Source organism: Notothenia coriiceps, unplaced genomic scaffold, assembly GCF_000735185.1.
Source record: "Notothenia coriiceps isolate Sejong01 unplaced genomic scaffold, NC01 NC01_scaffold00000339, whole genome shotgun sequence".
NCBI lineage: Eukaryota > Metazoa > Chordata > Actinopteri > Perciformes > Nototheniidae > Notothenia > Notothenia coriiceps.
In genome coordinates, this window is record NW_011333040.1 from 18717397 (window position 1) to 18789485 (window position 72089).

A 72089-nucleotide genomic window follows, 5' to 3' on the forward strand; every position below is an offset into this window, starting at 1 on the left:
TTTCAGGCGATTTGTAATCTGTTCTAGAAAAACGATGTGTTTTTTAGGATTTCAAGAAGCATATAGAACAAACAATGGATGTATTTTATGAACATTTATCCATGCTGAAAGTAGATTTAGATGTGTTAGGAGTGAGATAGAGATTATTATCTAATATATGCATCTGATGAAGCATTCATGAAGTCTGTTGATGATCAGAGGCTGTTGTTGGGGCTGCACAAACGTTTTTTTATTTTTGTTTTGTAGACAGACCATGCAGGCCTCAGAAAGTTAAACTTGGGCCTGCGACCATAGTTTTATTGTATTTTGTTTTGAAAATCCACAGCGGAGGTTTGTGTCGTACTACATGCGGTGTATTTTGCATATCTCTCAGTAGCCAACAATCTGTCAGTCTGTTGGCTCGGACATAAACTCGTGTTTAAAATAATACTACATAATAAATGTAGTCTACATTTCATAATAAGAGGTGTAAAACCTGAGAGGATTTTAAATCGCATTTGAACTAAATGCAATCTGTATTTGTATTGTTGATTTAATGTGTGAACGAGGCGATATAGAGAAGGTTAAGCTGTCATTATTAGGCTGTAATTTGTTATATACTGTTGGAATGGGTAAGCAGGCCTATTGTTTTTGGATATTTGTGGAGTTAGGTGGTCCATGAGTGTTTTTTATTGGTTAAGAAAAAGTTTGAGAAACACTGCGCTAGTGGATTGTCAAATTATACAGATGGCTAGTCCGCCACTGAAAATGTCTATGCAAACGTTATTATTAATAATAATTAAAAAAATAATAATAATAAAAAAAAAAAAAATCAATTTTTTTTAATAATTTTTTATTTCCCATTTTTATTTTGTAATCATCTCGTGAACCCCACTCAGGGTGTCGTGACCCCCACTTTGGGAACCCCTGATCTAAAGCACAGTGGGAGAGGTTGGCTCATACAGTCTGTTGTGTGGGGAAACAAGTGTCACCAAGTGTCACCTTTTCGTTGTTTTTATCTTCTCACAAGATAAAGACAACGTTGAAGCGCAGAAGCAGCTTTTTTTAATCAATACTGTGATTGACTATGGGCGTGAAATACCAAAGAGCAGCAGTCGATACCGCACAGTGGGCTATCTCTTCAATCTTGCTTCTCCCCAGAGTGATAATGATAACAATAGATGTAAAGATGACAGGCCCGGGCGGTCTGCATTTCCAATTACACAGCTCTATTCAGTAATTGATTTCAGCATTTGTAATTTTCTGTAATCCCGGCGTTCACCGTGAGAGTAGAGGAATCCATTTTCTGCAGGAAATGAATTGGGGAACGGCCGGAGATAAATTGGATGTTGGAGAGCACACCTGAACACAAGTGGGAGAAGGATAATGAGAGTAGTTTCACAGAGCCCCTAGACACCTCATGTGATTGGCCGAGCTCAACCGCCAGCGAAGCCCCTGCAGGGTCGTCGAAGAGGAATTTATTCAATTTTGTTGCAAATTGATGGAGATGAGGGCAGAGAGAAAGTACATTATGGGGGGATGGAGGGAAAATGTGCGGCAACATTCATGCATTGTGAAGAGGATGTTTCTCAAAGAGCAGTAGAATAATGTCAAAGTGAAAGGACTCCTTTCAAAGCTGGAATGCTCAAAACAGAAATGCACAATAAATGAGTCAAACACATTCATACTTCTTTTAAAGCAAATAAACACAGCTGATGTCAAGTGTGGTAAAGGAAAATATAGAAATATTTGGTAAGATAAGACATCAATACCTCTCTCAAACTATGTTCGATGTAAACCTACTGCCAAAAGCTGGTTAGCTTAGTTTAGCATAAAGAGTGGAAATAGGAGGAAAATACTTCCCACAAAAAGAGCCTCTAATGTTAGCTAATTAAATGTCTTGTTTATTTAATCAGGATTAAAAAGCTAGTATTCTAGAAACTATTATTAAATTCAGGCAAACGCTTTTCTTTGTTAAGTTTTTGTAGACCTCCCCGTCCCCTTAATAATCAGAGTATTGCTCACAGACCCATGAACGCCGTTTCAACGGTTGCTAAGGAAGGATGTCAATAATAATCTTTGTTTACACACGCTCAATTACAGTGATTGGTATGAGTTTTAATTGAAGGCAGACTTTAAATCTCACTGATATAATCATCTCTGATAGTAATTAAACTGTATGCATATTTATTTACATCAAATTCACATTACAGTTAGTCACAATCATAGGCATATATACAGTCTACAGTCATAATTACACTGCTGAAGCATGACACTGTTGTATACAAGTAGCTAGTAGTTCTGTAGTTTAGATAAGAATGGGTCTTGTTCCAAACTTCCAAATAACATGGTTTCTTTCAGGTCCCCAAAATCCCAACTTCTACACACATCAAATCTATAATTTAAATAGCCAAAGAGTTTCGTAATTCTCCTCAAGAGTGCAACAAAACATTCAAAGCAGTCGATTCAACACAATTAACAAAAAGGTATTCACCTGCCTCAGTTTGAAAGTTAAAGATGTCTTATTAAAACCAACACAGCTTCAGAGTGTCATCAAACAGACCCGAACAACACATGTAATTCAAGTTCAATTAAAGGTGTATAATTCAACAGCTCTGGTTCAGTCGAAACAGAGAGTCATGAATAAATATCCTCCTAAACAAAGCAACAAGGGAAATTAAAAACTCACAATGTTTACAGCCGTCCTCCTCCAGTGTCACTAATCTTATTGCACACCTAATAATATAAATATGACTCAAGATATTAAATTGATAATGACCTTTTTCCAGCAGTGAAAACAAGACGTATGTTTAGTACATTTCTCTGAAAGAGTTAGAGTAACAATAACAGCATAGATGGTACATATATATTTATATAAAACTTTACATCATAACAAATGGCCAGATCTGGGACAGCTTAGTTGTGACGAAAGAGAGATTGCAGAATAAAAACACATAAATACAGACTCGGTGCAGTTTGAGGCGCGTTGTCAGTCCACCTATCTGGTGTTGATTAGCCTTTGCCCGTTGCCATGGCAGCGGCAGCCCAGGGCTCAGAGCAGGTCGGGCAGGATGAGGCCGGGGGGTTTGGGCTCCACACAGTTGATCCAGAAGTTGGCACAGCTGGCGTGGTACTGGTGGCCCCCGTACAGCAGCTTGAAGTTGTCCGTCTCCGAGTTGAACGCCTGTCAGAGCGAAAGGGGGAGAGATCACACACCTGCATCAGAGAGAGGCATTAACCCATCTGAGCTCACAGGAGGAGAAGCAGGATATGAGACACTTTCCTATGCCTTTACTGTGTGGTGATTTCATTCTGGATAGGGTTACAATGATGTATCAGCCTCTAATGCATCCCAAGGGTTAAGGTTTGAATACTAGAAAGTCACATGTTTATATGAGAGCAGCACTGCAGCTCATCCTCCATGTTCCTGACGCTGCCGCACATCTCAGCCTCTGGCAAGAGAAGGGCTTCAACACACATGGGTTACATGCAATGCAAGGAAATCATATTTACCATGTGTACAAACACACGTCTGCATTACGCTGTAAGCAAGTACTGGTCCACGTTTATGCAAAATAAATACAAAGCCTATAAATAATTCAAAAACCTATAGTAGTCTAAATGAAGAAATATAAACAAATGACGGTTTCCTAAAAGTGCAGTCATCTTAAAACTAATACAATAATCATACACACGTCTTCAAGTGATGAAGAATAAATACAGCTCTGGAAAAAATAAATAGACCACTCAAAATTGTTCTTAAATCGCAATCTCTACATGTACAGTATGTATGGCAGCCATTCCTTTCCCGTGTCTGTTCAATTCCAACACAGAGAAATGTTGTCAGTAGTTTATAGAATAAAGTCAAAAAAAGGTTAATTTTACTCAAACACATACTTACAAATAGTAAAACCAGAGAAAGAAATAATTTTGTAGTGGTCTCTTAATTCTTTTCAGAGCAATATTTATGGGAAAATAGGGATAGGGGCAAATAGAAGACTAAATAAAGAAATAATAGATTATGTTTAGTTTAGACAGTCATTGAATTACCTAAAGAGGCATTTTAGTAGCAATAGAGCAGCTGAGGTTAAGAGGACAGTGTGTCAGTAGTAGAGCTGACCTCAGGCTTGACACACAAACATGATTATCATTGCCTTTATGCAACATCATATTTATCTAAAGAGTTCTACAGTATTTAGCAGTTAAGAGTCTGATGCTATTAAATATCTGCTCATCAAACTGGCTAGAAAGATTAGCCATCGTTTCATTTAGAGTAAGGGTGCAGAAGGTTTGTCCATGCTGTGTACCAGCAGACACGCTTCACTTCATTTTGTTTAGCTGGAGACAAAGGGCAACATGTCCAGAGGGGCACCCCACACTCGTTGCTCCATAATACGATTTGCTTCTGTGGCTGAAAACCTCAAATTGTGTAAAAGCCAAAGAAAATGAACAATTTGATGATCTGCTCCCCACTTGAGGGCTGTGTGTAACGAGGAGAACCTAATGTGTGTGATGAGCTGCTTCAGAGTTTGCATCCCTGGTGAAATGAGGGGGAATGAGTCATGTGCAGTGAATCCTAGCCTCCCACACAGAAGGTAGACACATGCAGAAAGCAACAACTGCATACAAAACACAGCAGAGGCTCTCCACCTGTCTGAAAGCAGTCTGCAGGATGAAGGGCTTCCTCACACACTCACATAAGCAGAGCAATTTCCTTTTCAGTGCTCTTCTGTGCCTTGGCCTACTTGTTTGCACAAACCTGCACCTCCGCCAGCCAAAGCTAGAACATGTTAGCGGGGGGGATGCAGCAGAGTGAAACACAAAGACACCCAGCAGAGCCTTCCCCTCTCTCACCTGTTCTCCCCCCTTCACCCTCACCCACTCAGACTCCCTCCTAGACTTCACCTGTGTGGCAGTAAGTGTAATGCCAATTGTTCAGTTTTCACTTGACAGATTTTGTACATGCAGCCACTACACTCTAAGAAATGAAATATGGATGTTGTTTTCATTAATTGCTTTTTTTATATTGAAACTACTAAGTAAATGCACTTTTTACAATTAAATCAAGAGACTTTAATGGCATTTATGTAAAAGTTCAACGTTTTGGGATTACATTACCATGTTGTATTTAAATGATAAAGTTATTTAAAACGCACTGATTGTCCCAAAGTGCTTGCCGTACTTTCTAAGCACATGCACTAGTAACTACTCTCAAACACAATGAGAGTATTCATACTTTCAAGCCGATCAGATCTTCCTCAATAATACAGCTGACCTTTGCAGCTGCATGTTCGTGTAAGGCGGGATCAAACTGAGCTCTACCAGGTTACATGATAATCAAAACTACCCAGGTCTTCTTTTTTGCTTTTTATTCTTCAACAATGAAAGAACAAAAAATAAGCGAGGCATAGTTACCCTCACCCTCCTGGTATTGTTCCTAATCAATGTCTGCAAGGGCAAGAGGAGTCAGGATGTGCATGCAAAGTCCAGATCAAAGGTAAGTTTGCGCAGAATAAGCAGCGAGCAGATCAGCTGTTTCGTCAGGACAGAGCAACCGGCTCCCAGTATATTTGTGAGTTGAGTCCAAGTTATTATCCCTCCGGACTCAAATATTCCCTCTCAAAGAGATGAGATTCAACCCATTTGGCCTTGATTGATCGCAAATATTGATGAAATGTCTGTTGAGTATGCTCATGGTAGCAAATCAGTGCAGTCTTCCTCAGCAAGGCTTCTCTCAGAGGACACCATTACCGTCATGGCGCTTCACTTTCTGTGCATAACACTGAAGGGTGTACATGATTTCAGTTTTGAAATGCTTTGAACAGGAACAGAAATATGTCCAGCAGATCCTGTGAAACGGTTTCATGTTGAAAGTAGTGACTGAACGCCAGTGATATAAATGTGATAGACAATCAGATGTTGTTCTGTCGCTGTTATTATCGGCTTCAACAAGACAGAGAACATTTCAATTTCATCTTTGTTTCGGAACACTACTGACAGAGGGATCTGAACATTCTGCACATCTAGACTTTGAGGTGAAAAGAGACGCAACACACATTTTCTTCACCAAAGCCTGTGTCAAACACAACTTTGGACTGATTCACTTTAACATTCCCAAAGATGACCTTCATCTGTCGGTACGAGCCTCCCGTATCAATTACTGCAATGCTTTCACTGTGAGCGTAAAAGCAGTAATGAAATAAATCAGAAGCCATATTAGCAAACAAACAAGAAAATCTACAATGATTTGTCATGTGGTATTTGTTTTATACTGAACTTTTCCAGACTGACATTTTGCCATTTCCCAATCCTTTGAGGCGTGGGATTAACAGAGTCATGCATTCAACTGTTTAGGGACCCTGGTCCCCTGAGGTGCAGATCAGCAGAGTGTGACAGAGACGGGTCAACAACAGGTTGCAAACAAATCTAAGATCCATATTTCTCTTTGCTCTGTTGCCACACTTCCTCAAGTAAAAGCTACATAGAACAATCCATCCAAACACTCAAGGCACTTCAGAAACCTGCATTAATATATATACGTATATAAAAAGGAATGCTGAATGTTTTCAGTGCTTCTCCCTCTAATTGCTCAAATGAGCATTTATCATTAAGCAGAGGCGCTGGAGCATCATTAGCAGAAAACGATCACTTATGATAAAACATGACTGCAGACAAACTGTGATGAAGCTGCTGCAGGCGGCTCCTTGCTGCCTCCTGACCTGAAGGAGACACAGATGCTACCAACACATATTCCGTTCAACAGCAACAAGAAATACCATTTGTGTCAACAATAGGAATAAAACATTTATAGCAAACATTGAAATACTCAGCACAAATAAAGCAGGAGCTATTGAGCTGTTCTGCGGTTACATTTCTTTGATGGCACATCAACATCTCTTCCCCTCAGTCCCTTTGGTAGAAAAACAAATCAGTACCTCTTCGCTAAAGGACATTTCAACAATCAGTGCCGTCTGCAGCAGCCTGAGCTCTTCTTTCACTTCATTATACTCTGAGGGGATGCTATTCTCCACTTGGCTTTTATATTCGCTTTCACCAGTGGCTCTGCTAAAAATGCAATTAGAAAATGGCTTATTAATCTCATGCTAGTGGCACAGAGACAAAATAAAGCTGCATTCATTTCAGGCTGGCTCTACGCAGAGTGGGAGGTGAGAGAGTGTGTTTGTGTGCAGGTCTATTCTCGATTCAGGGTCCCTGCAGGTTTCGCCAACTCAAATTTAAGACTTTTTAAGACCTTTTTAAGACCACTTTGAATAGAATTTAAGACCTATTTAAGACCAGCAAGAAAGTATGAAGGAAAATTGCTATGAAAGAAGAAATACGTCCCATAATTACTTACAAAGTAAATGTATTCATGTTCAACATGAGAACAATGACTGAACATAACAGCATAACAGTACACAGAACTGTGTTAGCGTGTTAGACAAAAAGTGTGTATGTATAGCGTGTGTGTGTGTGCGTGCGTGCGTGCGTGCGTGCGTGTTTGTGTGTGTGTGAAACACGTTCCCCTCCACTGGTTTCAACCAAGCACTACATTAGATGTTTTCCAACCAAATACGGTTGAACTTACACTTCCCCATATTAATTTGTAAGTAGATTCGAAGATACATCATTTTCTGACTGCCGCTAGCTGAAGCTTGGTTGCTAGGTTACTAGCTGGGTGTTCTCCAATAAGGGGCCGGGGGAAACAAAGTTAGTCATTACTGGTTCCATGTTGATTTAATTCAATACAAATTGTTGGGGGGAACTGAAAGGCTATTACCGTACTGGTTACTTTGCAGCCCGGACATTTCCCCCAAAACACATTTAGACGCGATCGCAACACAGAAGTACCTTTCAAATCCGATCATTTTTAAGACCTTCTAAATCATATTTAAGACCTTTCTTATTTTTTGGGTCATATTTAAGACCTTTTTAAGGCCTTAAATTCAGATTATCAAATTGAAGACTTATTAAGACCCCGCGGGAACTCTGTCGATTGTAATGAATAATGTGTAAGCCACATCTGCTGGCATCCATGATGCCTCTCAGTCAGCCATATCTCTCCTGGACCATCCATCTGCTCCTGGCTGAGCAGCAGAGTGAGCAGCAGGGTGAACGTGAGAAACAATCAGCGCCACCGTCCTGCCCTCTGAACCTCAGGGTCCAGAACACCATTAGACCCACGTCGAAGAAACAGCCTCTGTAGGCGAGGAGGCAGACACACAGCAGCTCTGCACATACTGCACCAGCCGGAGATAATAAGTGAACACTTATCAGAAACACCAATGATTGTTAGCTGCAAGGAGGTGAGCTGTTACCTCAGGAGAGAAAGGAGACAGGACAGAAAATGAAACCCATCCAAGACAGAGTGATGACCTTTGTGACCTTGAAGAACCAATCCCAGAGTGCAACAACCTCCCCTGAGGTGCCAAAGTGACAGTTCTCCTCTCTCACTTATTTCAAGAGTGTACATTATTATCCGTTACGGTGATTGTCCAATAAAATCTGAGCAACCTTAACAAGGCACAACAAGCTTTGCATTTCTTCTCATGTTGAAGCGATTCACATTAGGGTCCTGTTAGAGACAGGTGTATGCTAAGCAAATTAACCTGATTATGCTAACATTGATAGCCGTGTGATTGTACTTTTTATCATTTCTCAAACTACAGTAACTATTTCTGCACTGCAATAGAAGGAAGCTTGGTTTGCTTACGGTCATAAGCTGGTGAGGAAGCCCAATCTTTACCAGGGACATTCAGATTCAGCCTCAGTCTTTCATCATGTGTGTGGCCACAAAACAAGTGAGTGGGGGCAAAAACCCCTTCTATAGCTAGCAAAGGCTGCTCTGCCAGCTTTCATTATTCTCACTAAAATCAAGTCTGGCTTGAAAAGTGGAACTGCTTTTGGGTCATTTCAAACGTGATACATGTGACTTGTGAAAACGGATAGCTTGCCAGGCATAGAAATGGTAACTAAGAGGGGTGGGCCTTAGCGACAGGTCAAGAAATCCCAAAGTGATTTTGGCTGATTCCCTTCATCTACAGTACAGTGTGGGAGAGGAGCAGTGGAGAGAAGTGAGTCCTGTCACTTTGCCCCCCCATCATGCTTGTCGGTAAGAGCAGAATAGGCCCCCAGTGGGAAAGAGTTGAGTGAGATATATTTGACAGTTAAATGTCTCATACTCGTTTAAACAGACGTCCAATAGTGCTTTCTTCTTTTCTCTGCAAAACGTTTCAAAGCCAAAGAAATGTCAGTTGTTATCCAGTGTGGATGAGCATAACATTTTTGTAAACATGTGTCCGGTTAGTTATTCTGTGTGTGTGTGTGAACACTAACCTTGCTGCGAGAGTCAACGTTGAGCAGACACACACCACAAGCCAACTCCTTGGCATTCTTAATGCCGTGTCTCAAGATACAGGAGGAGAAGTCGAGGGAGGTGTCATCAGGCTACACAGAAAAAAACACACATATTTTACTTCCTGCTGCACCGCTAAATGTAGTCATTTATATTCTTATAATAACAGCAGAGAGAACAACTCTGCTTACAGTAAACATCTCCGAGCATCATCAACCTTTTAGAAAGACTCGCCTTGAATTCAGCTGTGTTGAGTAAAAACAAACACGACCAGCATAAATATATTTTCTTTTAAGAGAAAAAAAAGCTTAAATTAAACATTTTTTCCTTTTTGTATTCCCTGCCCCTTCCTTGAGATGCTGTGTCATTATTCTGAAGTTTGAAATACGATAAGGCTCCTTGGTTTCTGCTTTACAGACGGTAGCAGAAAGCTGAATAAATAAATCTATACAATTCTTGTCCTCCCATTGAATCTGAAGGCTGACCTATCTGAAAGCTCAGCTACATCGCAAACAAATCAATGAATCATTGATTTTGAGCTAATGGACTGCTGATATTGGATTTGCTAGTATTTCATTATGCCATTGGCAGCCACATGTGTATGTGTGTACCTGAACTTGAAGAGTTTGAACATCGTTGGAGCAATATATTGATTCATATTATTTATTTATTAAAACACTTATTCTCTAGCTGTTTATGTTAATATTAAATTAATCATCGTTAAATACATTTTTATTTAGAAGGCAGTTTTGGGCACTGGGTGATCTGGTGATTATTATATATTGAGACAGGTGGTGGTGGGATTAGTGCACCATCACGAGCATATGGTTTTTTTACCAGGGAAAACTAAGGAAAAGCCACAGGTGAAACTATTATTCTTGATGTATTGTATAATTGGAATACAACAAAATAAATGCAAGAAAGGATACTTTGGCATGGACATTGGATTATTTTTACTGCGTTAGATTTGCTTTCAGGTATCTCAGAGGCAATTTCAGTTTGAGTTTATTCTCTGTTTTATTTCGCCACTACAAACATGTTTTGAAAGATTATTTTTATGTGTTTGGGAGCTTCACTTTAAAAAACTGTCCTGTGCTCTAGAGAAAGATCTCCTTTTGTTTGAGTGACTTACAGCGAGCTTGGCCAGCGACATGAAGCCCATGAGATTGTTCCACACGCGGCTGATGTCCTTCAGCAGCTGCTGCAGCTTCTCAGAGCACACAGCCGTCGCCTTGACGCCCAGCTCCACACGCCTGGTGACACGATACACCTCCACCACACCTGTAACAGGAAATACACAAGTACAAAAAATCACAAAAACATGTTGGGTTGGTGTTTTTGTCACATTTTCAGGAAAGCAAGCTGTGTTCGGTGCCGAGCTTTGACATGTTTCCCAGTCACAGCTCGTTAAAATCAGAGAGGCACACTAAGGGAGCAGGACCTCAGAGCAGGCTGGGATAACACATCCCACCAGAGCTCACTGTCTGTCCTCTCTGTCCTTCAGGAGGTGTAAGGCCTCTTTAACAGCCTCTAGTTCACACTATACAGCTACTCCTGGCTTCTTTATAGTAGTGTGTGTGTGTGTGTGTGTGTGTGTGTGTGTGTGTGTGTGTGTGTGTGTGTGTGTGTGTGTGTGTGTGTGTGTGTGTGTGTGTGTGTGTGTGTGTGTGTGTGTGTGTGTGTGTGTGTGTGTGTGTGTGTGTGTGTGTGTGTGTGTGTGTGTGTGTGTGTGTGTGTGTGTGAGTGTGTGAAGCTTGTGTTTCCTCACCCAGCAGGTACTCCATGCCCTGAGCAGACTGGATGACCTCGGTGCACACAGCGGAGCTGCTGATGCTGTTCAGGATGTTGTTGGCTTTGGTGATGACCTTAATGTGAGGAGACAGAAGCTACAATTATGTATATATATATACACACACCCACTGTATACATTTTCTATTACAATATTAACCTCTGTCAAGTAGTGTATGCCTTATGTATGCATGTGAGTTCTTTGACAAAAATACCACAAAGTCTGATTTAACAGTCTTGTTTTTTGGCCAAAAACCCTTTTACTGTGATTGCCACCCTCACAATAAGTGTTCTCTTTAAAAAACATAAATAAAATAATAAGAAAATCCTGTGCCCTCGTGAATACAAATATTTCAGGTAACGGCAAGACAGTGTTATGTATTTGTGTTATGTTTTCTTCTGTCAGATATTCAGCTTTGCAGAGACTTTGAGACATTTTACATAAAAAAATAAATGGAAATCATTGAGGTGTTTGCAGGGGGAAGAAAATGATTTATCCTGAAACAAATGTGTGACAGCACACAAACAAAAACAAACCTCCAGAGCACTTTCCAGACACCTTTGCCACTCGTATGCGTAGCGCTCGCTCTCCTGCAACAAAGGAGCACAAACATATCTGAAATAAACACAAAGGAAAAAGAGAACTGAGGAACATTTCTGTAGCATTTCACATTGCTGAGTACTGCGCTGATATTGTTGGTGATAACGCCGCTAACATGTGGTTTAGCGCGCGGCCCTCCTCACCTCCACCTCCCCAGTCAGGTCCTTGTACTTGTCCCTGATGACAGGCAGGGCGGGCTTCTCGCTCAGGGTGTTGGATCGGTCTCTGAAGGGCTGCTCTGGAGCCGGAGAGGGGGGGGAACGCCCGATCTCCTTATCGCCCAGACTGTGACTGCGTTTGTGGGAGCCTAAGGCAAAGACAGGATAGTGAAAACCACAAATATATTAAATAACTTTTTCTGCTATCAGTTCAGCATCCCATGTTGATGAGATATGCACCTGTTTGTTGGTAATCATTATACTTCCATTCTGTTATGGCTAATTCCACCCGGACAAGGACAGCATGAGTAAATACTTCATTTGTGACAAAAAATAATTGCTTACAAAACAGAGGCACAAATATTCAGGTATGAATTATTCATAGGGACTCACAGACGGACAAATCCTGGCAGGGTACCACAACAAACACAGGCTATTCCAGTGGGGCTGGCAGTTAGTGCATGTGTGTGCATGTGTGTGTGTGCGTGCGTGCGTGCGTGCGTGTGTGTGTTGTCCAGACACAGGTAATTTACCCCCCTCAAACTCCTCCACCACCCACAGAGACATGCGTCATCCTCCACAGAACCCAGAGGCTCCACCATGATCAGATTACTGTTGCACTGGGTGAGGAGGAGAAAGTAGAGCCCTCTTCCTCACACACATTTAACGAAGAACAGGGAGCTAAATCTATTGGTCAAATTAGCTTTTATCACCGTGCAGGAAAGGCTGATCAATTATTCGTGGAGCATGACACCAGCAAACAGCATTTTAAATAAGAACAGCCTTTTGATGGATACGGTTGATTTGTGCTCATGGATTTCTTGGCCTCTGCTAATCCATCTCAGCAGTCACTGCCATTAGAGCGGGGCGGTCATCTCAACACTGCCATCTAACGTCTAACAGCCTAATTACAGATCTGAGGGGCCTAACATGTGGGGGTGAGTGGCAGAGAGGAGTGACAGTGTTGTTGTCTTTTTTTTTAGCCACAGGTTTATAGCGTTTCACAACATGTTGATATTTATCAGCAGCAAATTGGTAGAGAGCATGCACACATTTATCTACCCCAGCTTTTAATCCTTGAAATATGATTGTAAACTGAGTCATTTTGAATTTTGGAAATAACTGTTTAAATATATAATCTTGAGTTCTAGTCAATTCTGTGAGGCATCTCTCAATTTAAAAGTAGACATGCTCTAAGGCGGCAGTGGCTCAGTCCCTAGGGACCGAAAGGTCGCTGGTTCACGCCCCGATCGGACCAACAACAACAAAAATCGGATTAGCTGGTACCTGGAGAGGTGCCAGTTCACCTCCTGGGCCACTGCCGAGGAGCCCTTGAGCAAGGCACCTAACCTTGAAACTTTATCCTCTGTGTTTGTGCATGTATATCCTCCCTGTGTGTGCTATGTGTCTAAACACAACAGAACGATATTTCCTTGTGATGGATAAATAAAGTATGTCTTCTTCTTCTTCTTCTCTAAACGAGTGATTTAGGGCTGCAATTATGACTGTATTCTTGATCAATTAAATGGCTGATTATTGAGTAAAAATTGTCAATCAAATGTTCTCAGAACCAAAAATATATAGATAAATGAATGTTGAAGCTCACCTTGAACACACAGGTCAAAGGTCGCCAGTTCGTTCTTGATCATCTCCTCACTGGACTTGACTTTGGTCTGAGCGCTGGCTTTGAGGAAGTCAGACTTGCCAAACTTAGGCTTGTCCGCCTGGAAGGCTCCAAACTCATCAGAGGCCTCGCTCTGGTTCCCCTCGGAGCCGGCATCAGCGTTGGCGGCGGGCGAGTCGGACTTTTCAGAAACAGTGCTGGCAAAATCCCCAAAGTCGTCCTCGTCATCCACACCTCCCTGTTCGCTGGAGCCAAAATCAGCAAAGGCTTCAAACCTGTCGTCTGTGGATGAGCTGTCCTCGGTGGCGAAGGAGGTTGTGATCTTTGCTACGGAGCGGCTTGTGATGTTTTCCGTGCTGCCAAAGGTCAGCTCCTTCCTCTGAGCTGGCACTAAAGATGGAAGGGAAGCTCCTTCAAAGCCCTGAGGCTTTCGGACCTCGGGCAGACATTCCTCCCGGTCTGACCAGTCATAGCTGGCCAGCGTGCTGAGAGCAGAGGTCCCAAAGGGGTCAAATTTCATGTCGTCGTCTCCTGTAATGACAACACAGACATACCGGTGGTTCCTAGGAATAGCATAGATGCTGTCATGATAGGTAGATTGATGAGCCTGGAAGAAGGACTGAGATGTGTATTGGATTATCACTATGTCATCTATTTTAGGCTCCTCGTGTGTATTAGCTATCTTCACCTACTAGTGATGCCTTACCCTGCAGACAGGTTTTGATATATCGGTCTGACATTTCCACCTTCAGCCAATAAAATACAAGTTCATCAGATGTTGTTTTTGGTGCTGACAGGATTGAGAACTACAAACAAAGACAGAAACCTCCTTTCTAAAAACAATATCCCAGGTTTCCTTTGATATTCTGCACATTTGACTGACTTTTAACCTTAGACATAGTCCATATGATACAGTTCTCTGTGGATGACCTGGAGCAAAGAGTTTTTCAAAGAGATTTTTCAGTTGAATAATTTATATGGCATTTTTCAATCATTGTGCCAAATTCTCAGACATAATTGCAGACATATTTTGTTATTTTGGGAGAACTGATCCTATAACTTCCCTGTCATATTATGTAGCATCATCTATTCCGTGTAGCAATAGTGGACTGATGAGATGCATCGTCAAATAACCCCCTTCAGATATTTTGTCATTCAAAATCATGTGAAAATAAACTCTGAAACACACAGGCAATCACATACACTGTAATTCAGCATATCTACAATGCAGACACCTCTATTATTATTATTATTGTAGACTAATGATAGTCGTTGTAACACTAATGAATACCCTCACCCACATTTTAGAGAGTTCTGTTTTAACAAATTACCTCGGAAGCAATAAACAAGTTGTTTTGATGTGTGAGCTGAATCATGTTCAAAAAATATAATGCCATCATTTTGGGGAAACACAATAAATACTAATAGTGCTTTTCTGTAGCGGACAATTCCCTTTTCACTGGCAACACTTGCTGTTCTGATTTGTGACAAACAGCTCTCATAACCACAATAAAAGCTGATCTCTGTAAACTAAGTGGAACCTGAAGGATTTTGTCTCAAGGCTCAAACAACATCAATCAAATATATTTCCTGTCACTACCTCTGCTCTATTCCTTAAACTGTGTGGACAGGAAACAGTTATGTGACACACACACACACACACACACACACACACACACACACACACACACACACACACACACACACACACACACACACACACACACACACACACACACACACACACCTTGTTAAACCCTTCCTATTTTGCATGACACAGCCCCTTAGATACAAAAAGCAATTTGTGAAATTGACAAGGACCTAGTGCTGTACGCTTTGTGTCATTAGATCAATTTGTGGCATCTCAAGAAAGGAAAGGAGAAAAAATAAAGACGGTACGCATTTGAGCAATACCAACAGTAATATTTATTACGACAGTATGAGTAGAGAGAAAGAGAGAAAGGTCACAAAGTACTGTGAAAGAGGTCTATTATTACAAGAGGTTTGTCAAACGTACACTTGTAAAATTAGATTCCAGTCATTTAGTATACAAGGGCATGCAGATTCAGGAGAAAAAGTGAGAAAACAAACAGCCAGAAGGTAAAACGAAGATAATCTGAGGATATAGAAGCAGGAACTAGAATGAGAAGGCACATTGACAGACTAAAATCAGTTCTGGGGAGATGACAGACTTTGTTTTACCCATTAGGATGTAAAGCAACAGGTGTTTTGGAAAAGATAAGAGTACAGAACACTTGAAAAGCCAGGTCGAAAACATATTTCAAGCTCAAGGCAGGAAGCATTAACCCTTTGAGGACCTGGGGGGGATCAATGCTTGTTTGGAAAGGCTGTGTACTGCACTTTAGGAGCAGTGAGGACTTCACAATTTAAGAGGCAGCCATCTTTATACATTTACAATTATCAAATAGGATTTTTGTCCTGGTTTGTATTCCAATAGCAAATGAGATGGTCACAATGCCTGCATTGATCTGCGTACAAAATGACATTGTCTTGTTCAAGTACTCAAAGGGTTACAGAAGACAAAGAGGGCAATCCTTTAACCTGACATCCCAGATAGGGTTTTAATTACATCCAATCACAGATGCAGAAACAGATTTAAAGAGACAGTATCCTTTTTCTTTGCTACAGTACTTTTTGTCAAAGCATGGTAATGTGCACACACTCTTATGATCCCCTAAATAATAGCACATCATAAGTAATCAAGACAACAATGTTTGGTTTGGAATGGTAACCTAAAATATTGTCATCTTACTAAATACTGTTGGCTAATTTACATAGTTTGCAAATCACAACAAGATCAAGGAGTCTTTCATAATAAGAGCTCATATTCCTGTAATAAAAATACACTATTAAATCTGTATACATTTTCTCCTTTCATAAAAACAGCTTGCTGTTACGCATAAAACGGTATTCTGTATTATTTTCTTGTCAATTTCACAAATTGTAAAGGCAGGCACACTGCAGCAAAAAGCAAGGCAGGAAGGGTAACACTAACGTCATTATGTTCTCAGAGAGCCAGACCGTAGAGCCACACGTGATAATAAATGCCGCAGTATCACAGATAAAAGACAAATAATTTTAAATGAGTAAATAAATAGAACCAGATTCCTCAAAAGGAACCGGAAAAAAAAAAAAAATACTGTCTCTTTAAGTTTACAAACATGTCCGATAACACAGTGCAAAGCATAATGAGGTGCTCGGCCTGCTACACTTTAACAACCGGTCAGTCCCAGAGCTCTCGGAGAACAAAACATCAGATAAACAAGAGAAAACAGGGAGAGGTGGAGCAGCTGTTACGGGAGAGTAAAAGCTTCCTGGGAATGTATCAATGTTAAACTGGGCACTGATATAAGCAGTAGCAAAAACGCCTACAAGAAAAGTTAAAAAAATGAAAAACTAAAATGTTTTGAGTTGCAAGGCTTCACAACGGTTGCATGCCGCCTCAGGTTACAAGAGGAACTGATGTTGAATGTTTTCTGTGTAACATGAGCCATGGAAGGTGAAATGCTCAATGAATTAATGACAACCACTGGAGGGAGAGCTGAAATGTGCATAACCTGATTAATACCAAAACTGGGTAGAATGTCTTTCAATAAATAATAAACCCATCAACAACACAATTTAAAATGCATCTTCACTTTCATGGACATGAGGTAAGCGGGGGAAGAGCCAACACAGAAGAGCCAACACACTTCTATGAAAACATCCCATAATTAGACGGCCATTTGATTTAAATAATACTGCATGGGGTGTTTCAAAATACTGCAGGGTAATACAATACCGGCCATTCAACGGCCTGATAATAGCATCCTCTATGATGCGGCCAACATCCCAGCTTCATTTGTGACACATTAGCTGTTGCTCTATTTCAAAATAGCTTGTTTAATATGTAAAGAAACAATTAATGTTCAGCAAATCAAAATGATGTTATGCGCTCAGCACCAACCTAATGCCTAGCGTTAGAAGGTGAATGATGGCTTACAGACAATGCCTTTGTCCGCAGCCCATTGTGCAAAACCTGTGATAAAATAAATAAAACGGGATCGCCACCGTAATAACCTCTGTACTTGTTGGCATTCAATTCAACCTCTCCGTTTGATTGGACGGCACGTCAACAACACGCACGCCTCTACAAAAGAGGAGCAGACCTTCGCTATGAACTAGGATGGCCATCACATCCAAACCAACCACCGATCGTTTGAAAATAAATAAGAGATATGGGCCAGGACCTTTCAGTCATTACGATTATAATACATGAGTGTAGGGAGGGAGGAAATAAAAAGAGGGAGGAAGGAACTAAGGATTGGAATAAATACATAAATAAAAACATAAATAAATGAGATGAACGATGAAATGTAGAATGGACTAAATGATGCGTCTAATCTGATATGTTATTCATGTAGTGTTGCGTCTGTCTTCAGTATTTGAGCATATTACATTTAATTAGGTCCTCATTACTTTGCCCTCCTGTTAGTCTGTCTCAAGAGGGCACTGAGGAGGAGAGGCCCCTTAGATCTAATACTGCGTTTGACGGGGCGGGGGGGCCTCACCAGAGCAATCGCACTAATTCCTCACCTGTAGCGGGGGGCTGGTGGGCCGAGAGACCCGGCAGATCCAGAGAGCTGTCCGACATCACGTGTTTCAGGTCTCCGCCCATGTCCGAAAGCTTCATGTCCAGCTGCACTGAGAGCGCGTCCTCCGAGTCGTCCTTTCCTACGCTGCTCCCCCCGATGGACGGGAGGTCCAGGGACTTGACAGAAGCCGAGTCCTCTTTGGCCTGTTTGAAGGCGGCCACCTTGTCCACCAGAGTCTTTTCCGAAGCCCCGAGCGCGGTGCAAAACTTGGATGACTGAAAGTCGGCAAAGTCATCAGTGTCACTCTTGAGAGAGGAGTAGGAGCCGCCGCCGCTCTCCTTAGTGTCCTCGTAGGCCAGGCCTCCCTCCAGAGACAGCTGTTTGAACACGTCGTACTTGTCTGAGCCCTGCTGAGGTCTCTGCTGAGTGGAGGTCTCCCCCCCCGGGACCCCCACACTGCCGCTCTCGCCTTTAGGCTCCCCACCAGAACTGCCAAACGCCATGAAGTCTGCAAAGTCGTCCTGAGGCACTGCCACAGCTCCTCCTGGGGCTGAAGCTTGAGCGGCATCAGAGGCCGTGCCAAAAAGGGCAAAATCCCCAAAATCATCCGTACCCCCCCCTGGAGGTTTGGCTCCACCTGGTAGGAGCACTAGAGAGGGGGGCACGGACACTGAGGGGAATGTGCTGGGTTTTGTCTCAGAGGGGGCAGCAACAGAAGAAGCTATAGAAGAGAAAAGGTCCAGGTCGGCCATGTTGAGAGGATTTTTGGACTGAGAGAGAGACACTGATGGCTGCTGCTGCTGCTGCTGCTGTGGGAGCTGCTGGAGAGACTGAGAGGTTGGGAAAGCAGAAGGGAAGGCAGGTTGAAAGATCTTGGCCTGGTCTGAAGGTTCTAATGGAGAAACGCTGTCCGCGGTTTTAAAGTCTGTGAAGCCATCATCAGCGCTGACAGACTTGAAATCTGCAAATCCTTCCCCTGCGAACCAAAGACAACGTTTTAATATAAAATAAACATCATGGCCGACAATAAGGGTAACTGACAGCTGAACCAGCCATGATTGCATAACTTCTTAAATCCTAAAAGAAAGGAAGACTCTGGATTATTTATGACTCTGTTGGTCAATGAGTGTCCAACCAACCGCATGCTACATCACTGCACAAAAACCTACGTCATCTAAAGACACACAGTCCCGCACAACCATGCAAAGACCTGTTTACATTGAAAAACAGAACATGATGAAACAACTCTGCAAAAATAAAGTCCATCTTAACAAGTTATGTTGTCTTGTTGTCTCTGAAAGTCTTCAACTTTCAAGGTGAATATTTCTCCCAGTGAAGTAACACAGCTCTCGGAGACCACCATTTATAATGTTAGAAGAAATATATCCTTTGATTATACACCAGCAACATATATATATATGAGTTTTTATATTGTACAATACAATAAAGTGTAATACTGAAAAGTAAAAATAAATGTCGTCAACAGAATGAGTCAGAATATGTTAGACAGTGTACTTGAGTAGCTATGTGAGCCAATGGTATAAATAAGGATTTGTGTGTTTTGCTTATATTGTATAGGTAGATGTGAGTCTTAACGATAACTTTTAAAAGTTTGTACCTTTTGTTATCATTACTGTATATAGAGTGGGCTGTTTTATTTTATTGTAGATAAATTAATGAAACTCAATTGGAACGGAAATTACCAGTTAAGATGGATGTGTTTTTGCAAGGAGAAAAATGACACAAAGTATAAAAGAGCAGCAGAAAAAGAATATATATTTGTCTGTCTCGTATAAAACACAAAGAAAAAGTCTGAAAAGTGTTTCAGCGCTTGTTCATCCTCAGCAGTATAAGATATGCATGACTGAAACAGAGAATCTGTTCACACTGCCGCTGTACGGTGGAAAAGAGATAACTAATGGGCTCATTAAGGAGATGGAGCCTGACAATGCCAAGGGAAGGTCACCGCAAACCATGACTTACTGGAGTTGTAAGAGCTGTCCCCATCGGAAACTGTTCTAATGAAACAGGGAGGGGAAACATACTGGTATCAACACGGCAGGCTTGCAAAACAGGATACAGCGTAAAAAGGTTTGCATTAAATATGGCATTGTAGTGACCTTACGTCCCCCGAGTTATAAAAGAAGGTTTAACTAGAGGACATCTCACACTAGGGACCATCTCAGAGCCCAACAAGTCCTCTTTGTCATTTTGCAAAGAGGCCAGAGGAATTGTCTCAGAAATACTCAAAACATTGTGTTAGTATAAGTGTCTTAGACAGAAAATTATTGAAAGTAAAGGAAAGCGGGGCTGAGTTTCTTACCAAATGGTTTCTTGTCAACAGGTGGCTCGAGCTGTCTGAACACACTGTATTTGTCTCCTCCATCTGGTTCAAAACACATAGAAGCAATGGATAAAGTTTGAACAGATTAATAAACAGGAAAGCAGTTGTACACTTATTACAGTCTGCATGGCAAGAAGTTAAAACAGTACCAACAAAACTGTGTCCTCATATTGGCTGCTTTGGGAATCATTTCCTCTGCATTACTATTACAGTACACCTTAGGTTGCAGTAGTAGCATTTAAGGGACCAATGTTATTGAATAAGTAATAAAAAGGCTAGATTGAGGTTGATCAAAATGATAATATATTAGACTTTGAGAAGCATTAGTTGCCTATACTCACTAGTGACATTATCTATGAGTTAGTTTAAATATCTACGGATCACATTTTCCCCTCCCTTCCTGACCTGCTTTTTCCCCCGGGGTTCACCGTCATTTTATAAAATGTTTCTGCTGCACTATTTCTTAATGCTCTTAATGTCTTTCATCTTTGTTAAGCACTTTGAATTGCCTTGTGTTGAAAAGGTGCTGTATAAATAAACTTGCTTGGCCTTGCCTGCAGCATTACATGGAGAGCAAATATTGTTCCTAACAAATCCATGTCCACTCTATGTGAGGTTTAGAAGGTACCTGAGACGGGGGGTGTGGGCTCTGCAGGCTGATCCACAGACAGCTGCTTGAAGACCGCGTACTTATCAGAGGCTGTGATGGAGGCGGACGAGGACCCAGACACTGGAGTCAGCAAGGCGGGCGCACTGCAGGGACACAAAGGCTTCAGTCAGACACGAGGAATAGTTCAAAAGTAGAGTTTAATCCCCATAAGCTGATTGAACATTTGCTCCACGCTCACTAGTTTGGTGAATGTTTGTTAAAAGCTTTATTGTGACGATAATGGAAGCTGAGGGAAACGTAATCTATCATTTAGCTTTTTACATGAAAATACTGACGTGTTCAATTACCACTGAAGGCTGGCAATGTGTGGCATTATGCACATCACCTCAATTATAAGAAGAAAAAAAAATGCATGTCGACTAGAGTAAACAAACAAGTGAACATGAACATTGTGTTAAACAAAACACATAGAAAGAAAATAAAAAATCATCAAACAAATAAAATAATGTAATCCCTTGTCCATTACATATACCTTGACTTAAATCAACTTACATTTAAAAGAACAGTTTTTTTATTTTGGGGAGTTTACTTAGTTGCTTTCTTATTCAGAGTTAAAAAATAAGATTGATACCATTCGAAGGATCTAAATCACTATAAAATAAAATAAGGATTTTGATTTTAAAAGTATAACTTTTCTGTTGTTCCAGTATGTATCACACAAGCAATTAAACTATTTGTATTTCCATTTGCGTTGTTTTGCAGCCACTGTGAGAAACAACCTTTTTTTAAATAAAAATGTAAAAAGTAGCTGATTTTTGGGGATACTTCAATACAAAACACCAAAGAAAGCCACACTCCAGAGAACACAAGTTTCTTCTCTCTGTAGCACATCTGACAGTAAGTTATGTCTGCCATACCAACATGAGCTTCTCAGCTTCTCATTTAATTAGACAGTGATCTCAGGCTGTGGGGAATCCTCCTTTATTGCCTAAAAAGTCAAGAGCGTATGTTTTCAGAGTAGAAATAGGAAGAATTTGAAAACGCCCACACGACTTAGATATGAGGTATTTTTGTCCTTCTTTCTCTTTGTCTTAGAAAGGATAACTGCCTTTCAGCTTTCTCTTTGTGGAAGGGAGGTATCTCCAAAGGGGCTTGGAAAGTAATATAAAAAATGAGCTTATCTACTGTCCACTGAAATGAATTTATTAATTGATGACCCAATCCCATTGCTATTCTAGAGAGGTTATTATGAGATATTAAGACAGTGTGTCTGACTGTGCAGTTTGCAAGAAAGACAAAGCAAGAAGACACAAATATTATGCAGAATAGCTCAGTTATAAATAGCAAAAAAGGGCTGAATATTGGACCCTGATTAATGGAAACTTTTCCATCTCTTTCTGCATAAAAGCACAACTAGTTCCAGTGTGAAAGGAGACAGAAATAACGAGGAATACTAAATACTTTCATGCATTTCCTGAAATGTCAACTCAGCATAAGGGTCATTTCAGGCAGTGAAAATCTACAACCTTCAGCTTTTTAAGATATAGCTAATTAAGTAAGATGGAATGAAAATTGGGTTTTGCAGTATTGAAATATTTAATTATAGTTAATTAATCATTAATCCTACTCTGCGTCTCAATTGCACTCACAGCCATTACCTGTTCTGATGCTGAGGTGCGATGGTGGGGGGGAAGCTTCCACCGGACTCCCCCTGAAACTCAGTGAAGGGTAGTTCTCCTGCTCCTGCCTTCGGAGCCTCCTGGAAGTCCTGGAAGTCGTCGTCATCGGCTTTGGTCACCTGAGCCAACAGAGGGTTAGTAAGTCAGCTGAGATCTACTAAAGGAACATTTAGGACTAAAGGAACATTCAGAACTAAAGGAACATTCAGGACTAAAGGAACATTCAGGACTAAAGGAACATTCAGAACTAAAGGAACATTCAGGACTAAAGGAACATTCAGGACTAAAGGAACATTCAGAACTAAAGGAACATTCAAGACTAAAGGAACATTCAGAACTAAAGGAACATTCAGAACTAAAGGAACATTCAGGACTAAAGGAACATTCAGGACTAAAGGAACATTCAGGACTAAAGGAACATTCAGGACTAAAGGAACATTCAGAACTAAAGGAACATTCAGGACTAAAGGAACATTCAGAACTAAAGGAACATTCAGGACTAAAGGAACATTCAGGACTAAAGGAACATTCAGGACTAAAGGAACATTCAGGACTAAAGGAACATTCAGAACTAAAGGAACATTCAGGACTAAAGGAACATTCAGAACTAAAGGAACATTCAGGACTAAAGGAACATTCAGAACTGAAGGAACATTCAGGACTAAAGGAACATTCAGAACTAAAGGAACATTCAGGACTAAAGGAACATTCAGGACTAAAGCATGACCTTGTTACCTGTGCAACAGGGAAACTGGCAATGAAGTTAGTGTTTGAGGGGGCTGGAGCGGGGGCTGTGGGTTTCATGGTCATGACTGGTGGTGCTGGTGTGGGCATGGCCATCGCCATGGAAACCTGGGGCTTGGTCATCATCTGCTGCTGGTGCATGACAGGGGCCAGGGCCATAGCCAGGGCCGGCAAGTTGGGCACAGGTGGAGAAGGGAACTGACCGAGGATTTCTACATTCATCGTTGGGAGGCCACTCTGTAACAAAGGAGACAGGTTTAAAGTATATTACAAGTGATGTTTATTATGACGTTTTTCTTACTGCCACAAATCTAATGAAAATACCAAAACCAAAAAATGATTCCTTGGTGCTATATAGTTTAATTGTATTAAAAAACTATTGAAAAAAATGGATGAGGATTTACGATCATGACGACTTACGGCCCGTCCACACACAGGCATGAAAAACAAAGCTTCGCCCATTCACTTGAATGGGGTGACGTAGAAGATTTTTAATCTTCGCCGAACTGCATTGTGGGGAGCGGAGCATGGCTTTGCAAGCATCGTGAGCATCAAAAGTTGAGCAATGTTCAAGCTGGGAGAGCCAGACCGCAGTTGATTTCCTCATATTCCAAACGAGAAATTACGGTAGCAAATCACCCGGTTCTTTACGACCAGAACTATTTACCGGGAAACGAACCGGAGGAACCAGGCATGGAGGGAGGTGGCAGAGACAGTGGGTGAAACTGGTAGGTTTTCGCCTGTTTGGGGAGTTTATATCCAGTTTACTTCGTTTTAACATTGCTATTGCTTTGCATGTCGGGAGCGGGAGATTCATGTGATTGGTTGTTGGTCGCAAAAAATCGCCAAGCTTCAGACACGCCCAGCATCAAGATTTTTTTCATGCCTGTGTGTGGACGGGCCGTTACTGCTGTAAGCTACTTCTGCAACAATACAAAAACTGTACAACAGAATCAGTTGTCTGTATACACCTAGGTCGGTTCCACGGAAAAGTGCATTCATTATATATAATTATGATTCATCCTTGGTTGAAATAGCACTGAGACACACAAAACGACTATTTGTTGGCCTATCGATCGCCAAGAAGACCATCCTTAAAAACTGGAAATCCAAAAACATAATGAGCATTCATCCACAGTCAAATCTACTCATAGAGCACATAGTTAAATAACTTGTATTTATTAGTCAATGCCATCTCATTACTAACACCTGCTCACTTACACAATACTTGTCAAATGAATAATACATTGTTCATTTAAATCAATAGAGGTGTCATGGCACAGCGGCTAAAGGAACCTTTTGATCTGATTTCATCATATAATTACTTAAATAGGAAAAAAGGCTGATGTTTGTATGTAAATAATTGTTCTATAGTTAAGTTCCTTTTGAACAGGTGTCCCTGTCAGACTCTAACCTCCAGGAGAGAGCACTTTTTTGTGCTTGCTTTTTATGCTCTAGGTTTACATCAACAATGGTGTTTTATTACTCCTCTCATGGAAGCAGTGGCATGCAGTTTTGCGTGATCTGCCTGCAGAATTTCATCCTCCCAGGGGTGGCGGTGACAGGTCCGGGCTAAGGATGATAAGAAGTTGCTGCCAAACTCGGCTGATAGGGACTCGGCCATATATTGGGCTTACAATGCTTCACAGGCCCTGGGCTAAGTCAATGCACTACCTCTTTTTCCCCCTTCAAAAACATCTTATTTCAGTATGGAGTTCATGGCGCAACTTTGTGAACACCATGGGGGATGATTAATGAAGTCGATCTAAGGGATCATTTGTTTTGACTGAGGTGTTTACCTGTGCCACGCCAATTAGTGCAAGTACAGTGTAGAGCTCCTCCTTGGTCAGCATTCCAGGCGTCGTGCGGTTGGCTGACGCCCAGATTTGCCCCAGTGCTTCCCTAGGAAGACCTGAGGACATTAGTATGGGGTAGAGCTTGGCTGTGTCTATCCCTGCAGGAGTCATGGTGAATTCAAGAACCTTCTGGAACATTTCTATGGGAAAAAAACAGAAAGGATCATTTTAATGTATGCCAGAAATTGACAGGAATACAACTCAGTTATCGGCTTCATTGGAAATTAAATAAATTTCCCACAAAACAGTGTAAATCTGATATTATGTATAATGTTAACCTGGGATGAGGCTGTCGTTGTAAACCCATGCTGGTAGCATGGGCTGGATGTGCTCTTGTTGTGGATACACGGCAACACCTGCTGTTACAAGCAAACAAACACACACAGTTAGTTGTTATAGCAAAAGCCGTGTCCGGGCATACGATTTGCAAAGCCTCTTGGCAGCTGAGCCCTGCTTGTATCGAGCTCAACAAAATCCTACAACTGATGTCTGGAAGGCTCTGTGCAGACGTAATGCTCCCCTGCACTGAATCACAAGCGTCCTGCCACATCAGACATCTATAAATCACTCTGAGAGACATTCTTAGACTCAAGGAGGGGGGAGACAGGAGATTGTCTTGTAAAAAAAATCTGATTTTGCTTTACATTGACCCAAAAAAACTTTTTTCTGCAATAGATTAATAATCATTTAAAAAGAAAAAGAGCTATAGTTTGTTTCCAGTCCCTAACAAGGCATCTGTTATTGTGCAAGGCATCTGTTTACTCCCATCAGTCTTGGGCAGTTAAATTAATGTTATTACAAATCTCCCCCGTCTCCATGAGGAGCCTCTTTATTTCCCTGGATATCACGGAGGACACGGACACAGACAAACAAATAACAGCACAAAGGATTGGCCAAGTGGCATGCACAATCAGCTCGCCTCGGATTATGTTTGGGCTCCATCCCTGTGCGCATCCCTGTTAAACCAAGCAGTCAGCATGCGCCAGAGGGTGTTACTCAGCGGGGGAACAGACAGTAGATTATTGAGTTATCACCTCAGGAATTTAACAGACCATTTCCACAATGTGTGCGGAGAGCGGAAACATAAGAAGGCCCGTCCACCGAGATTTGGACAAAGGTTTCAAGCGGGGTGAAATAAGAGCAGAGACTAGGAGAAGATGTAAAGATCCCGCCACTGCATGATAATCTCAGAGGTGATGAAAATGTCAGCATGATTTCATTTCAGAAACTAAAATAGTATAATGACCAGTGGAGAATATGATGTTAAACCAATTATGATCCAAAGCAGGGGTGGGGAACCTCCGGCCTCCGGGCCGTATCTGCGAGACCATTTGGTACGGCCCTCGAGGTAATTTAAAAACACAGGCAAAAAAGAAAAAAAATCAAGAAATCTCGACCGACTGAAACAATTGAAATGGCCCTTGAGAGGAAAAAGGTTCCCCACCCCTGATCCAAAGAGATAGAATAGATGTAGCTGCTGCAAAAGGTGCAGGATTATTTGGTGAGGGTTAGAAAGAGTGAAAATATTTCCAGAGGAAAGAAAGAAAAACTACTGCTTTGATTGTGTGCAGCAAAGCAAGGGAGAGAAGAAGAAGCTATGAAATCTAATAAGCAGGCACTTCTCTCACCACTGTCACTACGGGTTTGAGGAGACGAGGCAGCAGCTGATGGGGGGGCGCCTGGCGCTGACACCGGAGCCTCAGGAAGCTTTTCTGAGACGAAGACAGAGCTCAAGTCCTTGGGGGCCGCAGCCCAGTTCCTCGCTTTATTGCTGGAGTGAAACTGGGTTGTAACTTTAGTTCTAGGACCCATTTCAGCCAGACTCTGCCTGGATTTAAAGCTAAACTGCGCCGTCCTATCAGCAGAAAGATCGCATGAAGAGAATAGCTTCTCTTCCAGGGACGGGCCTGAGGGGATGAATGAGGAACAGGTTTCTTGATAACACACACTGGCTTTCACGGCAGTTGATGATTAAACATTTTCTAAAGCCAAGTTACACTTGTTGTTGCTTTAGGGGGTTTAGGGAGATACAGTATTTACTTTTTGGGCCCTTTTTTTGATTAACAGTCAATTTAAGTTTTTACTTATTTGCTAAAGAACCACACCTGCAATAAAAAGTGTGTGTTTGGTCTTGTGTAATATATCAAAGCATTCCTGTTCAGAGATGTAGAGCTGTTTTATCAATGTGGTAGAGTCATATCTAGGAAAGGCAGTTCTCCTGTTTCCTGACTTCTAATGGCTCATACTTTAGCAGTAATAATCAAAGGGCAATTGAAGGTTTCAACAAAAATCTCCCAGCTATTTTAAAACCAAATTGTGTGTCTTGTTTTTTGTTGATGCTGGTTTACCTAATATTCCCTCTAAAAATAACCTTCCCCTAGCTTGAGGATTACATGCTTGCAGATCCAAACATGTCCATAAATGAACTGAGGCTGGGCTCATTAGCATGGTTAACGAGTAGTAGGTTAATACCCCACCAAATGAAAGAAATGTTAGCTTAGCAAATATCAACCTTTATATCTTGATGGTTACAGTATATGTATGTGCTTTCTGCTCTATACGTGGGTTCCTGTTACATTCCTGCTTGCATATAGTGTATTATTCCTTGATTTTCACCGTGTACATTTTCAAAGAGCCAATAAACAATGTCAAATTTCTTGTGCAACCTTCAACTTTGATTCTTTATCATCTGAACAAGAAAAGAAAATTGATAATTTTTCACAGTAAGCTTCTTGAAATATTCCTTAAGTCTCTCTCCTTGATCCTGAGGCCATCTAATCTTCTTATTCAAGATGCTAAACAACTAGGTCAGAAATCTCTCAGAGGAATTGGGAGATGAGACTTGATGATTGAGGGCTAGCTGTTGCATTTCTCTGCACAGAAGGTGATCTTTCTTTCCTGTCATTCATAGTTTAGAGGCCGAGAGCTGTCACGGAGCAGCTGCTCATCCCAGAAATTAGACGGCAGATGACACATGAGTGTGACAGTCTTCTATCAAAACCAAAAACAGATTCAGTTTGAATGACGGGTTCAGCTACGATATGTTTGAAACCTACTGAGAAACATTTTCACTTTCTAATGATGAAGCAAGATGGGCTTCTTATTGATTACGCATCCTTGTTGTTCCTATTTGAGGTGTCTGGTAGCTTTAAAGGTTCGGGTAATGAGGCCATCTGCTGTGCTGGCTGCATGCTCTCACACTGTAACGCAGGCCAAAACCAACTCACAATCCAGAAATATTAAGCATCAGCAACGAAAGCGGCACTATACGTTAAAAAAAAGTGTTAATGGTGGAGCGTAAACTATGAGGATGGGAAGGGGGGGGGTGTCAACAAAGAAAAAGGAGTTACCTTGACATGTAGATTGGGTGCTGGTGTTGACAGCAGAGTGTTGGGTATCAGTGGGAATGGACACAGAGGCAGGGAGGGACTGAGGGAGGGAGGAGGAAGAGGTGGAGGACAGACCTGAAGGCTGGACTTGGGCCTCAGAGGACATGTGGAAGTTGGAGGGAGGGAAAGCATTGAGAGGACCCTGAACAAAGTCACTAAACTCGTCATCGTCCTGACAGAAACCTGTCGGGGGGGCAGAGGACGAAGGCTGGGCGAGGGCCTGAGATGAAAAGCCGAAGGCGGAGGAAGTGGAGGAGGACGGAGGGAAGGAGGCAGGGCCGTCTACAGGCCCCTGAAAGTCACTAAACTCATCAGTGTCCTCGCAGAAAGCTGGGGGGAGGGAGTGAGTGGTGACAGACAGGTGTGGTGGCGATGAGTCTGCAAAAATGAAGAAATAATGATGATGATGGCACAACACATGACACAAACTACAATGAAGAATGAATAACGGGCTGCCCATTGCAAGAGAGAGATAAAGATACGAAAAGGAAATTGCAGAACTGCAAATTCAATAATATTTTGATTTAATACAGGGTACAAGCGTTTAAACTGACGAACGATAATCAAATTGTAAAAGCTGCCAGAGTAATGATTCTAAAACAAACTGCTTGTAAGGGTGGATCACAAGGTTCATCTAAAGGGCCTTGAGATTATTAATGAGATAAGAACAAAAAACATAGCTGTGCAACTTACATTTATTACATTTTTAAATGTTCTCTTTTCTTTTTCTTATGAATTGCGAGATTTGTGTAGCTACAAAAATAAATAATAAAAATGTGAAACTCTTCGCAACTCAAGAAATATTCAACCTGTGGCAGAAGGAGCAGACACAACTGAGTTTCAGTTTGAACGAAGATACAAACATAGATGTTTTGAAAACAACCGTTTCCTGTACGCACTGAGTAAGTTAAGGGAGGGAAATATATTTTGTTAAGACAATGTTAATTCTCCAGAACGTGAACACTGACATTTTATCAAACAAGTAAACTAAAGACAGTTCAAGTGTAGTAATGAAGTGAGGGAAAATAATATAATGTGAAGTAAAAGGAATGGGATCAAGATTATGTGATGAAAATGAAACGGAACTCAAACGGCTGAGCAGTCATCATGCTGATCTGCCTCTAATCCAGTTCATATTGTTGTACAGGCGCATTTGAACAGAGAGCGCATATGCTGATGGGAGGGAATAAAACATCATGGATTAAAGGTAAACGTGCTGAGTTAGGGTACCTGGCTTCTTGGTCTGTGATGATGGGGTGGGGTGCATCTTGGCGTCTCTGCTGAAACCATCCAGGTTGCCTTTGATCGCCTCCAGTGCGTCATCGCGGCTCTTCTCCCCTGTCTGAGTACAACAGAAGATCGAGAGACCAGAGGGTCATGTATACGAGCGGTGGACATGTCATTAAAAAGACACGTTAATGTGGAGAGAAACTCACCTTGGGTTTGACACTGCTGAGCAGCCTCAGCTTCTGTTTCTGCTCCTCAAACTGTCGTCTCTTCCTGTCCTCCTCCAGCATCTTCTGCTGCTGCTCCAGACGTTTCCTAAAGGGTAACAAGAGTACCGACATTATGGGGAGAGAAGTTCAATAGTTTCGGGAAATTGCAAAATATGTGGATTAGGTTTTTTGAAAGAGCAAAACACAGAGTAATAATACTGTGTGCAATTTCATTGACACGTTCATAAATGAAATGGAAGAAAGTAGGATGTCCATCAAACAGTAGCTCCTTCTTGATTCCGAGTATGATTGTAACCAATAAAATAATAACCATTATTTCTATTTAATATAAAACTATAAGATCTGTATATTAACTTAAATGACAATTATTTTTGGGGGGGTTCAAGTTAGCTTAAGAATGAGTCAGCATATTGACACTCCCCCCCCCTTGTAAAAAAATATATGGTATAACATGAAAATGCTATGGAGAGTTATCAAATGAATGGTAATAGCAGCAGCACTGGAGCGTAACGAGAGTCAGTGTCATGGTAACATTTTAGTTCTGGAAAACAACTCAACAAGATTAAGAGTTGACAGCCATGCAAGCGGCTCTGTGTGAGGCTGTATTTATGGAACAGCAGAGCTTAGAGAACACAAAGCAGAGCCATGATGTCAGTGTTAGGGTTTCTTACTGGTGCTCCTCTGCCATTTGTTTCTGCATGTCCGCCGTGTACTGGGGTCCAGCAGGTCTCATACCCATAAACTGTGGCTGACCCATGAACTGCATCCCAGGGGTCTGCATCCTGATAGCCATCCCACCCTGTGAGATGCAAAAAGAAATCAGAAATATATTGAATTATTATTATTAGATATAGTTCATGCTTACAGTAAGGGAAAGTGAGCACAGATTCAAGAACAGAAATAAGATGCAGTCCAATACAGAAACACAAGCTCACCTGCATGGGCATTGCTCCTTGGGGCATCTGTCCCCCAAAGTGCATTCCCATCATGCCCTGCATGTTGGGCTGCATGACTGGAACCATAGGGAAGCCCTGCTGCTGCTGCTGCTGCTGCTGCTGCTGCTGCTGCTGTTGCTGCTGTTGCTGTTGTTGCTGCTGTTGCTGCATGGGTACCATGCCTAAAGAAACACACAAGGAACAGAATATTACATTAAAATGTGAAGCATGACAGTAAGCATGTTTTGATAACACTGAGAAAAACTTAAAACATGTCTGCAGATTGTGATAAAAAAAGTCTGAGTCTGAACATAGTTCAAAATTGCAAATCAATTTCCTAGGCAGCTAGGAAAATACACGGGTTCAGCAACAACAACCTGCCTTTGTGGTAACTAGTGTGACAGCTTGGAGGAAAACAAGAGGACCAAGGGAAGAAATAGAAAAGTGTCTGTTTGTTTTCCCAGATACTGTGTGAGCTGACAGCCAGAGACGAGCGACCGGCCTGCAAATGATTCCTCATGTTACGGCCCAACAGGGCTGAATAAGTGGCTTGTTTAGGTGACAATCTACTTAGTCTAAAATGACAATGCTAATGGGAGCATGTAATGGCCCCTCAGAGACGTGTTTCCCCCAGTGGAGTGTGGATAGTTTATCGAGTATTACTGCAAAGTAAACCTAGATATGACAAGCTAGCACAGCTCAATAATGGGCGACAAAGGAATGCGCTTCAATGTTTTGATTCATGCTGCTCTTTACTTCTGCCTGTTGACTTGCAGTGATCTCAAGCAGCAACATTTTGGATCAAATGTTGTGGAAGCTTGTAAGTAACTTGTTACGTAAAAATGTTAATGATGACAATAATTAAAAACAGTGTAACTTGTTTGTTTTTCAAAAGGAATATTTAATTCTAATGTTCGGACATTTTGCTAGATGAGTCACATTTTGCTAGATGAGTCACATTTAAAATTCAGAACAAAAGCTTGTTCCATTTATGTTTAGGCTTCTGATAATCAAATTGGTCAAATATGGTCCAAATTGGGTAGTGGCCATAGGTTGTGCCAGGACTCCATGCCTAGAGACTTTAAAAGAGAGCAGTTTTCCCTTCAGTGGAAGAAGCAACAAATGTTTTCTGTTACGGTCAACTTAAGCCGGGCTGTCAGTACACAGGAGGGGAATAAACACCTTTCTGCACTATGACTGTCCCACACGACAACAGCCTTATGTTTAAGAGCAAGTATTTGGAAGTCAATAGACTAGAAGTGCGACAGTTAAACAGACACATTTTCCTCCTTAAAAATAACCATCTCGTCTCACAACATGTTGTATGAATAGGCTGCCACTACTGACTGCAGCAGAGTGACTCACCTTGTGGCGGTCCCAAGCCCCCTCCAACAGGATACATAAAACTAAAGGAAGAAAACAAACAGGAATTAGGTTATATGATTGAAGGCCAAAGTAAAGAAACAAACAGATAATACATTACGGTTATCTAAAACAGCAACATGTCCCCCTGTAACCTTGAACAATGCAAAGTAAAAGTCATCAGTACTTCATAAACTGCGCCTGTGCACCCCCTGTGGATATGAGGCGGGCAATCAGAAGCCTTCGTAAAGGGAAAGTCATGACTGTATTTAGATTTCCTAACTAGTGATTGCTGTTATGTGTGCTGCATAACAAGATAGTATTCAATAGAGTAAATATAATTGTATACTGTACACTGTCATATTATTACAACACAAACAAAAGAGCTCGTTATTATAGAGAGATTATTTAACCAAAGGTTAATGACATTTGAAACTGTATGACTGAATAAAAGGTGCCTTTACCTCTTCAAACTATGTGATTGGATTAGGTTTGATTGTGTCATTGAGTGTAAATGCCTTCCTGTACTGTAAGAGCTGTTGACAAAAATAAAGTTTATTTACAAAGACCAGATTTAAGCTTGAATTCCAAACAGCAAATCTTCGAAATGTTGTTATTAATGCCAGACAATCTGCAGGAATGGTAGAGTGTCGTTTTTACAGATGACTTGGACTCTGTGCTGTGAAACATGCCTTTAGGAAATAATCAGAGAGAGTCTCTACACGACGGCCAAGTCAATCTAACCAAAGCCAACCCACACAGGCCTTCAGCTATTTGTCAAATAACTTCTTACAGCCCAGTTCTTCAGGCTGGATCAGGGGATGCAGAGACAAGCAGAAGAAAGAGAATGACTCTGGGTTTGAGCATCACTAATCCAATGTGCGAGTGACATTATCATATTAGTAACTTTACCAACATAACTAACAAAGGGGAAACAGGGAACTCTTCACCAGACAATCCAAGTTATAGCCAAAGCAATTACAAACCCCCTGAGGCAAATAAGGAATGACTTAGACCGGAACTTGACTATAAAATGAAAAATGTCCTTAAGGAAGCTTTGTTCATTTAACATTGTGAGGAAAGTGTGTATCTTCGTGCAGTGCAAAGGTTGAAAACTGTACACTAGGGTTGTATCTTAAGATTATAATCGGGATCAATCACCATGGTCATAATTTCCCTACTTGTGTTGTCTGGAAAGCAAAACAATGATTTACAATGTATTTACAGAGTTATTAAACAGAGGAAAGCAGCCAATACACTGTTTATTTGAGAACTTTGGAACAGCATTTCTGCTGCTAAATGACCTAAACAAAACTCATCAAAAGCTAATCAATTCAGCTATATTCTAAAAAGTACACAGCAAAAGTATATATAAAGAGGACACAATTTATTACACAAAAATATATTATAACGTTAATAAATAAAAACACACTGTAAAGCCCCTACAATCACCATTTGAAAATAATAATTGAACAACATTATCCTATTAGCACGAAGAAGTGGTTCCCCTCACAGTACTGATGCAATAGGGCGTTAGCTTCAGTCAGTGATGGTGCTTGACTCGGGGGGGTTTCACACTCACATCTGCTGCCTGTAAGACCAGCAGCTTAACAAGCTTTTATAGGAGCACTACAGCTCTGCTGCCCACCACCCTGCAGCAAATAACAGGTCAAGGCTGGGCAGATTAACATGGAAGGAGATAAGCAGCGAGCAGCTGTTGACGCCTTGTAAAAGGCCTCTGATAATCCCCCAGATATCATACAACTGTTCATAAAGACCGGACGACACAAGCAGGTTCAGGAGTTACTGTCAATGTCATCATGACCAAGGACGCTTAAACAAGAATGATTTCATATTATTCTGAAGCTGCTCCTTTGGTGGAATATACATTAGTTAGGGGAATACAGACTGAGACCCTTTAAAAGAGAACATTATGAGCACAATGTTTTTGATAGGAAGTCTGTAACTATTGAGAAAATTGATTCATAATCAAGTAAAATGTCGTGGTTTCAGCTACTCAAAATGTAAGGTTTTTGTTTATTTTCTCCTTTTTATTTAATGAAATACTAAATGTTTTTGAGCTTTATCATATGTGATTGACACCGACATGCAAAATCAACAACTACATATCTACCGACATGACATCAAAATTAAGGCTGTGATTGTATTTGTCAATTACCCAGTTCTCCAAAACAGATATACGATACGAATACGACATACCTAAATACCTAATATATCTAGTTATAATTCACACTTGGAAATACCAACCATTCCAAAAGAGAACAATACACTAAAAGCAAAATAGAAAATCATCTGACATTCATAATGTTAACTGTCTGACAATCACCTGGCCTGTAGAAGACCGAGAGATCTGCATGCATGGAGTGACCATCAGCGGACACAACTCTAGATGCATCATGCATTTGTGTTGCTGTTTCCGTGGGAGGAATACAGTCACTGCGCGGAAATTCATTGAAAAATAAACTCTAAAAACACCCACAAAAAGTAGATGCAGCTGTCTAGCAGGTTTTGTAAGTTTCAACACTGCTCTACCTCATGGCTTTGTACTCTCTCCTGACAGATTTGTTATGTATTATTTCTGTATTTCTTTAATCAAATCGTGCACGGCAGGAAAAAACACTGAACTAAACCTTTTCCAAAACTGAATTCCTTCATTTACCTTCATTACATTGAAATGTAAACCGATTTGAGCATGAACCAGATTACAGATGCACCAAGGTAGAAGTACATACACTTAATGTGACAGACAGACACCTCCCAGATAAAGGTGAGGTATTTTTTAGCAGTAGTGAAAACAATTGTAAATAGTAAAGAATGACCAACATGGATAATATCAGTTTGTACACTTGACTGGGGATGATTCAGAGAAAAATGAGTTGTCCTACTCTATTTGGATTATTCCATTATGGTCTGTTTTGCACAAATCCAGCTATTAAAATAATATAGAAGGTGAAGGAACTTCTAAACCTTGGACTACAAATCCAATATTGACATACAAGAGTCCTACTCATTGATAAGAAACATTGGGACAAAGGCCTACCTTAACACCGTAACAGGACAGCTTGGATAGGATACATTTACATTTCTGACCGTTTCTGACTGTGACTTTTAGAGAGGCAGTGCAAAATTACCAGTAAAACCTTCCTGTGATTGAATATCCGGTCATTGTTTGGTCAAAAAGTTGCATTAAGTGCCCATAATTTAATCAAACAATAGGGACAATTTCACAGAAATGACAGCACAAGTCAAATACTGTCAACCATACAACTGTTATTATCACCAGGTCTTCACATTACACCTGCTTTTTCCTACTACTGAGTGCCCACACTCATCCACAGCCTTGAGGGTTTTGGTTTCAGCCGTCAGATCAGTATCACAGGGCTAGTTGAGATGCTTGTAGTCAGAGCATATTTATTATTAAAGCTGCTCGAATTCAGCTTATGAAATAATCATGAGGCTGCAGACCATCATAATAATACTGCTCTATTAACACACCTGTAGAAAACTCCTCAAGATGTAAAACGATGTGATGGTTAGAGAGGAGGAGTGTGCATGTGACACTTGGTTAAGTGCGTGATTAATTAAATAACTACTCTTTAAAAGATATGGAGTTGCCCTTAATGTGTTGAAAGGTAAATTATTAACTAAATCAGCAGCTACCTGCACTTCCCATCTGCTTCATTTTTTTTAAGCACTTTACAGATACGTAATACCCCTATGGCAGATAATGTATGTAATAGTCATAAAGTTCATAAGTAAGATCAGATAGACTGTCAGCCGTCCAGGGGCCTGACTGCACAGGTGCTAGCCACTTTCCTGACGATGCTATAAGAGATGAATATGCGTTGTTTTCTGTATACACATCATGAAATATCACCAGATACCGCGAGAGTTCCTGACAGTAACGGTTACACAAAGCATGACACGTGTTCTTTGTAAAAATACGGACATTTTGGCATTATGTTGGTACACTCTGAGCATACAAAACCAGCTAGCTTACGTTAGCTGTGACACCTGACAACCATCTCATCTCATCTCATCACCCTGCACCCGACAACAGAACAACCTTTAGTCGCTGTCTTGGAGGCCATTCTTTGGGATTACTGTGTTGCTAAACGCGACTCAGAGGCGGATAATTCACAAATGGTTAACATTTAAGCGACAGAGTTGATTTTTAAAGGCTAAAATACCTGCCGCCTCCCCCAGATCCTGGCCGCAGCGCCATCTTGATAACAGCAGTCACTAGGAGGAAGATGACGTCAGCCGTGACGAAGGGTGTGTGTCGGAGGCGGGCCCTGAGTACAGCTTCTCAGGCAAAGCTTGCTTCCTGCTTCCGGGGTGTTGTTTTCACATGGGGGGGCAGTTATTAACCTACAAAAACCTAATCTAATTCATTTTATGCACCAATGTGTGCCTTCTTTATGTAAGTTTTTGGGTGGAAATTTCTTATTTTGAAAAAATGAGAAACACACAATTCAAGCACTAGGTGATACTTTTTAATATAATAGAATATTCATCAGTAAGGCTCCAATGCATTTTCTATTTCTTTTAAATATTTCATCACCTGAGCTTCTTTTTTACCTGCAAGACATAAAACAGGGCCCGACATATAGATTAACAGAACTTGATATTTACTGCAATGAAGGTTATCTTCCAGCAGATGTCAGTGTTTAGCTTATTGGCAGCTTTGTTCATCCACAGTCATAATATACATACAGTCTGCACAAAGGGTCTTTGCTCCTCTTTTATAACGACACCTGTATGCAGTGTGTGCAGTCTGAAATGTGTTGCAGTGTAGCTATTTCTAGACAGACATACCCTCTTATGATTTTGGACAAAGATGAGAATGATTTAAATCTGTGTTCTGCATGTTCCATCAGATGGAGTCAGAAAACTAAATATTGAAAGGGCATCTTTCTGCAGCACACTTGCATTTTCAAACACACTCTCAAAAGAAGCTTCAAAGTGACAAAAGTGTTCATAATATGAAAAGTTGTTTCTACTTTTTTTCAGCTCATAATAAAACAAATGGATACTTATGTTTGGGTTATGTATGGGTGATTATTATTGAAAAGGGAGAAATATTTTTATTTTAGTGACATTTTATTTTGTTTTTGTAAACTCCCTCAACCTGGGCTTTAGCTACACTATTGACCTCCATGGGAGCAGACAATATTTCTGTATTTCTTTACATCAATACAATACAACATGTTTATTTAAATATGTTAATGTCTACCAAAGAGCCATTATAATGCTTTCATGTCAACTGTAAATAGCATCTAATGTGTTGTCCAACATTTTTACCGGCTGCTTGAATTATTTAGGCCATTGTGCATCCTGACAAAGTGATTCAGTTTGCAGTTTCATTGTTACACCAATGACAAGGTGGAGCTACAAGGAAAAGCCTCTCTGGCATTGTCTCATCGCGGCTGTTGTTGTGAAAGATTTACAGCTTAATGAGAGCAGTGTAAGACAGCGGATGACAAGCCCCGCTGCTATCCATCACCTGGTCTGCCCTCAACCTTCCCATACCTCTGCTCCATTCAACAGCAATGATTCAGAGTCCATATGCATGACAGAGGGACTGATGTGGCCTTTTAGGCTTCAGAGTGACTCTAAAAGTAAAAAACTGCAGTTTTAATTGAACCATTTTGATCTTATTTCATTTACTGTCCATCAAGCATTTAAAAAAAGTGTAATAAATACAGTCTAATACAAGTCAGATAATATTTTGGGAATAATTACAGCAATAGATTACAATTTTTAATAAAAGGATTAAGCAAATAAAATGTGTTTACAAAATACAATACAATTCATAGAGTTTTCATACAATTTCATAGTTCTTGGTGGGCATTTAAAGACAAAGGTTTTGAAGACAAAGTGAATATTTTAGTGCGTATTTTACATGTAAGTTGATAAAAAAAACTAAACAAATGGATGTCACTAATAATTAAGAAGATATTAAAGTGAGGCAAAGAAAAAGAAGATAATTAAAATTCAATCTCCTCTCATATTTCATCTACAACTTGAGGCAGCTGTCAGGAGCATGACCAGACTGTGATAAATCTCCACAGGCCTTAAAAGCCTGTCATGGCCTAATGCCAGACGTATGTACCATTTAATGACCTTGTAAATGTTTAGAGGAAATTCATTTTTACAATATCCAGGTAAAACACAAAGAAATGACGGTTGTTTGTGGCTTTACGTGGTATTTTATCTGAAATAAATCATATGGAATAAACCAGCATCAAATATTAGGACCATGAGTTGTTTTAGATGTGTTTCTGAGTGAAAATGTCTGTGTTCACTAGGGTCTAAATTCACCAATTCATTTGCATGTGGGGCTGAAAACCTGTTATAGAGAAATCCTGACAGATTGATGTTGTCATGCTGATGCTGTCACAGGCTTGATGCTGGATGTGTTAATGATTTATGGGGAATGGTGGGATGCCCAGAATGGGACCCGGGTTAATGTTCACCTTTCTCGCCGGGCTTCCTCTCTGGGGGGCTGCCCACAGCCCGTCCAGATCCAAGCGACGAGGGGACATGACTGACTGACGGAGTCGGCCGGCCTCCAGCTAAACCCGGCACACACAGCAGGGAGGAAGCCCACAATCTGCCCTCAGAGGAGAGGAGGGGACAGGAGACTGACGAGGCCTAATCGTCTTTTTGATGAGTCTCAATGGAAGCAATAAAGAGCAGCAGAAAATGTATTTAAACTGTTGTAATGAGAACACTTACAAACATACCACACTGGTGATAATGAAAGTCCTGCCTCTGAAAAATGTTAAGTTTGAGCTTCACTGTGAAGAATTGTAGTTTTAGACCAGACGTCAGCTTTCATATATCTGCTGGAGAAGGAACGTTTCTGTAAGCACAAACAAGTAGGACTGTAATGTGGTCATTCCCAACAGGATTTTTATTTAACATGGATGTATTTAAGTTGTTGAATACATTTTCTTAAAAGGAAAAAGAATGCTTCTATTCCTCAAAGTAAGGTATCATATACAGCAGCCAAGATGAATGTCCCCTGAAAGGCGCTATACAAATCTAAGTAATTATTATTATTATTATTATTATTATTATTGAAGTCATGAGCCTCTCGCACTTGATGTGTATTATGTTGTACCCAAAAATGTTCCTTCTTATTAAACTGATCAGTAATAATAGTTATATTACCATATGGTCCATATAAATTATGTTCGACTAAAATAGCTCAAATAAACACACAAGGACACAGCCTAAGTCTCGTCAATGGAAGCAAGAGTCTGTGAAGATGTCAAAGCTAAAGATATCAAAATAACCTAAATGGACTATTATTCAGAAAAGAAACGTCTTCATCACATGATTCAAATAATGTAAAGACATGTTTGCTCTCCAAAACGTTCACCTGTTAAGGAAGTAGGTCAATTCAAATGACTTCTCACATTCACATTAATGCCCTGTTTTCTTGTCCTTACAATAGTGAATGCTAATGAGCTGAATTGAACAGAAAAACTTGAGATCAAAAGCCAGCAATCTTTTCACGCGTGCAGCCTGGCTGTCACTGTAGGTGGTGCTGCTGGCGATGTACGGTGAAGGGTGCTGATTGTTGCTCTGGAGGCCTGAGTGATCTCCATGACTGTGCAGCAGCACAACAGAGGCCTCCTTGATGGGGGCTTTTGATGGATTCTCCTGTCAGAGCAGCTCCATACATGTGTATGTATTTCTCCATAGAAATGTTGGTGTTAACTCTGGTCGCAGTGACCAATTAGCCCTGGCAGAGAGTGGCCTCCTGACCCTTGACCCCTGCTGGGTAGTCTTATCCATTAACCCCTTGGGCCCCAGCTGGAGTTGATGTAGTATCCTTTATTCTGCCTCTGCTAAACACACGGCCACATTCACCCTACAGCTTCCACTTTCTGTCTCTTTGCCCCTCGCCTCTGTTCCCCGGGTGGCAGCTCGCTCCTTGGGTTGACCTCTTGAGTCCTCAAGATGAATCTGTTATCTCCATCTTCACCACCCTGCAGCAGAGATACACTCTCTAAAAGAGCTTCTCCTACATTGTATCTCTATTTAGTGTGCATGGTTTCCTTTTCTTTTTGTATTTTAGTGATTGCTTTCAGGTAGTTTTTTTTACAGACTGTTCCCAGCTTTTTGCTTTTATCTTTCTAATAAACTGTTGGGGGAACATATAGATGTTATATCTGGCTAGCATTTGCAATTGTTTGGAGCTATGGTTAAATATAGTAAAGGGTGCCAATCTACTGAAATTGCCCCTTCTCTGAAACTGAGAGCAGACTGTCCAGTTCCTGATCACTGAGCTGGACAACAGTGTGCCAGCCCAGCACAATGTTGTGAAGATAGAAACCTTGGTAACTAACGGCTGAGAGAAAGCCTGCAGTAGTTTTTTGTAGACACTAATTGATCTAAGTCTCCTTAGGGTAAAAACGTTTGTGTGTCCTTCTAGGGCTTCAGTGTTGTGAGCGCAGTCTACAAAGCTCATTGGCCTTGCTGATTTTGGGCTTCAAATGATTCTTGTTGCGCCATATGAAGAAGCTCTAGATCAGTCCTCTGTATTTGTGGTCTTTGTTGATGCAGCGGACAATGGAAGCATCATTAGGAAACTTTTGGAGTTGTATTGATACCTTCTATCAGTGATAACAGTAGCTTTATTTATGGTTTTATTGCAGTATGTTTCACAGTATGTATCTTTAGCGCTGATTGAGAGGCTAAACTTGGCCTGAGTGCAAATGTGGGCAGACTCAAAGTTCAGAGTTCAGTAACTCAATACATCAAAGAAAGTGATTAAATGGTTTGAATTATGGGTTTAAGATTTTCTTAAAAATGTAATGGATTGACTGACAACATTTACCCAGATGAACTTCATCAGGCCAAAGTTGAGGCGTGATCAGTCATGACCTTCCCTGTTTTATGCTCCGCTGCCTGGGAGACATGCTAAGCCTCTCACAGGAGGTGAAGGGAGAGTCAATGATCCTCTGTTCCCTGGAAGTGTTCTGCTTTAATCAGACAGACAGCGCTGCACCACAGCCACTCTGGAGCTGACGGCTATCTTGGAAAATAAATGAAAAGTCCCGTGAAGACTTCCTTGAAGATGAATACTTAATTTTCTTCCTTGTGCTCCTCTCAACGGCGCATGTAATTGTCATAAAACCTATTGAGTGTCAAAACCTGGATCAAGACTGGATAAAGAGAAAGGAGACCAAACATGATTTGTTTATGATTTGGTTTGTCATTATACTGTTTTAACCTTTAGTTTAGTCGTTAGTTGAATGTACGTTTTGTTAAAACAATCATACCAAACTTGGATTAGGAGAATGTTTCTCTTGTTAAGCATTATTGCTTTAAGCAGGAATTCCTAAATGAGTAATGGTGCCCCCTGCTGTGAGACGTGGAGCAATAAAGAGTAATTTAACCTTTTTAAAAGATTACTTTTCCCAGAAAGAAATAGTCTGCGGGGGCTTGCCAAATAGCATGCTGACGTTTGTTAAAAAGTCTGCTGGTATTCTTTCAACATTTCATACAAAGTTAGCTGTAAGATAAGAATAAAATGAATCTACCTAAAAATACAAATAAGTTCAAACTGACCTAAAGTGCTTCCTGCCTAAGCACAAGCTCTTTCCTCAAATAACAAGACTGACAATACATCCCCATGGAGACAAAGCAGACAACACCTTCTACCATTATCACTCATTGGTTTTCACGTATAAAATGTTTATACAAAAGTATTTAGCACATTTTTTCAAGAACCTGCCAATGAATCAAGCCTGTATTCAAACCCTAATTCTGAATTAAATGTCATGAGTTCAGTGTTGTATTTCAAGTTCTAACAGATGCTAATGAGCCCTCCAGTGTTTCAGTTTCTTTTACAGAAAAGAGCAAAAGAGACACTGTCAGATCTTTAGAGGCTTCCTGGGTCTGGAAATCAAAGGCCTCATTGAAAACCAAATAGAGCAACATCAGTGGATTACAAGGCTGCAAACAGCAGGGCTCCACTGTGTAGGCTGCAGGTCAACGCAGGGATAGGAAAGCAGAGTTAAGGCTTTCTCAAGGGAAATCACTAAACTGTTCTTTTTGTAAGTTTTATGTTTGAAAGTGTTAACCCTTATTTTTCTTTCATTTTCAACCATATCCATACCACTTTAATTGCATGTTATTTTCTTTGGGCAAAATAGGGCAGTTACATCACATGTCAAATGTCTAGGTGTTGTTCTTTTTAATGTTGTTCACGTTGCTGTTTTGTTTTTGTCACAGGAATTTAGGTAGGTAAGAATTTATATTAATAATTAAGATTATACAAGGTAAAGATGAACCTTTTTGCAATTCCTTATAGAAATATAGAAATCCTCTCATCCTCATATACAGTATATAGATTTAGATATCAACAGATGTTATAAGTCATTATATTACTGCAAACTTGACACCTCCTGAACACCTGATCAGCATGTGAAATATGCAATGTAACCCTAGAGCCATGGGACATTGAGCTGACTTAAAACCCTTTGAAGATGAAGCTGTGTTTCTTTTCATTACAATAACCATATTAAAAGCTATACATGAGTTTTTTTACATAAGGCTCTGTGTCAGTACCAGATAAATGCTGAAATGAATTATGCTATCAACAAGTCAAGTTCAACGACCTTGCTTGAAATGTAAGGTGCACTTTAGATCTATGAACTTCAAAGAGGCTGTTTGTCTTATCACGCGCAACACCACAACATCTTTGTAGAGGCTATAAACAGCTTTGAAGAGACGGAAAATAACTAAGTATCCTACTGCACTGAAGTACACATTTGAGGTACACTACATTTTTATGTTACCTTATATTTCCAAAAGCTATTGGTTACAAATCATTGGCCCAGACTTAGAAAGTTATTGATGAATATATATATCTATAATAATATTAGAAAACAGGATCAATGCTCGTATGTATTATAACACCTCCCACATTTATATCAAATAGTTCAATCTATCTTTCAATCGTATGCCTTGCACACACACAATAACCAAAGCCATGTATTCATTTTGAAAAAAACAACTTTTACTTGAAATATCAACATTTTCTCAGAAAGTATAAATAATGATTTATGATTGATTCCATTTTATACAAAAATAATACATTAGGAGAAAAAAAAATCACATCCTGCACAAGTATGAGTGCCCTCTGATCAGATGGCAGTAGGTGTGCCTATAATAACAGTCACACACCAACCAACATAATAATAACAAATGTGATGACCTAATATTGAACAGGAGACTGGATCTGACCCACTAATGATTTGCAGGGTTGGAAAAGTGTGTAATTAAAAATAATTCCTGATGCATAATTTGGTCCCCATGTCAACCTTTCCCATCGTTGTCAAGCAAACCGAAACTGAAACTGTGTGTTGGGACAAACTTTGCATACAAAGTCAATGGAGAGAAGGGAGTTTGCCTAACAGTACTAATAGTTGTGGGCGAACAAACACAGGCTCCAACGGCAACATTTGTGGCAAATAAAGTTTGCTTCTGCCCGAACACACCTTGGCAGTGTGAGCGTGGGCGTCTGTACCCACAGCAGCCGCTTCTCTCCCCAACATTTCTCAGCCTCTGTGGATTCCTGGATGATTAGAGCAGCTGCTGTCACAACACTGCCCGCTTTCAAGTCCCTCTCCTTCACAAAATACCAGACGTTCACAACTTGTTTTGTTTCTGAATACTTGTCAATATTTTCATCATGACTCTGGGGGGTTCCTGCCGGCATGATTTATGATAAGGAGTTATTAACAATGTTTGTCCTATTTGGTATCTCTTCACATTAACGCAGGAAGTGGGAGAAGGAGAAAGAGGAGGAGGGAGAGTCCCATTCCTGAAATTCACCTGAACCTGTGTGCAAACAACACGGAGGGGAAGGGCCACAGTTGAAGTGTGTGAGTCAGTCCTCCCTGCGTACATTGAAGTTGACTCTTATTCTTTGGCATATTTGTCACACACACACACACACACACACACACACACACACACACACACACACACACACACACACACACCACACACCACACACACACACGCACACACTCATCCATCTGCTCTTGTGTTAGTTTACAGGCAGCTTTATCAACAGCAACTCCAGTAGGCCTATATATATATAATTATATAATGTATATATGCAATTGTTGGTGACTTCACTGATAGTGCATATTCATTTCCAGTCTCAAGTATGTCGAGTTCTGTGCAGAATCCAGTTATACAAAGCATGTCTTACACCGATTGACACATTGCATAGTCCTTTCAAGATTGTCAGTCTTTTCAACCACAGTATAAACAACTTGAACAACTTGAAATGATGAATCCCTCTGTATTCATCGGCTGCACTAAATGAGTGTAGAGGAAAACATATGGAAGACTCCTTTTAAAGACTAGTAAAAATGTCCAATGCATGCATACAAAATCAATACAGGGTTATTGTGATTGTCACACAAATCTGCTCACGTGCAGGGCTGTTTGTGAAGGCCTCCAGGAACTTGAGTCTTTCAGCCTTCACAGAGGCTGATCACTGTCTCTGTTAGTTGCAGGGTGCCTCAATATTTCCACCTTAAATCACAGTGTAATTTAAGTGGTCCCAGAGCCTTCGTTTAAGTCTGCACCACTTAAACCGTTTTTGAGTGCTTTTTGGGTGCTTGATTTTTGTTCCTTTGCAATGTCAGAAAAGAGGGTGATCGGGGGCATAAGAAAAACTGAATACTGTTTTCAAAGATTGTGTTTAAAATCATCCTGTTTATCATTTGTGTGCGACGGAGGTGAAGCAAGTCTCTTCACTGTTCAGGTGAGTTTTTTTGTTTTTCTCCCCCTCTGTCCCCATTTCTCATTTTCACCGTCTGGCCCGCTGCCTCTCCTTTGGTTTTGTTGACTGACTCATCATCCAGCGCGCCGTTGCCGGTTATTAAGAGTTGTCATGGTTACTGCTGTGAGAGGGTGGAAAAATGTGCCTCCGTTGCCGGGCACCGGGGAAGTCAGGTGGACGCTCTCACCAAGCTTGAAGAGGACACTGAAAGGAGAAGGAGAAAAATGTGAGACAAAGTAGTCCTGCGTTACATAAAACAATAAAAACAATCTGTCCAGTACCACAGGTTATGTGATGGGCAACAAGGCTTCCTGGAGGTGACACATTTAAATGTAAATACCAGTGGTGGAAAGTAACTACATCCAGCTTTGAGTAACTTGAGATTATCCATTTTATGCTACTTTAACAATTATTTTAAAAAATAAACATATTCACAAAGGTTAAAGAACTAGTCAAATTAGCTCCATCTTGACAAAATGCTGCTTAAATGGTTCAATAATTACACTTTTATCTATGCAGTATTCTTAATGGAGTATTTTATAGTGTGGTACTTTTACATTAATCCTTTATTTAAATACGTCTTCCACCACAGGTAAATACAACACCCCTGCACCTTCATGTGTGTGCCACACCTGACCAAATACATTCCTCATCCCTCTTCTCCTGACTCTCAAAAGCCTTGTTTCCATTTAAATGCTCTCCTTTATTTTAGATTGTTTGTGGAATTTATTTTTCCCCTGGCTCTTCAGGGGCGGAGGTAGGTGACCCTGGTGTGACCCTGCGGCCAGCAAACAGCTCCACCTGATAAAGCTGACCCGCAGCTAAGACTTGAGTCATTAGACGCCAGGCTTTGAGCAGAGGTGAGTTTGAAACAGACTCAGGTATAATGGAGGGTTCTCGTTAAACAATGAGTTATAAAGCCGGAGCAGGGCTGGTTGTGTCATGAGAAAAAAAGGCTGCCCCGTCCAAATAAAGCCCTGATAAGAAAATACCTGGGAGAGCCTGCTAGCTAATTACCACCTAAATAAATGGGTTGGTCAAATGTCTCAGGTGTATGATGCCCGTAGTGGAAAATACATATTAAGTATCAAGAACTGTATAATTTTAAGGTTCTAGTGTTTTTGGTCTTCGTACTTTTTAATTCACTATGTTTCATAAGGAGTTTTTTTACTGACAGATGTATCGTGAAGTTACTTGGTATAAAATGCATTGGTGCTGTATCGATTATTGGACACAAATCCAAAATGTGTCCATGAAATATCTGAAATCAGTCTATATTTATACTTTATACAGTCATATAAAAAAGTGTGCGTCTTGTAAAACAAATAAAGCGTCTAGTTATATATAGTTGTGAACATACTGATATCAGTATTTATCTTATCTAAAATATCAAACTAAAGAGAAAACACGTGAATATTCAATATTCAAGTTATTTTACATTGTTTGTACATTTTTCTTTTGTTTTACAAAATTAAAACAAGCTACACCCTGACCAGAAGGTATATTGCCTCCTCATGGAGGTCTGTTACACCTCGCCCCCCCACTGAGGATATACTGCACTCTGAGCTATCATCCCTTCAACCCATCTGTCTGTCAGTAGCAGCACTGCGTTACGAGTGCTCTGACTCAGCGTGGGAAATTGAGCGTGTGAAAGTACCGTGGACAACATTTCAGGCTAGAGCGATCACTGAGAGCAGGGAGAAGTAGGAAAGAGGAAGAGGTGTAATTACCCAAAAAGAAACTCTACCCCCACTCAGCCCATCTCATCTCCAGCCTCACTGTAGCATGGAGCAAAGTAGCAGCACACAAGGCTTGAGAACCCTGATTAAAAGCGGGGCTCATTTCCTAATCGCAGAGGTACTCTCACCAGGGAGAGGAAAGTGAAAGGAGGCAGCATTAATCAAGAGGCGTTCAGGCTGATGGAGCAGGTGATTGATTAGACGTCTATTTAAGAGGAAATAGGAATTCTGGGGGGTATACTATCCATATATCTGTCTTGTCTCTTGGTTTTAAACCAAGTGAAAACATTTAAATATCAGCAGCAGCTCCACACAGAAATTATAAACATTAAAAGGAGCAGTCTGCACACCTACATAAAGGATTTGTGTGCAATTTTGTTGATTTAAAATTGTATTTACCCAGGAAAGACCCCCAAGTTGCACCATCTTGTTTACAGCACCATCCTAATGTGACAGGAATTAAACAAAGTCAACACAAGATCATAACACACAAACACTTCTCCCTGTCATGATGTAGTTCCTGTTGCTGTTAGTGTGTGCTTTGAATGTGTTGTTTCTCTTAATCAGAACAAAGTAAGGGCCATTTATGTGTATAAACAGGAAATGAGTGTGCTAGTCAAACAGCACTATTTTTAAGAGATTTGATCAAACGTTAGAACTCCCCGTTGCAAAATGTAATAATTTTAACAGTAACGGCGATACCATTTCAATGTACTGCTGATTATCATGCAAATACCCCAATAGTGATCACAGACTTTTTACTTTTTTACTTTTAGAATCGCAACGGCAGACAGAGAGATGTAAGAACATGCAGCTGTTGCCCCTGAGATGAGATATGATGTGAAGGACTCACCGTTTTGCCTGACATGGAGCTGAGGGCGCTGAGGCTGTTGCCGTCTGTGACCACCATGGCCGAGGGGAAACGTGACGGGTGGGAATATTGTGGGGGCTCTTGCTTGTGAGAATACACTGCAGAGGAAAGTCAGATAGATTCAATTATATTTACAAAAACTATAATTATTTTACAAAAATGATATAACACAAAAACAGTATATGTTGTAGGGTCTTAAAAAACATTGAATGTTTATGATGATCAAAAGGTAGCAAAGTCACTATTAAAGAAGATCTGGTCCAAAATCTAGTAGTTTCTGAGGAAAGCTTTCACATCTTTCTACTTTTAGTATTGTAATACAGATAGGAAAGCAGCAAAAGATGACTGTTTTACGCTCTAATTGCATTAAAAAAAAAAGTAAACTAAACTTAAAAGATCATAAAAGAGTGGAGAGCGTTTTTTAAGGCTTTATTTCTAAAATATCCACTGCTTCAGTTCAGTTCAAGTTTCCCAAAATGCTTCTTAGGGGTAATTTCTACACAATGATTTTCATTTTCTCCAATTACTCATTTGTATTGTTTTCCTCAATATTTCGGATTGTTTACCCTTTCAGACCTTAAAAATGATTTGAAAAAAGTACATCACTTCTTTGAACTGCATACACATATCTGTTACAGCAACACAAACAACAAAGGTTGGGAACCACTAGTTTAACTGACATACAAAGCATAAGAGGCTCTTTTACATATGTGTAACTTACTGTGTGAGTGAGTGACAGACATGAACGGCTGCTGGCTCATGTGGCTGGGGGAATGCTGCATCAGGCTCTGTTGGTGGGGGCTGTGGAGCTGCTGGGAAAACTGCACCGGCTGCAGCGCTGCCAGGCTTCCCGCCACGCTGTTGATCACTGGCACCGACTGAGACTGTGATGTGTTCAAACCTAGAGAGACACAGCAAAACTTCAGTTAAAACATTTCCATGGTGGAGTAAATGAAATGACTTTCTCTCTTTTCTAAAGGGTTGGAGGACTTACTCTGTGCTATGGCCATGACTCCAGATAGAGGCATGATGAGGTTCTGGTGGTGGCTGTGATGGGAACTGTGGATGTTGGTCAGTGTGCTGACTGGAGGAAGTCCTCCACCTGAACCTGAAATCTGAGGAAAGATAAAAGAAAGATACAATTACATTACTGATTTAGCTTTCTGATATTTCTTACATGCAACACTTTGAGTGTCTGCTATTTAGGTTCACATAAATGCATTTTCAAAGTGAAACAGATGTTGGGTAATAAACTAACAACAGACATAAATGTTGACTTAGTTCAGATTATTTTGTATAACACTGCACTTGTGTCACTCCACTCATACACAGCACACAGGCAAATACTGATAAGGAACAAATGTGAAGAAAAAAGCAGACTAGAAATTAGGATTGTGAATGAGTTTGTGTAGCATAAAGTAACTTTGTATTGCTTCATACAAATACCTAAGTAAATATTTGCAAAAAAAAACATTAATGCATTTAGTAATGGATGTCTGGATTGAGATCCTCCCACTCGGTGGGGCTGAGACTATTTGACTACTGCCAGCTGCCCACAGTGGACAGGCCGGCCAAACACACATCTGCAGATAAGAAACTGCCCGCTCTGACCTGCTGCACAATACACTGCCTGCCCTGGCTGTGGTAATTTCACACAATGACGCTCCAAAAGGCAGAAGTATTTGGGTCTGGCAGGGAAGTCAGTGCACATTTGAATATTACAGTTGACCCTGAACAAGATAAGTAGTTCAGTCAGTTTGATTTTGAGCGAAATGGAGACAGAATTTAGCTCCAAATAATATATTTGTATGTGTTTATTGCTTTAATGTGTCCTTTTCAAATCTTTAAACCTAATACCCTGTTTTTGTTTAGATGTATTTCAGAAAGGCTTGTATGACACCTTACAAAGGGTCTACAGATGATGAATAGCCTTGTTGCTAATTCTGACATTGTTGTTTACTCACTTATTTACCCTGTCCCTTCTAAAATAAAATAAAGTGAAACTAAACTTTGACAGCAAATCACACATAATACATAAAAAGTATTGTTGCACCGCTGCTAAGGGTCACTGCGCAGGATTCCTTGTCACTGATCAAATATTGGACTAGGGCAGAAGGGAGAAACTCTGAAGTTGAAACGAAAAGAAACATTGGGCACAATCAAATGTTGGCGTCATTTCTCTGGGAGAGCAAGCAGCACTCCACCTGAGGCTCCTCTGCGAGGCATTTAATCAATGAGAACAGAATGTGTCTTTGTCAGGTTTATTGGCTGAGTGATGAACATGCCTGGTACACTGTGGTGAAGGCTGTGCCCTATAGTCCACCTTCCAAACAGAGCAGCACAATGTGTTAATTGTTGGCTTTTGCCCGTGGGTCCATGAGAGAGGAGGTCCAGGAACTTGCTTTGTACGTTTATGCTAAACGCAGGCTGGGTCTTATCTAATCTGAGGCCATGAGGCCCCAGGTGTGTTCACTCACCATCTTGGCGTCAGGTGAGAGCAGACTGTGGCTGTGGTCCAGTCCTCCCGGAGACACCTGCTGGAGCACCGATTGGCTGGTGGCCATCCCGTTGCTGCTGTGGTGACTGATGGTCGTGGAGGAGGTGACCTCACCGGGGCCTTGGCTGTAACGCACTGAGAGAGAGACACACAGTTAGTTTCACTTGTCCTATCCTACAACTATAACAGCTGCTTGGTCCTACAGCTATATTACTGATGTAGGCAGAGAGATAGTAGCCTCATTCTGTGCCTAGAAACTCCACTGTCACTCCAATCAACCTGCTCTTTAACTCAGACAGGGGAGGACAGAGCAAACAAACACAGCGACCTGTCTGCTGCTATCTGTGAAGCTCAGCCAAGGCCATTCACTGCGTTCCCTCACTCACAACAGTCTCTCTGATCAGCACACACATGCTACTGATGGTGTTCGTAATTACGTCAGTGTGGAGTTTCACTAGTATCATCAAGCAAATGTAGAAGTAGAGGTTAGAGTTAGATTTTATATTATTGTGTGTTAAACTGTCAGATGTTAAATACTAATGGATCAATGTGTGAGCACATTTTCACTATGGTGATTAATTTAGTTGAACAGAAAAATAAATGTGGTTCCCCTTAATACATTTCTCAAACCTTGGTTTTACCCTCTTAAGACTAAATTAAACAATCAGAGAATTTCAAATTTGTTAAATCTATGGAAAGATGTGAAAGTAACTAAAAACTAAACCTGTCAGTTCAAAAAGAGAAAAATATGTTTATTTGTCATCAATAAAGTCCTAAAAATGTTACTTAAGTACAGAAGTTCAGTACACCTTATATATGTTCACAGTGATGTATGTCATTCTTCTTTTAAGGGCTATCACAAAATCTTATGTCTAGACCTCTTGTTTTCTCTCACTGGAGGCCCAAAGGAATGCTTCACCCCACTACAACCGACAATCAAATTCCTGTTTGCCGATGCAGGCCCCCTCTGATACCAACAGAGTAAACATTACACAATTACAAGCAATGTCAAACACATTCTTATCCTGTGGTCTCAGCCTCACACAGACACAGAGAGCGTCCCTCCCTCAGTGACAGTGTAGAGACAGACTCTGTTTGCACTCAGATCTCCCATCTTGCCCGAGCCCTCCGTCCCTGACCCAGGTGTGACAGCCTGAACGCCCTGTCGGGGTCGCTCAGACATGACAGGAGGCATTGATATACAGCAATTCTGAGATAAAACGGAGGGAGAGGCGCTGACACTAAATGTGACCAATGACGGGGGCATTGATTTCTTGTCAGGACTCGAAACTGGAACAGGATGTGTTTGCTCCGTGTTAGGAAAACAAATGATTTTTCATCGTAAAAATCGTGCAATTCTTTAAGAAGTTGGATGTGTACGGATTCATGATAATCAGATGCTTTATATTCAAATCAAAAGTTTGAGAACTGGGAAATACATGCTGCAAACAGTAATATCACAGTCGCTCCTATGCCCTTAATAAAAAAGTTACAACCAGTAGCTGGCTAGCTTAGCTTAGCGTAAAGACTGGAAATGGGAGGAAACAGCTTCCCTGGTACTATTCTTTTAACTACAGACACTTAAAAAACAGATAACGCGCCGTCTGAAGCCAAATAGCCATATTTCATCCTATAACTGCCCTCCATTTTGTTCAGCCCACAGACTTCATATTGTCTTCTGCAACATACTAGCAACCCCACTACACTCCACCGTGCCTTGTAAACACCGCCGCAGAACAATAAAGCACTCCATTGGACTCATGACCCCCATTGCCACACAATAGAGGAGGACTCATAAAAAGGCAGTTATCTTTGAGCTGGGCGACCTCTTAAAGTGTCAGAGGGAGAAAAGGATGCTATTCAGGACAGTTTTGTTTCTTTGGGTGCAGCAGTAATTCTAGCTGCAGGGAGTCTCATAGTAAGTAGAAGGACTTCCACGATCTTCACTAAGAGACTCTCAGTTACTAGAAAGCTAATGTAAAATAAAGGTTTTTCTACAAACACAGATTAAGTGACTAACCACCAAATAAAATGTAACTTATAGATCCTGCAAAAGCTAAAGAACTGCTCTGGCAAGATGTGACAATCCATGAAAAACTGAAGGGTCTTTTTCGAGAGCAGGGGGGAGGGCGAGAACTTCCGAAGGGGAGTGGTAGCACGGATCTTCAGCAGGTTTAAAAGGCTCTAGCTCCCTGTGTGACCCATGTAATATCAAAGCCTGCCTCCCCAACCCCAGGCAGTGCTCATTGTGGTGCCGCTGCATATGACAGACCTCCTGGGTCTCTGCAGGACGTATCCAGGCTCTTCTTTGTGGCTCTCTGGGAGAACAGAGCAGTGGAAAGTGTAGAGCTAGGCCATCCTTTTTCCTGTGTGTGTGTGATGTTTCAAACCGGCCTGAGGTGACAGAAAGCAATGCAACCTACGGATAAGACCCCCCGTACTGTGTCTGATCAGGAACTTCTGAGTCTGCTTGTTTTTTAACATGCAGAACGATGATTCAGTGTAATGGTGACTCTAGCTGCCAAGTAATCATCTAAAAATACTAAATTACAAGTAAAAATCCTGCATCCATATGCACATGGACATAAGTATTATGAAAGTTAAAGTACTTGTCAAGCAGAAAAACGGCCCCTATGTGTCATAAGTATAATATTTTACATTATGCGATTCTTACTAATGTTCCAATGTCTAGGCAGCATCTGACTGCTGTACCTAGTTTTGTCTACTTTATATACAGTGAGAAGTTTAGTGCAGAGGTTTCCAAAGGGTTTAGTCCGCTTCAAATGGTCACAAAATATATCTGAGGAGTTGTGAGATGATTCATGAGGCAGGAACAGGAAAACATTTTTTATTTTTTATAATCTGTGCTTTTTGTAAGGTATTTGAGTTTTATCACTTTGTGGTTTGATTGTAAAGACTTTTGGAGGTGAAATTGCTCTTTGGGGAACATGGCCCCAACCAAAACCTGCTTTTTATAAAGCTAAATCATTAGGAACAAATCCTTTACATGCATTGTCATTTTTGTAATTATCATATCATTTTCTGAAAAAAGGAAAATAAATATTTAGATGATTTTAAATAAATTAAAGGGAAGTAAAATGTCAATAATGTCCCTCCAAAATATATAGGAGTAAAACTATAAGTTAACATACAATGGAGATTGTTTGGTAAATTACCCCCAACCGCAATGTACTACCACCACTGCAAACAACAGTTTCTTTAAAAACGAATTAAATAAGAAAATCAAACTAATAAATTGGCCAACAAATGTATGGATTAACTAACTTGTTTGGGGAATTAATGCTTTGAAGTCAAATGTCATAAATTAGATTGATTACGTGATCTCAGTAAACAATATAAGTGGATGAACAGTAGGTAAATATTAAATAAGAAAACACAGGTGCGTGTGCTCATAGAACTGCCAACAAATGTAATCTTGCCTGAAATCAGTTTCATTTCTGAAGGTAAAAAGCCACCGCCAAAACCGCACATCACAGTGTTTGACTGTCCATTCAGTTGTGACCGACTGATCAACGAGCTGAAACAGAATCAATAAAAACTCCCAAAGTACGAGGAGTTTCTTTGATCTGACCCAGCAGTGACCTCTCTTGTGTGACTGAAGGTGCAGCAGCGGTTTAGGGAGGGGGGGACTATAGCTTTCTCTGTAGGCGCAGAAGGGGTCATCAGTCCTGTCTGGCCAGAAAAGAGCTCATTCCTCAGTGGACAGCTCCTGCTGCTCCAAGTCTGCACCCAGCCTCAGCAACTATACCAATGCCCATAAAGATGAGGGGGGAGGCTTTCAAATCAGTCCTCCTCAAGGCCCAGCAGAGATAAATGAACCTAGGTTACAGTCACTGCAGTCTTCTAATACACCACAGACAATGGGACCGCCTGCTGAGGGAGAGTATAGAGAGTTGAAGTCAGAGGAGACCCTTATCAAAGGCCTGGGAGATGTAGTAGCAAAGGATTTTAATTGTCCATTAAGCATGCATAATACAGGCCGTGCCCTAGCAACGCAATGAGACGCCCTGCTGGGATATTATTGTCAGGCCAGGGGCTGACACTGAAAAACAGCTGATGCTGTCGGCAGGATGCCAGCAGGACACCTTGTAAGCAGCCAGCTGAGCGTTTTTTTTCAGGGGGTGGTTAGAGTATGTTTCGCAATGCACCGAGTCTTCCCTTCTATAACCTTATCGCTGACCCCTCTGGCTTGGCAACCTGAGGTCAATGCCTGGTCAGGTGTTCTGAGCATCAACAAAAAAATACTCAAGCAAACAGACAATCACCAAAGGTAAAAGAGCAAGCCAAGGCAAACAGTTTGTTTTCCCTTCAAAGCTCGCCTCGTGTTCGAACACGAGAGGACAACAATAGGCTCTGAGTGAGACTCTCAAATCACAGTTTTATGGAGGTGAGTGATGGCACGGAGGATAATGCTCTGTGAGGCCTATCAGCTTTGTTTTTATGTCGTATACACAGGTAGACTCAGTCAATACTAATTACTCCGAATGCAAACATCAGGTGAGGGTGAAATGGTCAGGGCCAAAACGCACAGCATTTCCTTGTTTTGGAGACTCTTTGAATGGAGTCATTAGCAACCTGCATGGGAGGAGGAAATGTGGAAATGACGGGGTTATGTCGAAGTAAACTGGATGTGTCTGTCCCCCCCCCTGACCCTGGCCTGACCCTGGCCTGTCACAGGATTGCTGCCCTTTGTGACATGCTTCTCCATGCTGACTTTGGAGTGGAGATTGCAGGTACAATGTGGATTGTTCTCAGTGTGTTTTCAAAGATCAGAATAACAATGGCATTTGCTCAGCTCACTCACTCACGCTCATTGATCACTTCTTCCCTCTTTCTCTGCCCCTCTGATCACATCAACTGTGCTTCTGACCATTTCTGACAGCGTTTTCACACCAAAGACACTAAATCTTATTATTTGCACTATTATCTCAAATGTAGGCGTAAATATTGTAAATTAAACGTTCTTAATGCATATTCTGTCTCTAGTCATATGGTATTTTTGTGAATGAATGATGAATGCAGATGATGAATCTGCAGACATGACAGTTAAGGGAGAACCCCACTGACCTCAAAATATGTTAACAAGTCTTGGAAAGTATTGTGTGTAATAATGTAGGTACAAGGTTTTAACAAGACCAAGATATTGTTGAATAAGTAAGACAATATCTCCATTTATGCTGTATCAATTGTGTGACCTTTTATTTTAAACTATCTGATAATGTTAAAGATGTGCAATGCTAAAATGATGGACACATCTTGTCTGCTTTCTGTGATGCTGAACTGCATGCAAAGTAAAGTCAACTGTCATCTTACTGGGAGGTGAAGCGCTGTTGTGGGGATGATGTGGCGAGCTGTGTGACAGCAGAGAGTTCATGCTGTGGGACGGTAAGGTGATGGAGTCCATGGCCAACTTCTGCCTGAAGGCTTCCTCTTTACGCCGGTTGGCGAACCAGTTGTAGACTCGCACTTCAGTGACCAGATTTGAGCCGAGGCCCTGAGCTTTGGAGGGGGAGACGCCTCTCTGAAGACACTCAGCTCTGCAGATATCAAATAAATAAAAATTAGGGTTAATGTTGTTTTGGTCAAATATCTCTAGGAAGGTATAGGAAGTTGTTGTTTTAAATGTACCTGTTGCACTCTTCTACTAAAGCTTCCCGCTCCTCCTTGCTGGGGTTCTTCTGCCGTTCGTAGGCCTGGTAAAGGATTTGCTGGGACGCAGGCCCCCACTTGAAACGATTACGTCTCATTTTCTTACAGGAGGGTTCGCTTCCGACCTCTTCACCAGTCTGACCCATGCCCTGACCAGACGGGTTGTACTCTGGGAAAAAAAACATCGGATCCTGATTGTCTTTATCTGTCATGTTGCAGCCAGAGCTGTGCACTGCCTGGTTGAACTCTGCAAAAACAAAAAGATGTACATTCAACAAAACTCATTTCAAAATGCTTTCTTTCAATGCAAAATCACAAAACCAAAATGCATATCTGTAAAACGTTTACCCACATGATAGAGGTCTTTTCTATCAAAGAAACAATATATTTCTTGCTATGATGAATTATGACTAAAATTGCTGTAGGGGAATGTATATGTCATCCAACATGGTGAGGACATGTCAAACCCACCATGATATTAAAACCCCAAAAAAGCACATGCTGTTGCTAACTACACATTACAGGACAGGGCCAATCTGTGAGAAACTCAAATATGAACTTACGTTGGAGAATTTCCCGCTGTTTCCTGACATACCAGGTGTAGAGGGCCGCTCGCTTCGTTGTTTTCATGGGCGTGCCTTTGTTGAGGTGCTGGGAGAGGTGAGACTGGTTGAGCCCTGTGACGTCCACAACCTCCCGTTGGGGGATGTTGTGCTGCTGCATGTAACCTTTGATCATACGGGCAGCACGCCATGGATCCTCTCTGCGTTCAGATAAAACAGGAGCAGAAAACACATTTCACCACTGAACTATACTGCAGTCTTTAGAGGGCAAAACCAGCTTCACATTTCACATTTATTGGGCTGACATAAAGTTCTGGTCTTAAATTAATATAAATACATGGTGAAATGCTTCATGTAAGGGGAAAGAAAATGTTATGGTAATGATTGTAGGCATTAAATGTTGTTTATGTATATCTTTTGCAAAATCTACAAATGTGGAAGTATTAAACACATGTTCCTTCACCTAAATGTTTTTCAAGGCTTCAAGTTTAAAGGGTAACAAGTCCTCTCACTGACAACCCGTTTAGCACTGTAGCCCGTTCAATAGGCTGTAAATATTTTCAAAGGTTAGTTCAAGTGGATTCAGGCAGGTTGAGGAACTTGGACTTAGTATTTGTCGCCTAAACACAGATCAAAAAACTAGATCAAGTTTGTGTGAATTTAAAGCAAGGTGTATAAATCTAAAAAAACAACAGCTAAAAAATGAATCAAACTTAGGTTGACAAGAAATTCTGATAAAGTTATAAATATACTTGTAAAATGTCTGTATTGGAAACAACTTGATAAAAATATTAGGCTAAGTCATACATTTGAGTTAATATTTATATTATAATGTTTACTCACTTCATTCTATGATCAAATGTTTGTAATTGTTAATCAAAAATACATTGGAGTCAGGATAACTTGAAGATATATAGTCGAACGTGTAAAATTAGATATATTTAATCTTTTAATCTTATAAAAAAGCGACGTTCAGTTAAACTCAATACATTATTTCGTTTTTTAGTGCATGTGAATTAATACAATCTTTGATTCCAAAAATGAATTTAGCATCAAATCGTGTTCTTACCTGTAGAAACAGCGATTGACAAAAGCCTACTCATAAAACGTCTAATTTCTGCAGCAGTGTTTAGGTCTATCAAAAACAATTCGGAGGTAAAACGGAGCCATGACCTACAATACGAGCTTAGCAGGCCCAGACACTGACATCGGTAATTATAGCAAATCTAACACGCCTGTTTGTTTTGGAGAATGTGGAGGCCTACATAAGTCTGCGGGTTAAGTGGGAGATGTTAGTTTATAACTTTTGACAATGAATAACCAGATCTCCATTCACTCTAATCACACGCCACTGTGTATCTTTCCGTTGATGATTTATAGAATAAAATTAATAATAACTACACGTGGGTTAGTTTTGATATTCTTCCGGTCGTGTTAGAGCTTTAAATATTAGTTTTACAGTAAATCCAAAAACTCGAATTGGAATAAATGGATTACGATTTGTTTGGGATGTTTTTGTTTACTGGCATAATAGGGAAAACATAAAAGTTATAATACATATTATTGTATTATTGTTAATATTATAATTATAATTTGTATTATTATTATTATTATTATTATGCTATTCATAAGTTGTATTCATATTGTAATTAGTATTATTATAAGTATGATTAAGAAGTTGTGCATGTTATGTTATTTATATAATAATGATAATAATAATTTATAATAGGCCTAGGCCTATGTGTTATTCTAAATGTCAGACTGTCGTGCATTCACTTTCTCTTCGTGTCTGTCGACCATTGCCGGATTTCTTTTTATCGTTGAGAGGTGGAGTAGTTAATAATAAATAGATCTCAGTTCAGCTGATATTTTGCAAAGGTAAAGAAATAATAATCCGTGTGGGTAATTAGTAACCAGAATGGAAAACAGAACCACGGCGGGTCATTTTAAAAATGTAAACACAGAAGGGAAATGCATTTGCTATTGCCTATAGGCCTACATGTAGGCTATTTAAACAGGCCTTCTGTCCTAACATTAACAAACTTAACAGAAAGAGCATTTTGAGTGTGTTATAAAATAAACAGAATAACCTTGAATATGCGCATATTTTCACTTCCTCATGACACCCTTCAAAGTGCGATTTAACTTAATTTTAACTATTTAAAAAAAGTTTTAAAAAGAGTTATATAAAGTAGGAAAACTTACGCCAACATGCGATCCAACTCGGCCCTCTGCTCCGCAGCCTCCTCCGTGTTGAGCGACTGGAGCTCCTTCAGGATCGGCGGGGTGTCGAAGTCGTCCCCGTCGTCGGAGCCCTCGTCCCCGGACAGCTTGCCCTTGCTGTGTCCGTTGGTGAGCGTGTGGAAGACAGGCTTGGAGTCGGAGTCCGTCCCGTTCATCTTGCCGCTCTGCGGAGGAGCTGGGGAAATGGGCAGGTTCTCCAGTTTTACTCCGAAGCCCGGCGGGCTGGGGTCCAAATCATCCAGGGCTTGGATCAGAACATCTCTGGTTACTCCCGAGTCCAGCAGGGCGCTGAGGAGCTCGTGCTGCAGGGATGTCAGCTTTGATACCATTTTAGAGAACATTAAAAACACAACATAGGCCTGCTGTGAGCGCGCTGCAGCAGAGTGAAAAGGGGAGGTTGAAGTGGGATATTACAAACAAAATAAAGTTCCTCTCTGCTCCAGTGTTGTGTGAGTTTGCGGCTCCTGACACCTGCTCCGAGAAGCTGCTTCACTTCCCTGTTGGAGGGGAGGATGGAGCTACTTTGTCATGATGCTTGAGTGCATGCAGGGGGATATAAAACGTGGTAATGAGTGGGCCGGCTGATGGGAGCCTTATGTAAATCCAGTGAATAAGGCCCGCTCTGGGCCGAGGTTGACATGTGTTTACACTGCTGCACTGCTGCTTTTATTGGCTGCCCTTATCAGCAAAACTTTCATGGACTTTGGACCCTGTTGTATACGGCATAGAGACTTTTAAGAAGGCGAGCTGCACATATTCACACCGCTGATGAAGTTAGTTCTTTTTAAATAATGCATTGAAATAGCTCTGCGAGCAGTAGGCCTACAAGCAATAGCCTCCTATTTATATTTCCTTCCTTATTTTATATTATTAGTTCGGAATATACTTTAAATGCCAATGCTTTTAAATTCTAAAAAGTATAGTTGCACGTTAAAGTTTCCCTGAAAAAGCAGCCATTAATTTGTATCAATAATAATCCATTGATCTCTATTTTCAAAATTACAATAATAATACAATATTTTATTCGTTTTCAACTTAAAACATCATGTAGGCAAACCCTTAGGTTTTAAACCTTGAAAACGTGGGACAGAAGTCCCTTTTAAACATTTTAATTGCCTCAATTGTCTCTTATCTGCGCACAATGACACGACCATATAAACTACGGTATGTTGGTCCCTTAAATTGCTAAATGAAACGATTGAGGTTTATCTCACTTTGCAAATTTAGAAAAATAGCAATACCACTTCAATTCACTCAGGAGTTAAACAAACACTTAATCATTAATAAGAGCAGAGTGATGTTATTAGGGACCTCTTCACCTTTGTTTCCTCGTGAAAGTTAAATAAAACAATAATAAAGCTGTTTAGCTGTTTGTCTTCCTTTAATTGTAGGTTCTGAAACAAAGACGGACTGAGGGTGAACTCACAGAGCAGGTGTAGCCAATGCTGGTGTCCAGTCTGACTTTAAAGTGCAATTTCATTCACATGTGCTTTTCAACTTTGTTTATCTTATTTTGTTGCAGATATTAAATTATGTTTTATCGTTAAAAGTAGTCGGTATAAAGTCATCTGGAAATATTGGCAGAAGAAGTCCTGAAAGTGGGATCGAATGCGTGAATAAAGTTTAATATTATTGATTTATTTTTAATATTTGAGATTGTTATTTGAATGATGTTTAGACTTCACAATTGGCTATAAATTGACATTTTTCTCAAGTTAACTCTAGTCTAGAAAGACATCGTTGTTCACAGATGAAGAAAAACTTATATCTATTTAAACAAACTGTATAATGAATGAAAACAAAATAGTATTTTGTACAACGTGAAGTGTTGGTATGTTTCACCTTTTATGATCTGGGGGTCTATCCTTGTGTAGAACAGTGTGTTTTTATCAGAAGTGATACAGATAAATAAATACAAATCACCAAATAGCATTAAAAAAGACAGTTGTTTACAGTTCCTTTAAACTAGGGGGGGGAAAGCATACTAAAGTTGCAAGAACTTTACAGGTGACCTGAGGAAGATACTGCTTAAACACCCTTCAGATTGACTTTCACCCTCATTAAAATGCTTATATGCATGCGAGATGAGACTTCAAATCCCTTTAGATTATACTGTGATTTCTGAACGCTTAACATATGCTTCAAAATTTAGTTTATAATGTCTCTATAATGGAAATCTCATATTATATTAAGGTAATAATATGGAGATTCTGACGGCCTACTGATATTATGAGACCAACAAAATGGCATGTGTGCCAGTCAGGTTACAAATTACAACATTTTCCAAAAGCAAATTGTGTAGTTACTTAATTTCCCTATCCATTGAAGAGAAAGACAATTTTCACTTGATGCAAACAAAACCTTGCTGTAAACAAAAAACGACCAGGAGCCACTGACCTCCTCTGCATGATGGTTTACGACAAGATACTTAGCCAATTATTGGTTAGACGTGTAATCTTTCAGTATAGTATCAATGTGGTTGATCATTAGTAATACACAGGATTCCCTAAACCTATTACCAACAGAGCTAATGTGTTGTGAGGCAGACAATGCTTATGGTTATCTGAATATAAAAATGTCATAAACATTTTCTAATTACAAAATTGAGGAAGATATAGAAGTTCAATTAACAACCCATTGCTCTGTCCAGGAGACCATTCTCTGTAAGAAAGTTAATGATATTATTACAATGAAGTCTTATTTAAGGTACTTTTTGTTTTCCCGAAATATATCTCCAAACTGTTTTTCTTCAATCTAAAGATCCGCTTCAGTTTTCGGTTTGGTTGGTGTCATTAAACAGATTACACTCTTATCTCCAGCTACTATTCTTGTGTAAAGTTTCCCTGAGTTACACACCTAAGCTGCACTTCGCTCCGTTGTGTAAAGTGCCACAGCTACAGTAATAACCCAGTGGAAACAGATAAATTACATTCTGTCTGCAGCCCCGTCATCTTAAGGTGACAAGTTAATGACTCATGTGTTCGTTTTTAAATCTGAGAGATTGATTTGTCCTAATACCACAACAAAGGGGGCAAGTCAGTCAGTCTGACACTAAACCTTTTTCTCACAATCACAGTGGAACGGACGGTGAAAGTAAAAGTTGGATATTGGTTTCAAACTGAAGATGTATTGGGAAAAGTAGATGAGAGACATTATGTGAAATTCATGTGAAGCAAAAAAATAGATTTCATGATAGTAGTGTCAATTCATTAAACAAATGTATACAAAGACATGGATGTTATGGCAATTAAAAATCATAAACATAAAATAATGTGTTATCTGAGAAGTACACACACACACGCACACGCACACACACGCACGCACGCACGCACGCACACACACACACACACACACACACACACACACACACACACACACACCTTGTCACCTCTGGGCGGCAACACTTTGGCGTACAATTTCTTGGCACTTTCACATGTTTCCATTCAATATGTGTCAACCATTAACAACAAATAATAACAAGCAGCAAAAAAGTGTTTATCCAGGAGACAGACCGTCACATCTGTTGTGAAAGAGACCTGAGCACTGAAGCGCTATGTGGAACACGCAGATCTGTGACACATGCATTTGGGTAACTGGGGGGACAGGGACAATCCGTGACTGGAACTGGCTCCTGTTACTACACCTGTCCGTAGAGACAGACCTGAGCAGATGAGTCAGGCAGAGACCAACACTGCAATTACTTTAAAGTTACCACAAAGAGTCTCAAGGTTGTCTCAATAACACTGATGCCCTTCATATGACCAGACCTAGATGAAAGCAAACAAGTCGATCAAAGAGAAGATTGGCTAATTCCATCTGTTTTACTTAATGCCTGTCCCTGAGCTCTTTCTGTTTGGGTGCCATGAATCAAAACAATTCAAGGCACCCAAACAGAAAGAGCCCATGTTTACATTTTCAACAGCAAATGTCTGCCTTGAGTGCCTAATTTCCTGGATCCTGTAACAAAAAGACCCTCAAAATGACACAGATGGATGTCTGTCCTCTCCCACAACGTTGTGGTTTGGACTCCACAAAACAGGGATCCAGTTGAATACAAATACAGACAAATGGTGTTGATTCCCTCTCAAACAACATAACAATAAGATCATTGACTTGAAAAGTGTTTGTATCTGGAAGTGGGCATAAGTGAAGTGCCAGCTCAACGCAGGCCCTCAACTGCGTCCACATCTATGAGACCGCAGCTCTCCACGGACGCAGAACGTGTCAAATTAAGGATTTTTAAGTACACAATGGTAATTGAGCCTATGGCTAACTGATGAAATCCATCCCTTACCCTAACCGGAACCCAAAGAGATCAACATGGAGATCTTTGAGAATGTAAATTAAACACTATTGTAATCCCAAGGTCCTTAAATGTCACATTTGTGGATTTTTGGTCCATGTTAGTCAAAGGTTGAGACTTAAAGTTTCCAAGCTCAAGAATGACCTCTATTACTGCTTAAGATGTAACGCTTTACATCTATCTATTTCACACCTGCTGCACTGAAGGCCTCAATAATAATTGTTTCTGCCAGGAAAACATGAAAATACTGAAATGGAGTTTGGATAAAAGCCTAAACAAATATCAACATCCATGCAAAAAAAACTCAGAAGCCTATAAATCTCGAGTTAGAAATGTTTTGTTTTCTAATTTCGTATCTCCAATATACTGAATAAAATGGTTTTCATTATTTAATTGGTCTGTTTATGATCAATCTCTGAGTCTGGATCAGGCCAGCGTCAACCTGTTCTCTGGATCATTTGAGAACATTATCTTCAGGAACGTAAGTTACTGATGTTGGCTCAAGGTGTGCTTGGCTGCTTTTTCGGTTTCTTCACTGACCTCTCACGACCTCTAGCTCCTCACTTCACGGCCTGGTTGGTGCACAGACCGGAACATTTGGAAACTGGCTGAAATAAAAAAGGGTAAAGTACATCATGTGTGCGTGATATTCAGGAACCAGCGGCCATGTAGCGTTCCACAGACTGAGCTGGACCTTACCCTCAACCTGAACTCTCCGACCACTCGTGTCCCCTCAGAGACTGGAAAATACTGCTTGCTTTTATAACATTCTGTTACCAGTAGCTGTGAAAAGGGGGGATTCATGTTGAAGTTAATTCTAAATTGTGTAACAACTTAAACTTAAAGGAATAGTTACAGTATATCTTAGTTTATCCTAATTTAGCATAAAGACTGAAAACACAGGGAGGCTGCTAGCTTGGTTAAGTCAAAAGGAATCAGAATATGAATACTAGCACCTCTTAAGCTTACTCATTAACATGTATCTTGTTTGTTGACTTCAAGCTCCTAAAAAATTACCAAAGACAAAAAAAAACAGTTTAGCAGTTAAGCTAGGCATCGGTTAGCAGCAACATGGCAGAGAAAATCCCTGAAGAGAATGCAGCAAACTCAACATCCTCGCCTACACACATTTGTATCAACAAAAAAAGAGATATAAATATCTAGTTTTAATGCAGTTTAATACAGGCCAAGCGACAGGGGACAGGATACTGAAGCCCAGCAAACAGAATTAAAATTAAAAGAAAGTAATAATCAACATAATGATAAAATATAACTTACAGTGACAATGGAAAGTAACTGTGACCTCAAGGTGACGGCAACACTTCTGAAGGTCATAGCTTGGTAAAGCCGAATAGTCCGGCATACAACATCTGTGAAACTGATAATTGCTATACATTAGTATTTGTATGAAACATTTGTAAAATGAGATACAACATGTTGATAAGTGAACTGTAGGGGCACTGACAGGCAGATTTAGTTCAAAAGGAGATAGGCAAGCTGTTGATAAGCTCAATTAGACCTATCCAGCTGCTAGCTTTAGCTTTATATTTACCAGACAAATGTGGGAGTCTCTACAAGAATGCAAACACGCATATTGGTCAAATCTGCCAAACTATTTTTTTTTTGTGAGCAGCGTTAACGGTGGGGTAGGTAATTTCGGAGAAACCAGCTCGAGTGCGCTAGAATTTGAAAATACACAACCGGAGAAAATTTGCCACTTCCTTACAAAGCCCCTCCTCCAACACACACAAACGTGCACATGACCAATGAGGGCACGAGATAAGTTTGTGCACAGATGGAAGGCTGACAGGCAGGTAGGCCATCCAGTTATTTTAGCCGGGCCGGCTAAAATGATTGGTCGTGCTTTTTACAGTACTACGGCTTCCACAGAGGACATTTTTTCATGGATTTTTTGTCAAAGCACTTCAGATATTCATTGCTATCGGGATGTTAAGAGCATTCCATGGAATATAACAAAAAGTGTATCTCGAGCCGGTTTCTCAAACTTACCTACCCCACCTTTAACAGGGGACATAATAAGAGATTATGTTTAACTTTACATGAACAACATATACATTTGCTCTTTTTGGTTAGTTTTGGCCAAGCTTTTGCAGGAACATTGTTTCAGTTGACTTAACCAGGAAGTGTGGGCAAGAAAAACATTCCTCTACAGAGAGCTTAAATAATTGAAATAAAAGATAAGGGTTAAGAGAGCACAATTCTCCTCTGTTCTTGTGAACCCCCTAAAAAAAACGTATTAATCATGCAAATCATTTGGCTACTTTAGTGATTATCATGGGTTGTTAAGGTTTCTCTGTTATAAATCCATCAGTGATCACACTTTTCCACTTGTGCTTTGATTGCATCGCAGTGTCTTTTTATTGGGTTGAGCTGCAGCTTTGATCTCTATCAGAGCAATAAGATGTCGTCACTCCACCCATGAATCACAGGAAGATGGCTGCACACAAAGAGAGACACATTTTTGTTTGCTGCTGACTGATACAAGTGAGGATATAAGGAAGAGGAAAGTGAAATGTGGAATCCATCCACTCCTCCCAACCCATAAACATGACCTGTGAATGATCCTGCACTGGGAGAACTGTGGAGGGCTGCCAGTCTGTAGCGTTGGCGGTGTGTCTCAGTGTGTCAACACACACTGCAGCAGGGTGTGTGTGTGTGACCGAGTATTTCTGTGGGTTTGAATCAAGACCAAGACTTGAAAGTCTCTCGCCTGTGTTTGCTCTTCATGCAAAAGGTGTGTGTGTGTAGCTTTTCCTCATCTTTTCTTTTGTTAAATCATGTCAGATCAGAGCAGCTTTGAGGTTTTGGTTTATTCACTGCACAGCAAATTGGTTTCCGTCTCAGTGTTGTTTGATTACGTCTTAACTTCTCGCTTGTATAATATTGTTTTTAAAGTATTTCCTTACAATGACAAAGAAGCTGATAAGAAACATCAAACAGACACAACAAAAGATTTGGGATTTTCCAGAATGTGAAGACTTGTGTTTTGAGACATGAACTAAAAATGTAATGTGATGCAGCATATTGTTCGTCAGGTCAGGATGACCCATGGCATCACCCAGACCCCCGCCCAAACAGTCTGACACTCCCAAGCTTTTACTGGAACTGAGCCACGCTGATGTACACTGCCAGAGCAAGTCATGTTTTACATTCATTGCACAATTGGCAATGTGATTTTACAGCTCCCATAATCAGACGACATTTAACGGAGATATTTGATGTTGCAAAGGCCATAAATCCTCAGCAGTTCAGTTAAGGAACCTGTGGAGCCTCTCCGAGCCAAAGCAAGGACTAAACTTTCCGCTAGATCAAGCCAACACCACATCTTGCATTTGAACGCAATTTTAGGGCAAATACAAGCAGTTGTGCTCTAAAATCATTATAAGATCTAACTTTAAGTAGATATTAATCGCCCAAATGTAAAAATGTGCCCATACTGAACAAAAGAGCGAATGCAACTAGGACTATGGTAATATGGACTGATCAAATTCAGACATGTTTCTCTCCTGAAAATATTGAAAAGCATTCAGTATGACAATGTGCACATTACCTCTCTGAGGTGGATGTAATATGAAATAAAATGTATCTAATAGCAAAAATATATATGAAGTAGAAGTTTCGTCTGTTTTAAAAAACATCACTTGCAAATGGCACAAATGATCAACAAACACAAAACTATTTGTGTGTAGGGTGTGTTATGTGTAGTTAAACTGTACTAATATATATCTAAGGTTAAAAATGCTGATGTATTCAACAATGTATCTCGGCCTCAGGATGGAAGAGAGGATTCATTCTCAATATCACATCGTATTGACAGTGTGCAGATGTTTTATTTTATGGTTTATTAAATGTGTGTGTGTGTGTGTGTGTGTGTGTGTGTGTGTGTGTGTGTGTGTGTGTGTGTGTGTGTGTGTGTGTGTGTGTGTGTGTGTGTGTGTGTGTGTGTAGCTTATGATGATCTCCTGGCTCTCCTCCTCCCAGCTGCTTCTCTCCCCTGCTGCATGGCTGCTGGTCAATATTGACTCAGGGATCGAAGCAACAGCCACTTTGTCACGGTGCAGGGGGGCAGGGGGCAGACCTGCTATCTCTATGGCATCAGGTGAAAACAGAGAAAAATCAACTCATCATATGTCAGAATTAAAAAAAAAAAAAAATAGATTTGCACTATTAATGCTCTTTGAGACAAGGATAAGGGTATCTTTCGTACCAATGGACAAAACTACGACACTGAAACTGATGAATTCAACCATCATTAATTAAAGTATTCACATCTGTGTGTATCCTACTGTGTTTTTCTTAAAACAGGCCTATTGTACACCACAGTTGCACATCTTCGAGGACATGTGGGTTTCATCCCTCCCAATATTAATATTAATATTCATTAATTAATCATCTTAATAATTAATGTTTGTATCTATGGACATAATGTGTTTTTGTTGATCAGAACTTTTTTAAACTGAAGGCAGATAAGAATTATTGTGTTACCATTTTTAGATATGCTGGGAAAATTAAAGATATTTACTGGGAGAGAAAGACAATAGTTGATTTCACAAATGTATTGGTAGGGAAAACTTACTCAAAATGTAGTAAGCTCTCAGCAGAACTCAATATACAATATTTCGGATGTTTATTTCATTTGTCTGGAGAAAAAAAAACAATGTTTGGCGATTCAATAAAATGGTTCACAACAAGCAAAACTGTCTGTGCACTGTAAATATGTTCCATCATTGACATTTGTTTCCTGGTTACCTATTAATAACTGTTAAACTGGTCAACTCTGGGGGGATTTGCATGACTCTGACAGCGGTTCATGATCTCCAGTTCCATACCAGTGGTTCATTTTGCATAGTCCTGTGGTGAAGGCATAGAAACATAGGGCTCCTTTTGTTTAGGAGCTAAAGATTAGCTGCAGGATGTGAAGCTCCTCTGAACCTCTTGTTGAACTCACTGCTGTCACCTAGTGACGGCAGGACATCATGCACTGACCCACTCTCATCCATGCACCTGCAAAACGGTTGGTGTTCATGATGTTTTGGTAATTTTATTCCATGTTTTATTCAATTCGTCAAACTATACCAGATTTTTCTTCTTATTTTAGAGTTGTATTGCCCTGGTCACACAGTGTGTACAAATGGCATATAACCATAAAGTTCAAACACACATATCACGCCTGACCTTATTTTGAGCAGACAAACTGTGCCAGGTCCATGTAAGGTGTGTCACTGTGCAATACAACACAGGAGAAAAGAACATAAGTGAATCAGATCCAAGCCGTTGGCTGCTGTACTCAGCGGGAAGTCAAACACACGCCTACAAGGAAGAGTTTCTGACGAATTAGGGCACACGATAAGAAGTCTCTTTATTTAGCAGTGCATTTGGAAACGACGGTGGAATGCAGTTATCAGATGTTTGCTTTGTGCTTGTTAACATTTGAATGCTCTGTGAACTCTTTGTTGTGCTTTGCAAGATAGAACATATATGCATATTGGACTCATTAGGGCAACACCAGATTAAAAACAGTGGATCACAAGCTTGGTTGTGTTGCTTGAGCTGTGAAAGGTTTTCAAAAGGTAAAATAAGTATTAAGCTCAATCTCTGGAGTAAAAGTAACAGTACTAGGCTGCTTGGAAAAATACTTTATGACAAGTGAAAGTCATGGAGTCAAAATATCACTTAAGAACAGATGTGTCATCATCTCAATACTTAAAAATTCATTTTTTTCAAAACTCATTATACAGGAAATGCACCTTGTGATTTGTGTATTGTTCGGCACAGGTGTCATTTAACCTGTTAAGCCCCATCCCCCCGCCGGTGGGGGAAAAAACGCATCATCTGCAGGAAACAGCGTCTGAGGCAGGGGCGGCGCCAGGGGGGAGCTAGGGGATTGCCAAAGCACCCCCTAAGCACCCCCAAGAAATATGTTTTTTTTTCTGAATCTTTTTTCTTTTTTTTTATTAAATTAGAAAAATTATTGATTACATCAATGCAAATGTGAAACAAACAAATGTTTGACCAAAAACATAAAGCCAACACAGGTGATATGATTAGGCCAATGGCCAGAACCCATTAGAATTTTTACCTACCCATAGGCTAAATTACTTTGTGACACTTGAGTGACTTCCTGTTAGCTGGAGCGCCAAATTATTTGCTAACAGCAAAGTGACAAATGGATCGTTTTTTAGTCCTCAAACGTCCACGTGTGGACACTCAATCAAAACCACCTGAAAGCGAGAGGGATTCTGCACATAATAGGCCTCGTGAGTACAAGTAGCTTACTTCTGGCTCTCTGTGTTTCATTCAAGCTCTGCTCTGTGTGTGTGGCACGAGCCATTTTGAGTGCGTGCGCGAGCACCGGTGGGTCTCTACCGGAGATCGTTGTGGTTAGCATCTGGTGCTAGCTAGCCAAGCTAACGGATATAAGGAGCTTTTTCAACAACAAAGTGGAGGGAGAACTCTCTCCTGTCAGACTGAGAGTCTCAGATAACCTCAGCTCAGGTGAAGTAAAGGACTCTCAGTGTTTAGATAGTTAACTTTAGTCTAGTTATCTCAGTGGGTCTCAAAAGTTTTGTTTTAAAAGGGGAGTGATTTGTAAAATATCTATAAAGAAATAGTAAATCTGTTTACAGTTCTGTTTCATATGTATGTTGAGAGATGTATCCATAGATCTCTTCATTTTGCTCTCAAAGTGCACCAGATTGATGCTTTTAACTTCAATATAAAAAAAAAAATCTTCGGGAGCATTTCAAAATGCAAGATGGGGGGGAAGTTGGGGGGTGCTAGTGGATCGCCGGAGCTGTTAGATTAACATTAACATGCTTATATTGTAGTTCTAAGTGCAATGCCTTGCGGCCTGTAGCACCATCCTTGATGGAGCATATGTGTTGGCAGGAAAGGAGTGAGCAGAGAGTAGAGTAGTTGTCGATTTTTGTTCTGTTTTCTGTGACTATCTGCCTCACCCTCTCAGACTTTCAGTTGCGCGCGCTACTAAAGAGACGTGTTACCATGGAAACCAAACAATGGTGTAGCTGTATTAAAGTCCGAGTGGAAACAGTCCTGAGTAAATCTGATTTTGTCAGAAATTAAGAGAAATGCGGGAGAAAACCGGGAGAGGGCATTGAAATCGGGAGTCTCCCGCGAAAATCGGGAGGGTTGACAAGTAGGAGTTGCAGTAGAAAATTCAACTGTAGCGCTGGTGCATTAATGGGAAACCCTTAAAGTTTGAGCACCCTCTATGAAACGTCAAGCTACCCCACAGCACCCCCTAGAGAAAATCTCTGGCGCCGCCACTGTGTAGGATCTATAGTTTGATAGATATTACGAAGATGATTTGAGGTCTCGCCAGGATAAGATGTATATGCGGCAGCTTCCATGTAAAGTTAGCGTCAACCCTCACGGGTTGAAAACAGTATTTCCGGTCTGGAAGTTTTCATAATAAAACCGGAAGTATTCCCCTCACTGTCAAATGATTACACAGTGATATCTGCATACTCATCCACTAAAAAACATCAGTTATCCTTATTATTTACACCAATATTGATTGGTTTAAATTGTGTGCAATGCTTTTGTGTTTTTAACCTTAGATTCGGAGAAACAAATAGTTTTTTCGGAGTTTAGACACTACAGAGTTTCCGAAGACACTACACTACCCAGAATCCCCAGCTATCGTTTGGGACTACAACATCCGCCTTGCTTTACAAACCCCGTGATTAGTCCTCAAGCTCTGTAATTGGATGTTGGAGTGGCAGTGCGACAAGGTTACGCCGAGCATCAAACAGCTCTTTGAAATGGAATGGAACCACGGCAGACTATCCAAAACTGGACTCGGACGGGTCCAGCCCAGCCCTCCGTCTCTACTGGGAATTGTAGTTTTAAAAGGCGATTTTCGTATTTCCCACAATTAGAATGTTGCCAGTATTAAAACTGTTTACACCCCAGGAGGTTTAGCAGGGATACGAAACACATGGTGTAATCAAATTTAAAACATGGAGACTTCTGGTGAGCACGAGGCTGATGGCAGCACCGAGCGTGAACAAAATCCCCCTTTTTCATAATTTATTGAATCATAGCAGTGAATACACACATTTGAGGTTAAGATATGTCTTCAGCAAAAAAAGGATAAGGCTCCGACTATAAGGGAACAAGAATCTAACAGACAACAGCAAGCTCGCGTTCACCCGCCGATATATGCTACAATCAAGCAACTATCGCGGATGAGATGAAACTCTGCAGGGAACGTAGCAGACATGCTAAAGGGTGGTTGAAAGGCTCCTCAATGTCCTATAAAACTTGGTCGAAAACGACAACATCCTCCGGTCATTTAAAAGGAACTAGCTGATGGTCACGCAAAAAAGTGACAACGGTTTTCAATAAGAATTATAGCATTCAGGGTTGGATGCGCAAGAATGAGAGGAAACTAGCTTGTTGTATAATGGAGGTGACAAACATGCGAACGGGAAGCTCAATGAATTGAGGAAGGTCCAGAATGAACCAATTAAGGATTGTCAACTTAGTTTAGTTTATTATTTTTTCCGAGCATGTAAATGTAAAGACAATACAAATGAACAAAAAGTGTGATATTGACATGATACAGTTACAAAACAAATGAAGCACGCCAACAGGCGTGAGGGCGATGATCCATTTCTTATGATTACATTTTTCCACAGGGCAACAACAGTTAAAAAAAACAATTTCTCCCTCAAAGAAAAAACAAACATGCCCTTATTGTCGCAAGAAAAAAGTGCGGAGGAAATCCATTTAAACTCGAGTTTGCTGCCTCTGTGATGCTAGTTCAAGCCGAGATACTCTGGCCATCTCATCTTGGGTGCAAAGTTCATCAATGTTTGGGGTCAGGCTCTGAGCTG

General features: G+C 40.5%; 2 protein-coding genes across 8 annotated transcripts; both read right to left on the reverse strand.

The window, feature by feature from the left end:
- Window positions 1–2076: 2076 nt before the first annotated feature.
- synrg (synergin, gamma) lies at window positions 2077–36754 on the reverse strand. 7 transcript variants are annotated; one of them, XM_010773861.1, is made up of 23 exons: window positions 36688–36754; window positions 32480–32520; window positions 31115–31296; window positions 30851–30978; window positions 30159–30264; window positions 29953–30064; window positions 28684–29100; window positions 26962–27240; window positions 25612–25692; window positions 25277–25473; window positions 23469–23714; window positions 22713–22852; window positions 21073–21197; window positions 20424–20486; window positions 18102–19076; window positions 13488–14036; window positions 11867–12030; window positions 11660–11713; window positions 11103–11199; window positions 10467–10615; window positions 9316–9426; window positions 9162–9200; window positions 2077–3163 (listed from the first exon to the last, which is right to left on the reverse strand). In XM_010773861.1, the coding sequence occupies exons 1-23, from the start codon at window positions 36720–36722 to the stop codon at window positions 3032–3034; spliced, it is 4422 nt and encodes a 1473-aa protein (XP_010772163.1). In that variant the 5' UTR covers window positions 36723–36754; the 3' UTR covers window positions 2077–3031. The 7 variants fall into 7 exon arrangements, with proteins under 7 accessions (XP_010772163.1, XP_010772187.1, XP_010772179.1 ...); XM_010773885.1 differs by lacking the exon at window positions 26962–27240 and having other exon boundaries at window positions 25612–25689; XM_010773877.1 differs by lacking the exon at window positions 26962–27240.
- Window positions 36755–43536: 6782 nt separating this feature from the next.
- hnf1ba (HNF1 homeobox Ba) lies at window positions 43537–59535 on the reverse strand. Its single transcript, XM_010773918.1, has 10 exons — window positions 58866–59535; window positions 56661–56860; window positions 56077–56344; window positions 55762–55985; window positions 50408–50562; window positions 48925–49045; window positions 48652–48831; window positions 47913–48028; window positions 47459–47503; window positions 43537–45524 (listed from the first exon to the last, which is right to left on the reverse strand). Exons 1-10 carry the CDS (start codon window positions 59243–59245, stop codon window positions 45504–45506), a joined length of 1710 nt encoding a protein of 569 aa, XP_010772220.1. The 5' UTR covers window positions 59246–59535; the 3' UTR covers window positions 43537–45503.
- Between the last annotated feature and the right edge of the window lie 12554 nt (window positions 59536–72089).

Excerpts from the sequence above, each read along its gene's own strand:
- synrg (XM_010773861.1), bottom strand. The coding sequence starts at position 36,722 with ATGGCGCTGCGGCCAGGATCTGGGGGAGGCGGCAG. Across the intron at positions 29,101-29,952 it reads ATCACAGACCAAGAAGCCAG|ACTCATCGCCACCACACCTG; the intron begins GTACCCTAACTC and ends TCATTTTTGCAG. Across the intron at positions 9,427-10,466 it reads TGTCGCTGGCCAAGCTCGCT|CCTGATGACACCTCCCTCGA; the intron begins GTAAGTCACTCA and ends TTTTCTGTGTAG.
- hnf1ba (XM_010773918.1), bottom strand. The coding sequence starts at position 59,245 with ATGTTCTCTAAAATGGTATCAAAGCTGACATCCCTGCAGCACGAGCTC. Across the intron at positions 56,861-58,865 it reads GAGTTGGATCGCATGTTGGC|AGAGGATCCATGGCGTGCTG; the intron begins GTAAGTTTTCCT and ends ATCTGAACGCAG. Across the intron at positions 48,029-48,651 it reads GTCTGTCACTCACTCACACA|TGTATTCTCACAAGCAAGAG; the intron begins GTAAGTTACACA and ends TTTCCTCTGCAG.